The sequence below is a fragment of the Diabrotica virgifera genome, chromosome 6 (assembly GCF_917563875.1).
Source record: "Diabrotica virgifera virgifera chromosome 6, PGI_DIABVI_V3a".
Classification (NCBI taxonomy): Eukaryota; Metazoa; Arthropoda; class Insecta; order Coleoptera; family Chrysomelidae; genus Diabrotica; species Diabrotica virgifera.
In genome coordinates, this window is record NC_065448.1 from 155,897,819 (window position 1) to 155,958,771 (window position 60,953).

General features: G+C 34.2%; 2 protein-coding genes across 2 annotated transcripts; one reads left to right on the top strand and one right to left on the bottom strand.

Annotated features, from left to right (window-relative positions):
* The first annotated feature begins 14,205 nt into the window (after window positions 1–14,205).
* Window positions 14,206–54,657, top strand: LOC126886383 (esterase B1-like). The gene is made up of 7 exons (XM_050653289.1): window positions 14,206–14,453; window positions 36,371–36,511; window positions 39,181–39,343; window positions 49,181–49,372; window positions 50,659–50,843; window positions 51,117–51,455; window positions 53,408–54,657. Exons 1-7 carry the CDS (start codon window positions 14,316–14,318, stop codon window positions 53,966–53,968), a joined length of 1,719 nt encoding a protein of 572 aa, XP_050509246.1. The 5' UTR covers window positions 14,206–14,315; the 3' UTR covers window positions 53,969–54,657.
* On the bottom strand, window positions 20,526–22,960 carry LOC114331868 (uncharacterized). Its single transcript, XM_028281549.2, has 3 exons — window positions 22,785–22,960; window positions 21,473–21,637; window positions 20,526–20,993 (listed from the first exon to the last, which is right to left on the bottom strand). The coding sequence occupies exons 1-3, from the start codon at window positions 22,894–22,896 to the stop codon at window positions 20,545–20,547; spliced, it is 726 nt and encodes a 241-aa protein (XP_028137350.2). The 5' UTR covers window positions 22,897–22,960; the 3' UTR covers window positions 20,526–20,544.
* Window positions 54,658–60,953: the final 6,296 nt, after the last annotated feature.

Consider the following 60,953-nt stretch of genomic DNA (forward strand, 5'->3'; position numbering starts at 1 on the left):
TACATAAATTTTTATTGTTGAAATGTTTATCTGATAATTAACTATTTTGATGGGAAATAAGCCACAATTAAATTGAAATAATAATTTTATTAACATTTCGACGCCCAGAACGGGTGTCATTGTCACACTACAAAATATATACTGAAAATCAAAATGTTTATCTGATGAAAATCGGTCCGGGTTAGCCGGACTTCCGGGTTATTGAGGGCCGACTTATCGGGGTTCCACTGTACTAAAAAAAAACTTAGAACATTAATACATTATGCGAGTCAACGGCACTGTTGCTCAGTCCTGGTAAACTGTAGGCGGGGTCGTCTATAGAGGTGAGAAACACAAGAAAATAGAGATAACACTACAAAAAAGACAAAAGAAAAGAATACCTCTTGAAAAAAAAGGGCGCCACTGTTTGGCGCCCTTTTTCTAACTTACGATAGAATATCCATTAAAGGGTAAAGATAGAACCCATACAAAATGGTCGAATGGGTTAAATATTACTCAGAGTTATTACAAGAAAAAATATATTTTTATACTCCCCCAACTTACGAAATAAAGAAAAATGAATATAAATACTTGGGGTAACTTTAACAAATACAGGATCAGATGAACCTGATGAAACTATAGATTAAGAACTGGAATAGGTAAAATTTGCTAATCATTTTAGCCACCGTGTTTATGACTTAAATAGTAGAACATAACAGAAACTATGTCGTCACTTTTTAATGGCACATGCATCGACAGTGGTGCATCAAACTTTCCTCTTGTGTACGGAATAAATAAATTAAAGGGTGCCCCCGTTCACTCCCAGAATTATTCTTGACGTGAAAACTTCTTTAGGGACGTTGTGCGATTTTTGGATAGGGGAAAAAGCATTGAATTCGGGACCGTCATTGCGACCGTCATCGCTTATGCTATATAATATATTATTTGTATGTATTTATATAAATTGTATAGAAGTATTTAAATTTATAATAAATGTAAAACCTATTTTTCGATAGGGAAAAAGGATTTATTTCGCGACCGTCATCTCTTCGGCAAAATAAATGTTGTACGTATATGTATTGAAGTGAAAACTTCTATAGGGACATTGTGCACTTTTTGGATAGGAAAAAGTATTAAATTGGCTACCGTCATTGCGACCGTCATCGCTTTGAAGAAATAAATTTTTGAAGTGAAAACTTCTTGAGGGTGGTTGTGCACTTTTTGGATGGGAAAAAAGTATTAAATTAGCGACCGTCATCGTTTCGACGAAATAAATTTTTGAAGTGAAAATTTCTTTACGGACGTTGTGCACTTTTTAGATAGGGAAAAAGTATTGAATTAGCGAACGTCATCGCGACCGTCATCGCTTCGGCAAAATAAATTTTTAAAGTGAAAACTTCTTGAAAACCTTCCTGAAAACTTGTTTTGGGAACGTTGTGAACTTTTTAGATGGGGAAGAAGTATTGAATTAGCGACCGTCATCGCTTCGGCGAAATAAATTTTTGAAGTGAAAACTTCTTTAGGCGCGTTGTGCTCTTTTTGGATGGAAAAAAGTATTAAATTATCGACCGTCATCGCGACCGTCATCGCTTCGATGAAATAAATTCGTGAAGTGAAGATTTCATGGCGAGAAAGAAATAAATAAGCGACCGTCATCGCTTCGACGAAATAAACATTTGAAGTAAAAAGATCTTTAGGCACGTTGTTCTCTTTTTGGATGGAAAAAAGTATTAAATTATCGACCGTCATCACGACCGTCATCGCTTCGACGAAATAAATTTTTGAAGTAAAAACTTCTTCTGGGACGTTGTGCACTTTTTGTATGGAGGAAAAGTATTGACTTAGAGCCGTAATCGCTTCGACGAAATAAATATTTGAAGTGAAACTTCTTTAGGGACGTTGTGCACTTTTTCAATGGAAAAAAGCATTAAATTAGTGACCGTCATCGCTGCGATGAAATCAATTTTTGAAGTGGAAACTTCTTGAGGGACCTTGTGCATTTTGGATGGGTAAAAATATAAATTAGCGACCTTTATCGCTTCAACGAAATACATTTTTGAAGTGAAAACTTCTTTAGGAAATTTGTGCATTTTTTGGATGGGGGAATAAATATTTGAAGTGAAACTTATTTAGGGACGTTGTGCACTTTTTCGATGTAAAAAAGTATTAAATTAGCGACCATCATCGCTTCGATGAAATCAATTTTTGAAGTCAAAACTTCTTGAGGGACGTTGTGCACTTTTTGGATGGGGAAAATATTATATTAGCGAACCTTCATCGCTTCGATGAAATAAATTTTTGAAGTAAAAACTTCTTGAGGGACGTTGTGCACTTTTTGTATGGAGGAAAAGTATTGAATTAGGGCCGTAATCGCTTAGACGAAATAAATATTTGAAGTGAAACTTATTTAGGGACTTTGTGCATTTTTTCGATGTAAAAAAGTATTAAATTAGCTACCATCATCGCTTCGACGAAATAAATATTTGAAGTGAAAACTTCTTGAGGGACGTTGTGCACTTTTTGGATGGGGAAAAAGTAGTAAATTAGCGACCGTTATCGCTTCGACGAAATAAATTTTTGAATTGAAAATTTCTTTAGGGACGTTGTGCACTTCTTGGATGGGGAAAAATTATTGAATTTGCGATCGTCATCACTTCGCTGAAATAAATTCTGTACATATATAAATTAGGTGTATGTATACATAAATAGCATAGGGCATACGCATCGCGTATATCGTATATGATACAGGTATAGCACTTCTTTTAGGATGGGGTAAAATCATTGTTTTAAACATGTTTTAAACTCCCCAAAAGAAGGCTTTATACGTGGACATCACCTCAACATAACGCACAGAAAATAGTTAGGAATCAAATAGACTTTGTGTTGATAAATGAAAGATACAAAAACGGCATAAAATCGGTTAAGGCGTACCCAGGCGCAGATGTTTCCTCGGACCACAATCCCTTGATAGCGCGTGTAAGCATTAAACTTAAGAAACCTTCACAAAGGGTAAAACCAGATTACATAGATACCAGCCGCTTACAGAACTCAAAAATCAAAGAAGAATTAAAGCAACAGATAAATGGTAACCTAAGAATGTTGTCTACAAATGAACCAAACACGCACGTGGAAAACAAGTGGCAAAACTTAAAAGAAGCCCTAATAAAACCCGCTCAGAATATCCTTAGCAGAGGAAATACGACAAAAAGACAAGAATGGATGACAGAGAAAATTTTAAGTCTCATGGAGGAACGAAGACAGTTTAAGGGAAAATGCAAACAAAAATACAACGAGATACACAAGCAAATTAGAGATGAAATAAGGTCAGCGAAAGAAAACTTTTACAAAAGAAAATGTGAAGAAATTGAAGAACTGCAATTAAAACATGATACGTTTAACCTACATAAAAAGGTAAAAGAATTGGCAGGTATACAAAAAAGGAAGCATCCCAATGTGCTATACAACGCAAATGGACAAATAATAACTGACCTACAAGAAAAGCTTACGACCTGGAAGAATTATATAGAAGAACTCGTTGCCGATGAAAGAGAGGATCATGATATTGGTAACATACAAGGTGAGGAAGGACCAAAAATCTCTAAAGAAGAAATACTATATGCTATAAAAACAATGAAAAATGGCAAATCACCGGGTCCAGATGGACTTCCATCGGAACTTCTTAAGCTTGTGGAAGATGAAACAGTAAATGTTTTGGTTGACCTCTTTAACTGCATTTATAAAACGGGAGAAATACCTAAGGAATGGCTTCTGTCAACTTTTGTGACTATTCCAAAGAAAACAAACGCAAAACTGTGCACCGACCATCGCACAATAAGCTTAATGGGACACACACTAAAAGTATTTCTTAAAGTGATACATACAAGAATTCACAAAAAACTAGACGCTGACATCAGTGATACTCAGTTCGGGTTTCGAAACGGGCTTGGAACAAGGGAAGCACTATTTGCACTTAATATCATGTGCCAAAGATGCCTGGATGTTAACCAGGATATATATATGTGCTTTATTGACTACAACAAGGCGTTCGATAAAGTTCGCCACGAACACCTGATGAGACTGTTGGTAGAGAAAAACTTGGATAAAAGGGACCTCAGAATTATTTTCAATATTTACTATAACCAGAAGGCGAATATAAGAGTAGAACGGGAAACAACCGAGGAACTCGAGATCAAAAAAGGCGTAAGGCAGGGATGCATACTTTCACCAACCTTGTTTAACTTATATTCAGAAGATATTATAAACAGAGCCCTTGCTGACCAAGATATAGGAGTTAAAATAAATGGCACTTTAATAAACAATTTGAGATACGCTGATGACACAGTATTAATAGCAGAAACCCCGGAAGATCTCCAAACACTGATAAACAGAATAGTAGAGTGCAGCGAAAAGTTCGGTTTATCACTTAACATCAAAAAAACAAAAATAATGATGGTGTCGAAATCTCCACAAAATTTTTCTGACATAACCGTACATGATCAAAGAATTGAGCGTGTTAGAAAATATAATTACCTGGGAACTGTGATTAATGAAAACAACGACAACTCTGAAGAAATCAAGATCAGAATAGCAAAAGCTAGAGCTACTTTTACCAAAATGAAAACAGTTTTATGCGGAAGAGAGCTAAGTTTAAATCTTAAAATTCGCCTGATGAGATGTTACGTGCTGTCAGTTCTTTTCTATGGAATGGAAGCTTGGACACTGAAAAAGATCGATACAAGGAAAATAGAAGCATTCGAGATGTGGATGTACCGCAGGATACTGAGAATATCGTGGACAGAGAGAGTGACAAACATGGAAGTGTTGCGAAGGATGCAGAAAGAAAAAGAACTTGAGCTTACTATTAAAAAGCGCAAACTGCAATACTTGGGACATATAATGAGGGGACAAAAGTACCAGCTACTACAATTAATTATTCAGGGAAAAATAATAGGTAAAAGATCCATTGGCAGAAGAAAACATTCATGGTTGAAGAATTTAAGAGATTGGTACAAGTGCAGCAGCTGCCAATTATTTAGATCTACGGTATCAAAAATACGCATAGCCTTGATGATAGCCAAACTTCGGAACGAGGACGGCACCTGAAGAAGAAGAAAATCATTGAGCTCGTAATTTAGATACTATAAGAAGTTTTCACTTTTGTCGGCACTCCCACGAGTGCCTTTATTTTTTTTTACATTCTATGTGATTAAAAAATAAGACTCAGCGAAATTTTAAACCACCCACTTTCCCCCTCTCCCACCATTAAAAACAACGTTTTTCGTTTATATTTTTTTAAGTGGGACACAATCAATTTTTAAAATTTCAAAAAAAACACACTCTCTTTTGAGGCTTTTACAAAACATGTCTATTTTTATGGACTTGTAGGTTGAGTGTACCTACAAAACTTCAAAATAATTTTTTTATTTTTTTTAAAGCGTATACATTTTTCTGAGATGGCTGTAAGTCTAATTTTTTTCTTATTTTGTGTATTCTATCAAACGCTATATTTCTAATATTTTCAGAATTTTGCGTAAGGTTCACCTCCTACAAAACTCAGAAAAACTGTTTTTTTTTTTCAGGGGGTTTTGGGGATTTTCCTTATTTTATAGACCTCCGAAATAGATCAAATCAAGGTTTTTAATAGGTTATAGAAAAATTGAAGTAATTCAATGAAGTACTTCAATAAGTACTTACTAAAGTAATTGAAGTACTGAAGTAAGCACGTTCAAACTCGAAAAAATGCACTAAAAACTATTTTTCGGATTTTTGAAGGTGGAGAACGTAACGGAAAAATGTGAAAAGGGTTAGATATATAGTTTCAGTAAAACACATCTCCAAAAAAATGTAGGTAAGTATATGCTTGTTTCAAAAAAAAAATAAAAATAAAAAAACATTTTGACGTTACGTACACTCAACCTAGGGATCTATAAAAATATAATATATGTTTTGTTAAAGCTTTAACAATGCGTGTGAATTTTTTTGAAATTGTAGAAAATTTTGCGTCCCGTTTAAAAAAAATAAAAACGAGAAATAACGTTTTTGTTGGTGGGAGAACGGGGAAGGGGGTTATGGGTTAAAATTACGCTTAGTATTAATTTTTAATTACATTGAATGCAAAAAATTGAATTCTGGGAGTGAGGGCATCTTGCCTATCTTAACTGTCAACGGGAGAGATAGGAACAAGGTGGCTAGCAGCTTTATTTAATAGAATTATGGAAGTTGGACAAATGAGAGACGAATAGAGAAGCAGTATACTTGTACCTATCTACAAAAACAAGGGAGATATACAACAATGTACAAAGTACAGGGCTATAAAACTGCTTAGCCACACCATGAAAATATGGGAAAGAGTAATTGGGAAAGAGATCGAAATATCCGAGAATCAATTTGGCTTTATGCAGGGCAGTTCAACAACAGATGCAATTTTCATTATAAGGCAGTTGATGGAAAAACACAGGAGTAAAGAAACAAACGCTCATATGGTATTCACTGATCTTGAGAAACTGGTGAATATGTAAAGATTGTGAGGAATATGTATGAGGGAGTAACGACTAGTGTTAGGACAGGTGTGGGAGAGACTGGTAAATTTCATGTGAAAGTAGGATTGCACCAAGGCTCGGTGCTTAGTCCGTATTTATTCTCATTAGTTTTGGACCAGATACAGCGAAACTACAAGGTAACATTCCATGATGCTTAATGTATGCTGATAATGTCGTGTTAGTAGGAAATAGTGAAAGAGACTTAGAACAAAAACTGGAACAGTGGAGACAAGCTCTGGAGGAAAAAGGTTTAAACCTTAGTAGGCCAAAGACAGAGTATTTGCAATGTTCATTTAAAGATGGAGTTGCAACAAATAAAATGGTATCTTTGAATGGTGAACTGATTGTAAAAAGCAATAGTTTTAAGTACCTGGGATTGGCATTAAAGAGTAATGGAGAAATAGATAGGGATGCATGCAGTAGAATTAAGGCACGATGGATGAAGTGGAAGGAAGCGAGTGGTGTGCTGTGTGACAGGAAAATTCCAATGAAGTTGAAGAGAAAATTCTATATAACAGCCATAAGACCGGCTATGATGTACGGAACTGAATGTTGGGCAGTGAAAAAGAAAGAGGAACAACGAATGCATGTGGCGGAAATGAGAATACTTAGATGGATGAGTGGAGTGACAAAAAAGGATAAAATTAAAAATTAGTATATTAGGGGAAGTCTAGGTGTGGCACCAATTAATGCCAAAATGAGCGAGCATAGGTTGAGATGGTTTGGTCATGTTCAACGTCGAGATGCTAATCACCCAATACTAAGAATTGCTGAAGTGCAGATTCCAGGAAGGAGTAGGAGAGGAAGACCAAAGAAAACGTGGGGGGAAACGATTAGGCAGGACATGTTGGTAAAGTGGATTAATATTGATATGACCCAAGATAGAATTGTATGGAGAAATGCAATTAGGGAAGGCGACCTCGCATAGGGATAAGGCAAAGAGAATGATGATGATGATGATTAACTTTCAACGCATGTGCCACTGAAAAGTGAGAGCATAGTGTTTATGCGTTTTCTTGTAGGTTCTCTTTTTCTTTTGGGTTGTTAGCTAAAAGAAAAAAAACAGGTTGTTACCCAAAAAAAAGTAAATTACGGTGCCTAAAGCGATTAGCAAATTTTACCTCTACCAGCTCTAATATCCGGTTTTACCAACGACAGATAGTAGTATATTCGATGAATAAAGTTATTCTACCAACAAATCTGACACATCTACGTTTCACTGATGTCAAATAAGACTTATTTTATTTATTTATTATATAAATATTTTCTCTTCGAATAAATTGACAAGTTAATCTCGCTTTAACCCTTAACTACAGACATCCGGTATTTTTTACCGGCGGGCATTCCCAAAATGTGGATTTCGTGGTAACCTCACAACTTACAAGTTCATGTGTCTCTGTACCTCTCGGGCAGTTTGTATAACAATGCTAGTCAAAGCGTGTATTGTGTATTGTCAATATTTTCTTTTCTGGTACACATCAAAAATCTTAACCGGTAAAAATTACCGGATGTCTGTGTTAAGGGAGTATTTTTATATGAGTACTATATTTGTAAATCTGAAATGTTTACATTATTTTTTTGTGTTTTTGGGGAAAAAGTAAAGAAATGGACTGTGGAAGACATCCTGGACCTTCAATGAAGGTTAAATTTGAAGATAAAAATTTTGAGGCCACTTTGCAAAAATGGAATTGCCATTTAATTTTATTACAATTTTACCCCTTGCAGATTTTTTTTCATGGATGTAAAAATTTTCGTGGATGCTATTTTATATTTCCTTTGTGATTCTATGTTACGTTTATTTGTTAAAAAAAAGTTTAAATTTTTGTCCATAACATTTATGGCCGTTTGTTTCAATAGACCAAAAATGTTACCAAAATTCTGGTTTAATATATTATTCTTCAAAAATCTTGTATTATATTATTAAAATCACTCATTTTACCATTTTTCACATATCTAGAGACTCCATAAAAACACATAATGCAAAACGTTTTTGTTTTTTATTATTAACTTTATATTTTGACTCTATTTTATAATGACCGGTAAAAAATACCGGGAGTCTGTAGTTACGTGATAATATTGGGATGTCTGTAGTTAAGGGTTAAATATCTATAACAAAGAAAATTCGTCAGTTTAACTTTAAATTATCAAAATTGTATTGAAACAATTTTTTTTTTTAAATCGACTAATAAATTTAATTCGACGAATAACTATTCATTGATTTATTTGTTGTTGGTGAAACCAGCCCTTAGTCTACTAAGAAATAAAATAAAAAAAGGAATATAAATTAATTGTCCTTTTTCTCACATTGGTCGTCGTCAGGAAATCATTCCTGTTCCTAGTACCAATTCTGTTTCTATGAAGTATATGGTTTCATAAGTCCATAAGTAGGGTGCTAACCTGGCTGTAGACCCCCTCCTTTTTTATCCGGGCTTGGGACCGCAAACAGTTCTGTCGAGCTACTCGATATATCCAAAAAAACTTCAGACGGAGATAATTATTGTATCATTGTACGTATACTCATCATCATCAACATAGATTTGTCTACTGCTGAACTAGGCTTCCCGTAAAATTTTCCACCTATCTCTATGTTGGGCTTCCTGCATCCAATTTGTAGTCCTAAATTATATCCTAAGATTGTATCAGTTTTGACAATATTTTTCAAAAAGCTTTTATTAAATGTAACGGATTAAATGAGAATCAAAAATAAACTTTATAGTAGCCCAAATCGCAAACGCGTTATATAATATATTTTTAGTATTTATACAAAAATCTATCAACAATTTTATAAAGCTGTCTTTTAAAAACATAGATTTCCCAATATAAATATTTGAAATTTTGAAAATCCTAACATCATATTATATTTATATAGTACGTAATATTCAAAACGGTGTCATCATTCAAAATCCAAAAAGTTATCACTAGTAATACCACTAGAGGTCAAATTATTTCCGGAAATTTTTTTGAGATCATGAATATTTTGAAAATTTCCCGAGTCGCAGACGAGGGAAATTTTCTAAAAATATTCATGATCAAAAAAAAATTTCCGGATATTAATTTGACTTCGCGTGGTATTCGGTAAGAAAATTCCACACCAAATTTGCATTTGAAAATCCAAAGCTGCATGAACAGATTAATAGTGCGCCATAGCTTTGTCAGCAATTATTTAGGCTTTCAAATTCGTAATTTCTACTCATTGTAGTTGCATGGGAATACCATTTCAAGATAGAAAATAGTATATTCTTCAATTTTACATAAGTTTTGAGTAACTACAAGTGATAGAAAATGAATCAAAACTAAATTATGTAAACAAATAAAAACCAGTCTGTCAAAAATGTTCTGTTATTGTAAACGTCAAAAAATTTCCACTATAATTCGCTGTTGGGTACCCCACGAGCAAAAAATTTCCGATAAAATACCTCCGTTGCCATGGTGATCTGTCAAAATAACGTATTTTGATTGGTTCAAAATTACAGGTGTGGAATTTTCACTAGTAATACCACTAGAGGTCAAATTATTTCCGGAAATTTTTTTGAGATCATGAATATTTTGAAAATTTCCCGAGTCGCAGACGAGGGAAATTTTCTAAAAATATTCATGATCAAAAAAAAATTTCCGGATATTAATTTGACTTCGCGTGGTATTCGGTAAGAAAATTCCACACCAAATTTGCATTTGAAAATCCAAAGCTGCATGAACAGATTAATAGCGCGCCATAGCTTTGTCAGCAATTATTTAGGCTTTCAAATTCGTAATTTCTACTCATTGTAGTTGCATGGGAATACCATTTCAAGATAGAAAATAGTATATTCTTCAATTTTACATAAGTTTTGAGTAACTACAAGTGATAGAAAAGAATCAAAACTAAATTATGTAAACAAATAAAAACCAGTCTGTCAAAAATGTTCTGTTATTGTAAACGTCAAAAAATTTACACTATAATTCGCTGTTGGGTACCCCACGAGCAAAAAATTTCCGATAAAATACCTCCGTTGCCATGGTGATCTGTCAAAATAACGTATTTTGATTGGTTCAAAATTACAGGTGTGGAATTTTCTCTGTAATACAACTGTTTAACCAGCAAAACAGCTCCAGAACACGACCTAATCACTGGAAAAATTATGAAAGAACTACCGCAAAAAGGGATACTTATGTTAACCTACCTTACTAACGCCATCGTAAGACTTAAATATTTTCCAGCGCAATGGAAGGTAGCGCCGGTAATGCTAATCCCTAAACCTGGTAAACCTCAACACGAGACAACTTTTTACTGCCTGCCATGTCGAATATTATGTAAAAATTACTAGCTAAGAGACTAATGAAAACTATTGCAGAAAAAGAACTTCTACCGATACACCAATTTGAATCAAGAGCCAACCATTCAACAATTGAACAGATTTATCGAATGGTAGAATTAATCCAAGACTCTTTTGAAAGTAAGCAATATTGCTCAACTGCATTCATCGATGTGAGCCATGTTTTGGCAAGGTGTGGCATCAGGGACTGCTATGTAAACTGAAAAAGGACCTACACCAGAACACGTATGACAAACTATACTCATACATAGGTACCTAAAAGAAAAATATTTGCAGGTAAAAAATGAAGACGAAATATATATATACCGTGTATTTACCTCCGATTTACCTACTGACAATAAAGTGCATACAGCCACGTTTGCAGATGATACCGCAATAATGGCGTTACAGTCAGGTCCTATTTTTGCAGCACAAAAACTCAAAGAAAACTTAAATAAAGTCCAAAAATGTACTAAGAAGTGAAAGATGAAACTTAATGAATCTAAATCAAGCCACATAGTATTCACTAAATGCCATAGCGATTCACCTCAAATATTACTCAACAATGCTCCCCTTCCAACGGTGGATACTGTAAAGTACTTAGGCTTACATATGGACAAGAGACTCACCTGGAAAACTCATATATGAAAAAAAATTTAAGGCACTCGTGTGAGTGCCGACAGAAGTGAAAACTTCTGGCAAACCAAGCGTCTTCGTGTACACACACTATCTCTCTTCCTATCTTTATAACTCCGGTCGAACTTATAGGCAATTCAACTTATAGTATATAAATTACTAATATCTCGCCGTAGCGATGACGGTCGCTACCTTATCCAAATGCTTTTTCCCCATCCAAACAGAAGTGCTATACCTATATTATATACGCGCTGCGTACGTCCTAAGCTTTTTATGTATATATACACATAATATAAATACGTACCTACAAAATTTATTTCGGCGAAGTGATGACGGTCGCAAATTCAATGTTTTTCCCCCATCCAAAAAGTGCACAACATCCCTAAAAAAGTTTTCACTTCAAAAATTTATTTCGCCGGAAGCAGTGAAGGTCGCGATAACGGCAGCTAATTCAATACTTTTTTCCCATCTAAAATATGCACAACGTCCCTAAAGAAGTTTTCACTTTAAAAATGTATTTCGCCGAAGCGATGATGGTCGCGATGACGGTCGCTAATTCAATAGTGTTTCTCCGTCTAAATAGTTCACAACGTCCCTGCCTAGAAGTTTTCACTTCAATAATATACGTACAAAATTTATTTCGTCGAAGTAATGACGGTCATAGACTGTACATTTATTTTAAATTTAAATATTCTACACAATTTATATCTACATACACATAATAAATATACGTACAAAATTTATTTCGCAGTAGAGATGACGGTCGCAATGACGGTCGCGAAATAAATCCTTTTTCCCCATTCAAAAATAGGTTTTACATTTATTTTAAATTTAAGTACTTGTTTACAATTTATGTATACATACATTTATAATATAGGTACGTACAAAATTTATTTCGTCGTAGATATTACGGTCGCGATGACGGTCGCGAAATAAATCCTTTTTCCCCATCGAAAAATGGGTTTTATATTTATTTTAAATTTAAGTACTTCTATACAATTTATGTATATAGGTACATACACAAAATATAGATACTTACAAAATTTATTTCGCTGAAGAGATGACGGTCGCGAAATAAATCCTTTTTCGCCATCCTAAAATAGGTTTTACATTTATTTTAAATTAAATGCTTCTATGCAATTTGTATACACATACACATAATATATTATAGCATAAGCGATGACGGTCGCGATGACGGTCGCGAATTCAATGCTTTTTCCCCTATCCAAAAATCGCACAACGTCCCTAAAGAAGTTTTCACTTCAAAAACATCTTGATGCCACATTTAGAAAATTTTACTGGTTACTCGGAAGGAAGTTGTCGTTGAGAAATAAACTACCTACTAGCGTACAATGCCAATACCATACTCAATCCAATTTGGACTTACGAAATACAGATTTGGGGCACTGCTTCAAAATCCCACCTAGCAATCATGGACCGATTTCAAAACAAGATGTTACGAGCAATAACTGATGTGCCATGGTTTATAAGCAACGAAGACGTTCTACAAGATATTCAAGTGCCAACTTGAAGAATTGAGTAAAGTGATAGTGTCACACAGTGATAAATATTTACGACGACTAGAGAACCACCCGAATATATTAGCGTTATTGAACAATAGCCAGAAAATTAGAAGCCTTAAGGTGATACAGTAGCGATCAACAAGTAGCCAAAACGCGTTACAAGATTGCGGCTGTAATTTTGAATATTTTTTCGAGATATTTGGCACACTTATTCGTAATATAATAAAGAATGGCGGTACAGAGCCCAATTTGAAAAATATATTAATATGTGGAAATTACTCTGTAATTAAATACAATATTAAAAAAACGAGCCTCTACCGCCATTAAGAAGAACAAAAATATACACTTTCTTCAAATAAACTTTTTTATCCGATGCCTAGATTTTGTGTCATTTTGGAACTACTAATGAAATAAAAAATTTTAGTAGTTCCAAAATGACACAAAATTTAAGCATCGGATAAAAAAATTTATTTGAAGAAAGTGTATTTTTTTGTTCTTCTTTATGGCGGTACAGGCTCGTTTTATTATTATTGTATTTAATTACAGAGTAATTTCCACATATTAATATATTTTTCAAATTGGGCTCTATACCGCCATTCTTTATTATATTACGAATACGTGTGCCAAATATCTCGAAAAAATATTAAAAATTACAGCCGCAATCTTGGAACGCGTTTTGGCTACCTGTTGATCGCTACTGTTTCCTCTTAAGCAAAAATTACTATTAGATTTACCATACTTGAGTTAAGAAACGCTGATTGTAATCGTAATGGTAATATTCATGTAGAGTAAATATTAATTGAGATATTTGTCCCATACATCAAAATTTGTCCGACTATTAGCAACCGTTAAGCTATTAACAAATTTTCAGCTTGCTATTAATAAACTTGTTTTTTGTACGCGGGATCCAGGCCTATAAAAACAAAAATTAACTTTTTAGCAGCCCAAACCGCATGCGAGTTATATTATATAATTTTGGTATACAAACATCATTCTATCAACAATTTTATTTAAAAACAAAGATTGCCCAATAAAAATATTTGAAATTTTGAAAATCCTGACATCACATATTTATATAGTATGTAATATTCAAAACAGTGTCATCATTCAAAATCCAAAAAGTTATCTCTGTAACAGTTTAACCGGCATTCCCCTAATAACATTATTTTATCGGTATCAAGGTTCACTCGCCAATCAGCGGTGCCCACCTCTATCAACTTGTATTTATAAACGCCGTGAATATCCCAACAGACTACTAAACGAATACATACATAGCGAGCGAGATCTCAAACACAGTTTTTACTTAACTTTGACGTTAGTGAGCCGGTAAACATTGCTTTAAAATCATGTCGGAAGAATTAGTGGTAACAACGGAAATTGGCAAGCTTCGGGGCAAAGCCCAGAAGGATTACCATGGTGATAAATTTTATAGTTTTAGTGGAGTACCCTACGCCAAGCCACCCATAGGGGAACTTAGATTTAAGGTAGGTCATTTTTACCCTTTTTATTTTTCTTGACCTGGTACATTTAGTTTTAATTAAGTAGTTTGCCTCTATTGAGAGGATATGCACTTATGGTCTATTTTTATCCTTTATTTAATCAAATAGGTACAGTCTCACCTTGTCCTACTGTTTGCGGAAGATGATGTGAATACAAATAATTACACATCCTTCAACTACTTAGTAATTTTTTTTGTAAAAATTTACACTGATCTTTATTTACTAACGTGTTTATATAGCTCAGGGCCTTCTGCTTCTACAAAAAACATAATATATTTTCATACTCATGTTTTGTACTTAATAGTCAATCTAATTTAATTTTTCTTTTTGTAATGATCTTCTTTTATCAATTTGCACGGTTTATAAAATTTAACTACTTTTGAACAATTCAAAGTAGGTACTTACCAAATAACTTTCTTTTTGTTTTGTCGTTTGTCTGATTTTCTTTTTAGCCATCCCCTGATTGTTGAAAGTTGAAGAGACAAGGAACCCATCTGCTTCGTTATTTATAAAAACTCATTTGCTTTGATTTTTATGTATTCTTTACAATCAGAAAATAACCTGTTTACTAACAGTTAAGTTTTCGTTCCATGACGTTTATGTTGATATATTTATTTTCATTATTTCCTCATTTACTATATTGATATTTGTGATATTATTATATGTCTTTTTTATTCACTGACCTTTTTTAACAATATGTTTAACAATGTATTTAACAATAATGCTGATGGTTATGGTCAGTTGTTTGTTTATTTTCCTAAATTCCACTGATAGTCTCATTGATATAGTTCTCTTATATTATAATTATATTATATAATACTTCCATTTCTCATTCATACTAATTGTCTACTATTTTTTATTGGAACCCCATTTTGCTTGCTTAAAGTACGCCTCAGCGTCTTTAAATTCTACTTTCAAAAACGCGCGTTTTAAAGTTACCATGGCAACGTCAACAGTTTTAAATATTGATATGACATGAAAGGAGTACTCGTAACGTCAAATAAATAAAATATGATTAAAATATTACTAACATATATTTCAAACGCTTTATTCAAATATTTGAAAATCTTAATCTCTTAAATGAATGTAAAAGTACAGTTGACATGTTTGAAATATTTATACTTCCGTTTTATAATCAGAGAAAATGCTGTTCAAATTAATACTACCGACATTCTCGGAAGCCCATGAGGTTGTACTTCCATTAACGGCGCTCCCAATAACATTTTCCGAGGGTAAACAAGCACACCGCCTTCATCTGTATCTCTTACCTTTTGCTCTTCCATCCATTTAACCAACTTGTATGCTTTTTTATAAGCGTCTTCCGATTTTTGAAGTATTAACTGCGATTGTACTTTACTATTTAAGTAATCAATGTTAGAACTCATTTTTAAGCAATATATAACCTTCAATAACAATTATTAATCTTATGTGACAGTTTGCAAATTAATTTTTGTTTTTGTCATTTCTATAAAAACGAAAGGTATGCTGATGTACATCACAAATTCACCCATTTTACATTATTAGTTCTTATTTGAATTTTTTGTAGTAATAATACATGATTTCAAAGTGTAAAGTATTCGTAGATATCTGGTCTTAAAAACACTTGCTCGATTAATCGCGCGTATTTTAAAGACCTCAATATCCACTTATAATTGAATATTACTATTTTAATCCCACGAATAATGCTTAAAAATCCTGGTATATTCTCAACCTGAAAGTTAATCATATGTGAGAGATATCCATCAGACAGCTCACATCCCTCCATTATCCCTCCATAAGTACCTGCTATCGATTGCTAATTAACCAGACACTCGATGATTAACATGACATGATTTTCAAAGGATTCGCCCCACTGTATCACCTACCACTCCATCAGAATTATGACACTGCAATCCTCGAGCTTATCTTGTGCTTTGCAAATTAATTCCATTCGGTATTTCGTAGAGAACGGAGATTTTCTATGGAGACTTAATTATCAATAATTAATGCCAATTAAAGGTAGATGTGTAATGAAGGCAAATTCTAAAGGAGATATTAATTGATTTTTGATGTATTAATAAAGAGTGGTTAGTTATGTTGAAAAAATATGAGTTACGTTAAAATGAATCCTATTGTTACAGCATAGAAAATTGCAAACATCAGTTATAATTGGTATTCTAAATATAGATTAATATAAAAACGAGATTAGGACCAACATAACACGTGTTAGTGTCGGATATTAATTAGTTAAATAAACTGTAACATATTGAAATATTTTAAATTACGAGAAAACATAATTCAACCAGTAGTCAAAAGAAGTAGGAACTAAAATTCTAATTGTTATCCTCTGGTGCCTTTTAAGATTTTAAATGTAAAGCAAATCAGGGGGTTCAAACAGAATTAGTCGAAAAGGGAATCTATAACTGCATTCACGACCTATCGTTTACCGTAATAACAATGTTTAGTGAATCAGTTCCCTGTATATCCTCAAAAGTGAATACAAATAAAATGAAAGTAAAGATGATTCCGATGAAAACCGAAGAAATAAAGAGAAGAATAAGATTGACCTGGGCATCATTCGGAAAACTGTCTTATATTCTAAAGAACAGAAAATACCCGCAATACCTAAAAACAAGAGTACCTATTCAATCAATGTATACTCCCTGTTCTAATATATGGCTCTCAGACATGGAGGTTTACAAAAGAAAATATGGAAAAAATAGCAAAGACAGAAATATCCATGGAAAGACAAATGCTGAACATTAAACTATCAGACAGGAAAAGAAACGAATGGATCCGTAACAAAACAAAAGTTAAAGATGTCTCTACCCAAGTAGCAAAGCTTAAATGGAAGTTTGCCGGACACACCCTACGGCAGAAGGATGAAAAATGGACTAAGATGATTATGCATTGGAGACCGTGGAACCACAAACGAAAAAGGGGAAGGCCACATATGCGATGGTCACATGAACTGAAGAAACACACTGGGTCAAAGTGGATGCAAATTGCCCAAGATAAAGAGTCATGGAAGAAGGAAGAGGAGGCCTATATGCAAGGATGGATGTTTAGGGCTGATTAGATACATAGAAAGATGATTCAGATTTGATTACAGAACAGGACCTCTACTATGTGCTTATAAGTATTTCAGCATTAACGTAGCCTCATCAGAGCACCAGATTTGTGAGGTACATTCTTCTTCTCTTTTGGGATTATAACCCTGGATGGGTCTTTGCCTGTTTGGCTATGTCCTCCCATCCAGATCTCTCTTGTACTCTTCTCAACCATTGTTTTACCTTTATAGTCTTCAAGTCGTCTTCGACATCATCTAACCACCTCTTTCTGGGTCTTCCTTTTTTTCTTCTTCCTGTCGGCTTCCATTGTAATATTTTTTTGTTATTTTTGTAGCTTCGTGTCTCTGAATATGTTCCAACCATGACAGTCTTTGACTTGTCACAAATCTTAAAATATCGTACCCTTCAATTAATTTATTAATTTCGTCGTTTCTTGTGACTCAGATTACGTAGTGTATCTATAGTTCTGGTAAATGCTCCTACAACTGACAAACCAGACGACAGATGTGAAGCCTTCTATAATAAATTATCCCAACACAAGCCTTCCAAAAATAGATTTAACTTTGAACATTACGGACCTAAATGCCAAGATTGGTAAGGGACGGATTGAGTGAATTTGGAGAAGAAGAAGAAGAAGAAGGAGAAGAATAAGATAAGAAGAGTTTCTAATTACTAATACTTATTTTAAACGCCCATAATGAAGATTGGAAATTACTTTAAACACCCATAACGAAGACATGGAAATCACTTTAAGATACTCCACAGTGAGAAATCAAATAGATTACAATATGATTAATAAAAGATTTTGTAACAGTATATCATCAGTCATGACATACCTAGGAGCCGATATAAAGTTAGACAATAACCTACTGATGAGCAAAATTAGGCTCAGGCTAAAAAATATTCAATGCACATAGTGTCAACCCAAAATACGACATCAGGCTACTGAAGGAAAAAAACACACTGAATATATAGAGAAAGGCACATACAGTAGAGAAAGGCACTACACAAGTTTCAAGATATGCAGGACAGAAACCTAATGTGTATAATTAAATACAATATTAGTTTATAAGAAAATTTAGCCTTCCAGGAATTATTAGAATATATAATTTCTTGTGGAACTCGCTAGACACCAGAAAAACGATCTAAAATACTCTAAGGAAAATCGCGACAAATAAAAACGAACAATTTGCTCGACGAAAAACAAAGCTATGAATGAGTCACAAAGCTATGAATGACGGTAGACTACAAGTACCACAAGTACGATATTGAATCTAAAAAAACCGTTGTCCATGTTATGGAAATTCCTGTAGATTAACCTCTAAATTTAACTTAATTAAATTTTACAAGCTCTTTAATTATTGTACATGATATATAAAATTGTTTTTTATTCTTCATATCTTTTAAAATTTAAGGTAGACGTACTCGTTTGCGACACTAAATTGCATAGTAGTGTAATATAGCAATAATGTGTATAGAATACCAACCTACCTCGTTTGAGTTGTCGCTAATGTCAAGTTCACGATACCAGTTACACCAGTTGTGTTCCATGGTTCATGGTTATTGCCATATTATTGCATGTGTTGCCTTTCATTTCCTTATTAATTTAATTATACACACAATAAAAATTAAACAATAATGACAATGTACCAATGCTGCTTCAATAAAAGTTAAAAAAAAGCAAATTAAATAAAATGTGCACAATCGTTTTATAAATCTTGATTTTTGTATTCTATTGACTTCGATTTGATCATATTGTTTGGTGTTTCTACTGCTTTACTTCCTTTAGTAATTCTTTTTTTCTATTTTAATATCTTCTTCGGCTCTGTTTGTAATCGTCACACCGAGGTTTCGAATTGTTTCACTTTTTCAAAACAATTGTCTCTACTTCCATTACTTTAGGTTATCTTCGAGCCCATTTTTTTGCTCTGGTTTCAAAGTCTTTAATAGTTATTTATGATATAAGTGTTAAAAGTACAATTTTAAGGCACGCATGTGAAAGTTTGCAGAATGAGCGAAGCGAATTCTGAAATTAAAAATGTACTTTTTAACACGTACATCATACAATATTTTTTCTACAAACGTTATAAATTTATAAAATTCAATATTTTTATTAATTGCTGAAACCATTAAACCTATGGCACCTTAAAAGGTTGAACTGGTTGTTTACACTCGAGGGGAATGTCTAAAAATTCTTAGCGAAAATATTATACTGTTGCATAAACTTGTTTTTTCTACAAACGTCTTAAAAATGCAATAATACAGTTTAAATTAAATTTTAAAAAACCTTTTAAACCATCTTTTTCAAATTGCGTAAGTTGTACGGTTGTACTATTAATATTAATGTTAATAAATGAAATATAAATATTTTGACGTTTCACAATTTGACAATTCACTTTTAACTGCAGTGCCTTAAAATTTTTAAAGCACTAGTGCCTTAAAGTAGCATTTTTAACTCACCTATGGAGTGCTAAAAAAATTGCATTTTTAACACGGTTGTAGAAAAAAGATTTTATTTTCATTTATGCATAGTCCAGACTTTTCTAGTATAATTTCTATTTTTTAATATTGTTATTAGTTATGCCATTATTGTCTGCAAAGCGATAACTTGTCTCTTGTAGAATATTATAACATCTGTATCTACGCCACTTGTTGTATGGTAGCTTCTAGGACTCACATTTCTCACTTTGTCCATTAGTATAGTATTAATTTACAGTTTCTTCTGCAAAACATAATTTCTATTGTATTTACTCTGTTTTCCGTTCTTTTATTTGTCATCCACGTCTCCGTGCCATACAGTGAACAGCTTTCCACTATGGTCTTAAAGATTTTGTGTTAAGTTTTAATAACCACGATAAATATCCAAAAGATATAAAAATGGAAAAGATAAAAGCAAAAGGAATTATTGATTAAGAAAAACAATTCGGTTTTAGAGTATTGTATGAGTAAAAACCAAGAATTTAGAACACTTACTTTTAAGATCAACAACTATAAAAGATATCTATAATTATTTTTATTGTCTTTATTTAAACACCAAATTTAACAATGTATTTCTCAGCTTTACATGTAAAAGTACTCTTCCTGTCATCGTAAGCGTAGCTGTATGCATCAGGGCAGTTAGATTTGAAGTACTCCGGATAATTCACAGGCCAATCCGTACTTTTACAGGTTTCTGGAGTACCATAAGCGCCACGGCAGCAGTACTGGTCAGTGTTGAAGGCCAGACATGCTGACTTGCATCCTACAGTACCGTGTTCTGTGGTCAATCGAAGCTCTGCAGGACAGTTGTCATTCAAATGACGTTCGCATGCACATTTTTTACAGCTGTACTGACTTCCGTCACCGCTTCCACCTACGGGTTCAAAGCTAACGGCTATATTAAAGCCATCTACTAGGGATATGTCGTAGTAGTCTAGGCCTCCCCATCCTTTTAGAGTGATTTCAGCCAAGGATGCTGGTGGTGCACCTCCATTGCCTAGAAAAAGGGTTCCTATTACGATTTGTCTTACAAAGAAAAAAATGAGTAAATTATTCAGTCTGATTTTGGCATCTTTGCTGATTCTCTGTAGAAGTACTCTATGCAAGGAATTATTAACTATCCACTCTTGATTTCAATTAAAATGAAAAGGTCAAGGTTTGTTGAAAACGTCAACATTTTATACTTGCAAAATGGAACGTACATAATCCATAAATATGCATTATTTGATCACTGTTTAAACAAAGATACCCCCAATCTAATTACACCAATATGCGTAAGCAATTACGCATTGATTAAACAAAAATTGATGTTTTACGAATTACTAAATCACCAATGTGTTGATTTTTTGGGGATCATAAACACAAAAGCTTACGTATTGTGCCGCAGGTTTTATCGCACAAACGTTGCCAATAATGGCTATATTTTTCAATGGGCTTTTCGTAACCTTGACACCAAAATATATCGTAGATACTAACCTCCACATTCAATTCTATTTCCACAATCACCTGTGTCACAATGTTGAGTATTTATGTCACACCATGTTCTTGCCCAAAATCGACCAGCCCAATCTTCTGGCGCTTGCACTGATCTACTAGCTCCTGCTTCAAGAATGAACCCACCATTTGCTAACGCTTCCTTGCCTAAAAACAATATAATGTGCTATAAGTCTTGTATATGTTGTTGAGAGAAACAGGAATAGTTGGAGACATGGACTGCTTGGAAAAAACTAGGACGAATAGGAGAATTTAAATATCTTGTCTTATACATAACGAAAAATGGGACATTAGATCGAAAAATTGCCCACAGGATACAGGATAGTTGTTTTAATTGGAAGCAGATTAAGAGGGTACTCTGTAATCAAAAAATCAAGGAAGAACTGAAAAGATACATAAGAGTGTGGTGAGTGTGAGACCTGTGATGATGCACGGCGTGAAGTGTGGTCTGTAAAGAGTGTTAAGGAAAATAAGATGTCGTTAGCTGAAATGAAAGTCTTACGGTAGATGATGGATAAAACTAGAAGGGACCAAGTCAGGAAAACGTGATTAGGGAATCATCCGGAATGACTACAGTCTTAAAAAAAGTTCAAGAACAGAGACTACAATGGTATGGTCACGTCAGAAGTAGAAATGAAAACTATGTGAGATGAAGAATAGAAGAGCTGCTTGAAGCTTAAGGAAAGAGAGATAAAGAAAAACCTAGGAGAAGGAATGACTGTGTGGAAGTTAAGAGAGAAAGATTTAAATGAAGAAGATACGATAAAGATAGACAGAAATGAGTTGTGAGGAAAAGTAAAGAACACTGACCTCTGAAAAGGAAAAGCTCAGGAAGGATAAGAATATCACCTCCTCAAAATAGCATTTAGCTTCTGTCAATTTTTTAGTATGTAGTTCATTTGAGACAGCTCCTATTTTCCAAAAATTGTTCGTATTAAAAAAATATGCAAGTAGGATATTTTCCTCCCTGTATCGTAACATATATGTTCTACGTAAAACCAGTAACTGATACGAAGGGCCTAAAGTGGAAGGAAAATAGAGGGAAAATTATGAAGAAGCGACAAGTGAAATGCGTGATAAAAAGGAAAAAAGTGAGTAAATAAATCTACTAAACAATCGACTAGCGTGTTCACGATAGCCCAAAACTTCAATTTACTTTACTGTATCTAAAAATAAGTTTTAAATTTCAATTTCTGCAATATTCATAACCTATAGATGTCATTTAAACAAAAACAAATAAACAACAAACAAATGTAAATGATTATAATAGTAACATAATAATTAATACAGTTACCATCGTTTCCTTGTATTCCTACCCATACAGCACCAATTTCTTTATTGACAATTTCAAATTCGACAGCAAAAGCTGACGAGAAAACTGCTACGAGCAATATGTATCGAAACATTATCAAAAAATCAAATAATTTAAGTGCATTTCAGTTTGCAGGTCTTTATATAGGTATTGCACAAAAAACTATTTTTTTTTTTCAAAATACTCAAGATTATTGTGATTACGATAAGGTTTTTAAATAGAATATGAGTAGCAACAGCAATCATTATCCTTTCAAGGGTCTAATAATTATAAAAGTGACTGGAGATTGAGAATTTAATTTGACCCTGTCAAATTAAAGGATGTTATCCACTTGTTTTATTCAAGAGAGATAACCCTAGGGGTAATCAAAACAATCGAAAATATCTGCTAGCTACATCGACACAATAAATAGTAAAAGTAAAAGAAGTACTAACTGACCAAAATGAAGCAGTCAGTGGAAAAAGACAGGGGATTGTCCCTGTCCTATTAGACACTGATCTCACTGTTCAATCTGATTGTCTGACAGACCACGCAATACTAACCTTTCAAACGTAGGATGCTCAAATTTAATCGCCAGAAAATTTAATATGTTAATTTCCTCAAAAAACACCAAATGTATTATTATATCAGCAAATCGAGAGGATCAAGTAAATAGAGCTAACACTCTAACTCGCAAGATGTCTGAATAAAACAATATGAAGGAATAAAACTATAGGGAAAGAAATGAGAGGCAGAATTTAGACAACCGTCATCAGACCAATAATAACATACGTGACAGAACAAGATGACACAGAGACAACAAAAAAATGATAATAACAGTAGAGATGAAATCTCTTTAAAAAATCGATGCTTAGACACTATGGGAGAGAGCTACAAGTATAGAATACGACAGAGATGCAAAGTAGAAAAAATCAAGAACTGGGTAAAAAAGAGAAGAGTAAAATGGAACGATCATATATGCCTAATGACAACAAATAGAGTAGTAAAGACGGCAATAGACGGTTCCCAATAAGGAAAACGATCAGTAGGAAAACCGCGAAAATGATCGACTGAAAACTTACTGGAGGCACATTGATTATATTATAGTCATTTCAATACAAAAGAAAGAAGAAGAAGACTTAAAAATTTAAATGTTTACAAAACAATCATTTGGCAAACGCTCTTTGAAAAAAAGCTTCTGGTAACAAAGAAAGTAGAAACATTCTTCTTTGAAAAGAACTTAAAATATCATCTTTAAATAAGTCTTATCTTCGTCATACCTGTCTTGTTATTCTTCTTCTTGACTTTTTCTACTAAACTTAGATCCTTTTTTAAACGCTTTTTAAATGCTTTTATTTAGTTCAATAGTTTGCGTCAAATCTTTAGACGTTAATTTGACTGCCTTTTCTTCAATGCAAATGAATGACAATTTGCAGGCATTTGCATTCGTGGGAACAATACACGAATAGTCAATATTTTTTTATGTTTATTAATTGTTTAAATAAAAAAAAAAGATTTTACTGGAAAATGCTTAAATTATCTTGCTTTTTACAATATAGAAACTTGAAACTTCTACGGATTGTAGCTAATGATATGAACTATACACAGTTTCACTTTTTACGTTAATTGTTTACGTTATGCTTCATAAAGAAACACTTCTTCTTAACGTGCCCTATCAAGTCCCCTTGACGTTGGCGATTAACATGGCGAAACTGTCTCTGTCACGAGCTATTCTAAATAGGTGTTCTGCTTTCTTTATTCCTGTCCACTCCCGGATATTCTTCAACCAAGAGGCCTGCTTTCTACCAATTCCTCTGCGTCCTTCGATTTTACCCATCATAATAAGTTGAAGAATATTATACCGGTCTCCCCTCACTACGTGTCCAAAATAAGCCATCTTTCTATATTTGATATTATCAAGCAGCTCGCGGGTAGCATTTGCTCTCTTAAGGACTGCCACATTTGTCAGCATAGCCGTCCATGGTATTTTCAGTATACGTCTGTGCAGCCATATTTCAAAGGCCTCCAAACGGTTAATGGTGGATATTTTTAATGCCCATGCTTCGACACCATACAAGAGGACTGACCAAATGTAGCATTTAATCATGCGCTTTCGAAGTTGAAGTTGCAAGGTATCATTATAGAAGAATGACCTCATTTTTAAAAATGTCGTGCGGGCTATCTCGATTCTACATTTTATCTCTTCTACATTTTATCTCTTCTACATTTTATCTCTTTATTTTTAACACTAAGGTTACAAATTTTGAACGCCCATATATTTGTTTATATAAAAATCGGCGCTTATTCGTGTAAAATTTCAATACGATACGAAACAAAACTTCAAATAAAACTCGAATTAAAAAAATTATCGTAGTCTTAAAAAAACACCGGTAGAGACGTTTTGTGCTACAATTAATATTAGAATTCGTTTTGGCGTATTAATTAATTAAACGCTTTTCTTTAGTTCAATCGTTTGGGTCAAATCTTTGGACGGTATAAATCTTTGGATATATGCATTCGCGGGAACAATACAAGAATAATTAATAAAAAAAAATTTTAAAATTGCTTAAGTTCTTTTGTTTTTTACAATGAAGAAACTTGAAACTTTTACATATTTTAGCTAAATATATGAACTATACATAATTTGACTTTTTACGTTAATTGTTTACGTTATGCTTCCTTAATAAACAATAAAGTTTCAATTTTTTTGCCGATTCCGACTACTTTCATGTTTGTACATCATATGTTTTATGCATATTTTAATAAACATGACGATATATTTTAATGTTTGAAAAGTGTTTGAAAAGACTAGAAAGTAAAAAATAAAAAAAATATCAAAAATTTTTTTAAGAAACGCTTTTCTTTAGTTACGAGTGACTAACATTAAAAATAATTATAAAAAAATCAACTAAAAAGCCAAAAATAAAAGAAATTGAAGAAATCTAACACATTCGTTAAAGAAAAGTGTGGGGCGAAAACCGTATATTCGATGAAGACGCGCCACGCTTTTCTTTGACGAATGTGTTTTTTTTTTGGCTTTTTAGTTGATTTTTTTATAATATTTTTAATGTTAATCACTCGTAACTAAAGAAAAGCGTTTCTTAAAAATTTTTTTTTGATATTTTTTTTATTCTATATTCTTGTGCGGTTTTCTTTCGAGGGTTCGCAGGCATGGCATCATGACTAGTCTTCTTATTCTGTTTACAGTTGCTCTAACAAGCTGGTCAGACGAGCAATTAAACCACTTTCTTAGATTGCGCAGCCTCCACATTCGTCGTCTTCCAACGCTACGCTTTTCTGAAAATTTTCCCTGCATATATTGTACTTTTCGTATCTTAAATTCATCATTCAGTTTTGTTTCTTTTGGAAGTCCTTTGAAACGATAACGATACACTACCACTGATAACTGAAATAACATTGAATAATAATACCCCAGTCACTCATGACAGCTATCGTTCACCCTGGTCTAGCTTTTTCAATCGTGACTCTGTGTAAGTAACATATCAGAATTTTTCTGTAAAGCTACATCTCGAAAATGTTCACTTTTCTCGTTATCACTTTAGGCAGAGTGACTCTTCTATACCATAATATAGGACAGGAAGATACTAAATTATTGATGTCATTCATGTACTCATTTCAGCTACCCTGTATAGCCCATTGTTATGGGCAGTTCAACAGTTACACAATGGTCACGAATCCAAATCAAGTTTAAAAAAATTATATTTCTATCTCTCTCTTCACTTGTGAGCACAGTTAAACTAGTTACCTTTGTTTCACCCCATTTGTTTAAAACCTTCTTTCCGTGACCCAGTCTAGTTTGTGTATTAATTTAATGTCTTGATGGGTCCCTAGACGAGAAGCGAGTAACCATGTTATTCCTTACTGATAATCAAATAGGTATAGTGATAATTACTTTCTTTTCTTTGCTTAGGAAGAACTTAAAAAAGTTGTGACTGGCTGAATGGCAAAAGCCTATGCCAAAAAAAAAAAAAAAATCTCTCTCTTACTTGAAGTAAACAACTTTTATCTTTTTGCCTAAAGAATAATATTTTCAATGATAATATATTTTGTTTGATTAGATATGCAAATAATATAACATAAGCACAGCAGATGCTTAACTGATATGAAATGAGTCAACAGCATAGTGTATCCTCAATGTTTAACCAAGTTAGATAGCAAGATATCTGTTTTTTTTCAAATTAAATAATACTGCGATTCATTATAATTTACTAAATTTATTTATAACCAATGCGATAGACTGTCAAAAAACGATTGTTAGAACACAAACAATCTAGCAATAGATAATACGTGTCACAAAAAATTCAACATCATCCACTTAACTTATCTAATCATTTTAATTTTCCCTACGTGCATTCATAGTTGTTTTTCTTAAGTACCCATCATTAACTACACCGTTGGTGGTCTGATAGCAATTGTATTGATTGAGTAGAGCAGAGTATTGTTTTTCTCACACTTTTTTTTCGGCTTTTTTTCTGCAATTTCTTCGCCTCCTTCCATTTAAATTTCATCTCCATCTGCTGGCTCATTATTTTTCAACCTCTTTTTTTTATTTCAAGAGCTTGTCCTCACTTTTTTGGTAGTTGCTCTAATATCCTTTCAGTGTTCCTACTCTTACCACATTATCAGGGTGCTTTAAGTACAAGGGAATGTTGCACTTAACGACTAAAGCACTGTGCTCTTACTATCCTACTTTCAAATGAAAACCAATTTCTCTCACGTCCAAAACTACTACGTCTTATAGTCTTTACATACTGACTGGGGATTTCCTTTTACCTTTCCTAACATCAGCTAGCGTATGTAGTCAAGTGAATTAACAACATAAAAAGAAATTTTATCGTATTTTTATTTCTTCTTCTTGTTCTTAGCCTTCTATCCTTTTTTTGGGACATATGCCTCTCCCAACTCCGGATATTTTTGAGTGTCATCTACGCATCTCATCTGTGGTCTTCCACTTGATCATCTACCTTTATAAGGTCAATGTTGTATTATGGTATTTCAACATTGTTTTTTTGTCTAGTAGTGTGCTCTGAAAAGCTCCATTTGCGTTTGGCAATTTTTGTTGTGATATCCTCGAGTTTTATGTTTGATCTTCTTCTTCTTATGGTGCCTATCCGTTACGGATGTTGGACACTAACATGGCTATTCTGACTTTGTTGACTGCTGCCCTGAAAAGTCCGGTAGTGGTTAAGTTAAACCATTTTCGCAGGTTATGCAGCCAGGATATTCTTCTTCGTCCTGGACCTCTTTTCCCATGCACTTTACCTTGAAGTATGGTCTGAAGAAGGTCATATCGTTGTTCATTGCGAATTATATGGCCCAGGTATTCCAGTTTGCGACGTTTTATGGTTACGACTAGTTTGCGCTTTTTAAGCGCTGGTTTCCTCGAAAGCGGCACCGACAAACTGCGACCGTAGCGCTGCGATGAATTATGTCAGATTACGGTGAAAAAGTCAAGGTTCTTCACTGCGGCAATGGAATGTGCAAACTCAGCAAGCGGTGGCTTCCAACGCATCCTTGGAAACCACCGCTATTATTTTGCATGGTACAGTTTTTTGTGACGTCATTCATCGCAGTGTTACGGTCTCAGTTTGTCGGCACCGCTTTCGAGGAAACCAGCGCTTTACCCATTCTATGTAAAACTTCTTCGGTGGTAATCCTGTCTATCCAGGAAATGCTCAACATGCGTCTATAGCACCACATCTCAAATGCTTCGAGTCTCTTCAGTAATGCTTCAGTTAAGGTCCATGACTCCACGCCATATAAAAGAACGGAGAATACGTAGCATTTTAGTAAACGAACTTTTATTTCCAATTTTATATCGTGGCTGTTAAAGATTTTTTTCATTTTGACGAAAGCTGATCTTGCCTTCTCGATTCTTATCTTAATTTCCGTCGATTGGTCCCACTGTTCATTTAAGTTTGCACCCAAATAACAAGATTTGGTGATTTGTGTTATAGGTTGTTGGTTAACTAGTAATTGACCAGGTGGTATCCTATTTTTGCTTATAACCATGTATTTGGTTTTTTTGATGTTAAAATCAAGCCCGAACCTACTACTTACTTCTGCCATCCTGGAGACAAGTGTCGGCAAACCTTCAAGACTGTCTGCAAAAATGACAGTATCATCAGCGTATTTTATGTTGTTCAATCGTTCTCCGTTTATAAGTATTCCCTCGTCTATGTCCGTTAGCGCTAGGTTCATAATGTGCTCTGAATATGTATTGAACAATAATGGGGACAATATACATCCCTGTCGCACACCTCTTTTTATCTTTATGTCGTCTGTTAACTGATCCCCTACTCTAACAGCTACAGTTTGTTCGTAATAGATATTGTTTATTATACGGCGATCTCTGCTCTCTAGACCAATTGAATTTAATATTTTCATCAGTTCGTCATGTTTTATTCAATCGAACGGTTTCTGGTAATCAACAAAACACACATATATATCACAATAATTCACGTCTCTACATCTTTGGAAGAGAACTTGTATTGCAAAAAGTGCCTCTCGAGTACCCAATGCATCCCTGAAGACGAATTGTGTGTTTGTCATGTGTTCTTCACACTTTTTTTATATATTCTTTTATGTATAATTTTTAAAAAGTTTTCAGGAGATGGCCCATAAGGCTTATTATTCGATAATCTTCACCTGGTTTGATCTTACCTAGTTGTTTTTCTTTCTATCTGACATTCGTATACCGAAGATGGACATTTCCGTTGCCCTTCCTCTTGTGGCTAGTTTATTCATATTTTCCTTGGTTGAGGTCCAGGTGTGACATTGTTATGTCATGATAGGAAGGATGCACAGGTTGAACACTTTGCTCCTCGAGTATTGAGGTATTTTGCAGTTCCAACTGAGATTTCCATTTAGACCATGACAGTCCTGTTCTTCTAGTGATTTCCGCACTTTGGTTCTCTTTGTCAAGTTTCAGAACTTGGCCTAGGTATTTATATATTCTGGGACTTGTTCTATCTCATTGCCATTTAGGTGGGGGACAATATGTGTTTGGCGTTGTTTTTGTTATATTCATTTTTAGGCCCACGTATTGGGAGCTGTCTGCAAGCTCCTCCACCATAATTTTTAGTTCTTCAAATGTCCTCATTATAATCACGATGTCGTCAGCGATTCTGAGGTGGTTTAATATATTGCAATTAACGCTGACGTCATATATTGGCCAATTGGTAGTTTTGAAGACATCTTCAAATTTTTTATTCATATTTTGGATATTGGCAAAAAAAATATCTATACATGACATCAATATTTTCTGATTGTCTTTTGATCTGTCTCGAATATTCAGATATTGCTTATTGCTTGTGGCAGAATATTACTTTATTTTGATAAAAATATGTATGTTGTTGCTAATTTAAAACGATTAGTTGATTTGTTCATTAACACAGGAAGTACTGATAATAATAATCTTTCGTCGGTTTTATTCAGTTTATCATTATACTGTTGTGGTTTATAATCATCAAAATATAATTCAAAACATCAAACACAATACATATCATATCTCTGTTATGATTGTTCCCCTTTTTTGTAACGTAACACGGAAGTAGCTTGATTATATTGATGTGACCTATAAAATCGTAAACAAAGGTCTGTAGCGGAACAGATTTTTTTTATATCGAGTGTAAAAGGATTGCATTGAAACTGGTAACACAAATTATATCACATTATCATTAGTTGGTTTCAAAACCGATGGAAAAATTGTTAAGTGCACCGGATATAATAATATAGGTTCTTTTTTCATTTAGATATAGTAAAACGACACTTTTTTAACAATACTTCAATAAATAAACATAGACATATTATGTATGTGTTTCAATTTTCTAGCGACACTATTTGGCTGTCCTACTCATCCATTAGCTTATTTGATTAACTCGCGAATTGTAATTCCAAACAGCACGTTTTAATATATTTTGATACTTTTTGATCATCATCACCATCATCCAACCAAATCACGACCACTGCTTGATATAGGTATCCCCCACTTGTTCCCACACTTCACGATTTTATGCTGATTGTTGCCAGTTTTTACTAATCCGACTGATATCATCTGTCCATCGTGTAGGCCAGTGGTTCCCAACCTTTTATGTCTGGTGACCCAACTTCTGATGATTTTTCATATTCACAAACCATCCCCCACCCATGATGACATATACGTACGTGATTGGTGGGTCGCGGCGTGACCCTACTGTAAGGGTCACGCCGCGACCCACCTGAAATCCGGCCACGACCCACTAGTGGGTCGCGACCCACCGTTTGGGAAACGCTGGTGTAGGCGGACTTCCTCTACTTCTTTTATCTTCCCTTGATCTCTATTCCATTAGCTTTCGTATCCATCTTGAATCCCTAATCCTGGCGACTTGTCCTGACAATTCTGGGCATACTTTTTGATACTTTTGAAACATTTATCTGGCTAACGTTCCATAAGTGCACTAGTAATCTCTGCTTAGAAATCTACAATAAACAACTGTAGGTATAACTATATTGTTAGCCACAATAGACCTCTTGCTCTTAGAAGGGTGGTCAAGTGCCTCAAATTGGACCTAACCTAATATAACCATATTTTTGTATTTCATTCTAAAGCAAAAGACAGCATTGATAAGTTTTTTATATATAAAAATTGATCCTATATCTCCTTTATACATGTGATCTACCAGAATTCGATAACTACTGTTTAGCTACCTTTGCCGACGACACCACAATATTAGCAGTAGGTAAAGATAACGTAGAAACAGCCAATAAACTGCAAAATGCGATGAGCAAATTCCAAAAATGGACTAAGACGTGGAAAATTACATTGAATGAAAGCAAATCAGTACATGTTGATTTCACTAATAAAAAAATTCTCTACGCACCAATAAAAATTAGTGGACAAGACATTCCTTATGCCAACACAGCCAAATACCTGGGCTTAACCCTAGACACGAAGCTTCGCTGGAAAGCACATGTAAAGAAAAAGAAAGAAGAATTAAATATCAAATATAAAAAATTGTACTAGCTACTGGGAAGATACTCAGGGTTGTCAACGTATAACAAGATGCTAATCTACAAACAAGTTATAAAACCAGTATGGACGTATGGTATCCAACTATGGGGATGTACAATTGTACAAAGAAGACAAACTTGAAATTAATACAGACTTTTCAAAACAAAGTATTAAGGGGCATAGTTAATGCACCCTGGTACATCCGTAATGACGACCCCCACAAGGATCTACGAATGGAGCCCGTCGACAAAGAAATCAGAAAACACGCAGAAAGTCATGAAAAAAGAATTCTTCTCCACGAAAATATTGAGGTCATCCATCTCCTGGACAACTCAAACCAGAAAAGAAGACTGAAGAGGACCAAACCTCACGAGTTGGTGTAGTGCGACAAAGCTAATAGCGGAGCATTGCGCGACTAATGTGCAAGCAACGTTTTGGTGCAGTGCGTGATAAAGTGAAAAGCACCGCTTTGTGTGACAGTGCGCAAGCAAAAAGTGCCCCAGTAATAATAAAGACAACTAAGAAGACATCACAGGGTGACTCTTAGATATTAAGTAGTTAGTAAGATAGGATAGATAAAAAGTTACTCATTGGTCAAAGACCAGATTGTAGCACTTAGCAAATAATAAAAAAAAAATTGTTTTCATTATATATTAATCGAATTCATCATTAATTATATGCATTAACCATGAAATTACGGTTCTTCTTCTATCAAGAGGAAATGGCTTGGTTTTATAAAATAAACTTCCTTTAAAGAATCCGTTAGTAAAGAATGTACAAACAAAAATATATGTTCTTTGCCATTGTTACTATTAAACCAGATCTAGATATGAATCAAGAACTGTACGAGTACTCATAGACTATAATGAGGCTTTTGATAGGGTTAGATATGACGAACTGATTGAAACATTAGAAAAAGAAGATTCTCAGAGATATAAGAATATTTTCAAACTTATGCTATGGCCAAAAATCAGTAGTGAAAATAGAAGACATAACATCAGAAGAAATAGAAATACAAAGAAATGTTCAACAGAGTGTATACTTTCACCAATATTATTTAATATATACTCGGAAGACATATTGTAAGGCAATTGATGAACAAAACGTAGGCATTACAATTAATGATATGGTCATAAATAACCTGATATACGCTGATAATACAGATTTTACCAGTTTATATAAAGATCTAGACTCTTATGAGCCATCGCTTAATACAAGCAAAGCGACATATATGATAATATCAAAGACAACTGATAACAAAGATGATAACAAAGACAACAAGAGAATTCAAATACCTAGGTACAACCATTAATGAAAACAATGACAGCTCTCAAGAAATACGAATCAGAATCGAACAGGCCAGAAGCTCATTTACAAAAATGAAGATGATTCTCTGCTGTCAGGACTTAAACCTTGAGTTAAAAATATGGCTGATGAGGTGCTATGTGCTATCCGTATTATGCTACGGGTTGGAAGCGTGGACACTGAAGAAAATTGATGTGAGGGGACTGGAGGTATTCGAGATATGAATGTACCGAAGAGTACTGAAGATCTCATGGGTAGATAGAATAACTAACGTAGAGGTAATGAGACGTATGCATAAGGAAAGAGAAGTACTTCTAACAATTAGGAGAAGAAGATTGGGATATATGGGATATGTGATGAGAGGAGATAAATATCTAATACTTCAGGTCATTATACAAGGAAAAATCCAGGGAAAAAGATCCATAGGAAGGAGCGTAACTCATGGCCGAAGAACCTTAGGGAATGGTTTGGATGTAGTAACAACGAATTATTTAGAGCCGCGGTCTCAAAAGTAAGAATCGCTCTGATGATTGCCAACTTTCGAAGCGGAGACGGCACCTAGAAAAGAAGACTAGTAAACCACAAATTTGCTTTAAATAATTCTTACAAGTAGTTTATTTGATAGCTACATTGTCGTTTGTTAATGTTCCGATTGTGTTAAAAATACCCTATTTCTTTATTATTTCTACGTTGTAACACTACCGAATTATTTTTAGCGAAGTAACTAAACTTGAACACACTTCTATAAATACATTGACCCAAATATCTCTTTTTGCTTTAAATTGAATAATGACGTCAGTTACGCACAGAATTATCTTGCTAAAAACAAAGTGTGTTGCAATTATTGTACTATGTTTTCTTGAATTAAAATCGTATGATCCGAAGCTGTAACAAACTATTCTTTTGCAACCGACCCGGCATCACGCATTGCTCAATGTTTGTAAACACTTTTTAATCTCTGCACGCTTTTGGTTTACATCACATCGTTTGTTATCAATTTGTTACAACAAAGTCGCTGGAATCAATTATTATACGTTATAAATAATTCTTAACAAGAAGTACAACGTAAAACAAAGTGAATCAGTTCTCCTTTTGTTAAAATAATCAAAAATAAATCACTTGCTCTTAAAGTTTTTCTGCTGGCAGAGGTTGAAACTGTTAAAAGTCAATATAGCAATTTTGATTTTTAGACAGATATCCTAAGATTGACTGGAATTTAAAACCCTTTCGTTGAAGTCAATAAATTCTCCTTCGAATACTACGCTTTCATTTTATCTTTCGTTTCATTATATTTCCTCTTATTATATGACCAAAGTACTCCAGTTTTCTATTTGGCTTCTTAATTTTTAATCTTCACAATACAGATTCACAGCATAGGCGTAACCAGGGGGTGATTTTGGAGGTTATAACCCCCCTTTTAGATGTACTTTGAGCTATATACGCTTAATACTATTATTATTCCATACCCCCAGAAACCTTCAAGTGGTTGTAACCCCCCCCCCTAGGATAATCCTGGTTAAACCTCTGATTCACAGATCAACATGAATTTTGAGTCAGGGTTCTGTACCTCTGATTTTGATTATTTATGCCTAACTAAAGAGAGAAACAATATTTTTATCTAATAAAGTTTGCTTTTGTACTTACCAGAACGAAATTTAAAATTTTATGAAAAAGCTTAATCGTTTAATTTATTTTTAAAAGTAAACATATTTTAAAATATATCTTGTTATTAACTTTAATTTTAATAAAGACAGCATGTGTAAAATCCATAAATACAAATAATAATACAAAAAAACTAAACACGAACAGTTTTCTTATTTCTTTCTTTGTGTAAACAAGGAGTGTCTTGTAGAAGCCCTCAAACGTACCTAGTTACCTATCATGTTCTCATTATATTCTCCTTTATACCGTTGTTATAAGTTCATTACATCTTTATGAAAGGGTTCCCATTGCTCTTCTGAATATGTACCCAAGTTGGCTTTAAATTGATCCAAGTGAGCATGTAGCATGTGTACTTTAAGAGAGATCCTGGAACCGATGACTTTGAAGGTGTCAAGTATATTAGAAATAACCTCTTTGTAATTGTCAGCCTCTGAAGAATCGAAAAAATTATTTTAATAATTGAAAAGCCTCAGAATCTTGACGAAGAGCCTTTACGAACTGCTTCATAATACTTAATTTTATGTGCATTGGAGGCATTAAAGCATGATGGGGCTCCACATTTGAAACTCACTCCGATGAGACCATGAGTGCTGCTGGTAGTGAAGCACAGCGTCTCTACTATCCCATAAGCAAACATGGATATTTAGTGTATCCGCCTTGTATTCGTACCAGAAAACCATCCATTTTAAAATCGCCTATCGCTGGCCAGACTTAGGTACTCTTCATATGTGTATTTTAAAACTTAAAGAACCATTTTAACGCTCTCGTAATTTTCTTTGAACATTACAGGATGAGCTGGAGCTCCATTTTCATTTCCACTATTTACATTGTGAAGAAGAACTATTTTAAACTTTTTATAGATGTGTCAAAAAACATTTTTGACTCCCACTTTAATAAGTTCGCCACAGATATAGCAAGAGTTCGATTTTGGTAAAATAAAATAAACTTATTTTTAACGAATCACAATTATTCATAATGACCAGCAAATTATACTGTATCAAAAACTAGTATTCTTTAATTTAAAATCAATTTAACGGTTTGATGAATATTTTGAGACAACCTTGAGTTGTCCGCATCAGATTTTGTTTATTGGAGGACCATTTTTTTTTTTAATTTGTATTAGTCAAATTATTCGAATTGTTTATAAGCAAAAATTGCAATGCTTTGGAATCAAGTTTTACAAAGTTGAAGATCGTTTTAATTTTTTTTTTATTTTTTTGGTAGAATAACTCTGTTTCTCTTGCTAATTAAGTTCATTTTTTCTGACTATGTTATTGCAAAAAAAAGTTTTTTAGGATAAAGAAATTGCATATCTTTTAAAGTCAGTGATGAATCTCTCTGAAATTTGAATCACATTTTTAACACAATAAGGCCAAACTTTCCATACAATATCAAGGTTGTTCGTTCAATTTTAAAACAGTTATTGGCATTTAGAATTTAGGTAGATAATTTAGATATATGAGTAGATAAGGGATTGAGTGAGTGGGAATAATCGCAGAAAGTTCATATATATTATAAGGAAACCAACTGATATTTTCTACACTTATGTTTTGACTAACATAACTTTTTAAATCATTATTGTATATTAACAGCCTCTTTTCTATTTCAGGCTCCTGAACCAATTGAATCATGGGAAGGAGTAAAGGATTGTACCAAAGAAGGATGGGAATGTCCCTCGTTAGATATATACTTCAAACACCACATTGGCAACGAAGACAACTGCCTTAATATGAATATATACACCAAAGAGGTAAGTTTTCTTGAGTTATTACTGCTATTGGAAGAACAGGGACTGTGGTTGAAAGAACTATTAGTAGAAGAAGGAAAGATAGAAGACCAAGAGGAAGAACACGATATGCAGACCAAATGAATACCCTGGTGGAAAAATGCCCACATGAAGCTGTCCATCTGACAAATTATCAAAGCCAAAATATTATCTGTTATCATTTAAGCTAGTTAACGTAACAAACACGACAAGCGACGAAATAAAAAGACGCATAGCAATAGTAGGTAAACAGAAGTGTTCACGGTTTCCAGAAACATTTAAAAAATATAAGACCTTAATAAGACCGGGTTTGATATATGGGGCTGAAACATGGATCTTATCTCAAAATGATGAAATATTTCTTGGTAGTTTTGAGAGAAAAATTATTAAAAAGGTTTTTGAGGCCGTAAATGAAAATGGGCTATAACGTCTAAGATACAACTTTGAACTGTATCAATTATACACGGATCCAGATATTGTGAAATTCGTTACAGTCTAGAGACTTAGATGGGCTGGATACATTGCTATGATGTCAGATCACGAATACACGAAGAGATTAACGAAGAAGATGGATTGATGATGTGGAAGAAGACCTAAAGGTTCTAAAGGTCACAAGATGGAGGGAAGTTGCCAGGAATCTACAGGAGTGGCGACTTATTTGCGAGCAGACCAAGATCCATGGTTTCGAGGGGAAGTGAAGATAAAATGTGAAGAAAAGAAGAAAGCCTTTTTACAATACAGAACACAACAAACACAACACGCATACAACCACTATAAAAGAATTAGAAACGAGACAAACCCTTTAGTCAGACAAATAGAAAGAGAACACTGGGAGAGTTTCTCAAAACAGATGGAACACGACTTCTACGGAACACAAAAGGAAATATGGAGAATGATCAGAGGGCAAAGAAAAGAGATGAACGAATTAATAAAAACGAAACACATTCAGAAGGAAAATGGGCAGACTATTTTCGATCTCTGTTTGCTAAAGATAACGATAACGAACCACCAACACCTGAAGTGACAACAAACGAAGAAATAAATATTGAAGAACAGAGGTAACGGAAGCATTAAGGAAATTAAAAAATAGAAAATCACCAGGAGAGGACAGAATATCGAATGAACTCCTAACGTATGGAGAACAAGACCTGACCAAACAATTATTAAAACTAATCCAAAAAATAATAGAACAAAACAGAATACCACAAGAATGGAGATCAAGCATTCTAATACCTCTCTTCAAAAAGGGAGAAAAATCGGACCCGAAGAATTACAGAGGAATTAATTTATTAAACACAACACTAAAATTCACGACCAAAGTGTTAACAAACAAACTGAATAAAATTATAACATTAGCAGAAGAACAACAAGGTTTTAGGTCGGGAAGATCATGCACCGACGCTATATTTATAATGAGGCAGATTCAAGAAAAATCGTTAGTATACAACATACCGGCATACTTATGTTTCGTGAACCTTAAGAAGGCATTTGACAAGGTAAAATTAAAGGACGTTATCCATTTATTGTACGCAAGAGAGGTACCTCTAGGAATAATTAAAACGATCGAAAATATCTACCAGAAAAACACAATAAAAGTAAAAGTAGATGAAGAACTAACTGACCCAATTGAAGCTGGCAATGGGAGTAGACAGGGAGATTCCCTGAGTCCTCTGTTGTTCAACCTGATCATGGACGAAATAATAAAAAAAGTAAGAACAAAAAAAGGACACCAAATGGGAGAAAAACAACTTAAAATAATCTGCTATGCAGACGACGCAATACTAATCTCTCAAAGTGAAGATGATTTACAACGTATGCTGTACGAATTTAATATAACCGCTAGAAAATTTAACATGTTAATTTCCCCACAAAAGACTAAATGCATGGTTATAACAGCAGATCTAATAAGGTGTAAATTAAAGTTGGAGGGTCAAATAATAGAAAAAGTCATGGAGTTTAAATATCTAGGCATCACACTATGCAGCTACGGAAACCTCGAAACAGAAGTGGAAGATCAGGTGAATAAAGCAAACAGAGCCGCAGGTTGCCTGAATGAAACAATATGGAGAAATAAAAACATCGGAAAAGAAGTGAAAGGCAGAATTTACAAAACAGTCATCAGACTATTAATGACATACGCGGCAGAAACACGACCTGATAGAGAAAGGATAAAAAGAATGCTAGAAACAGCAGAGATAAAAACATTGCGAAAAATCGATGGTAAGACGCTGTGGGATAGAGCTAGAAGTGCAGATATACGAAGGAGATGCAAGGTGGACAACATTAATAACTGGGTGAAAAGCAGAAGAGTAGAATGGAACGACCACATAAGCCGAATGATAACAAATAGAGTATCCCGGTTCCCCAATAGGAAGACGATCAGTAGGAAGACCACGAAAAAGATGGAATGACAACTTACTAGAGGCACATTGAAAAACAGACAGAGTAATGTCTGTATAAAAAGAAGAAGAAGAAGAGAAGAAGAAGACCAAGATCCACAACGGATTGTCGAGCCACTTATGATGATGATGATGATGATGATGATGATGATGATGATCATGATGATGATGATGATCATTTAAGCTGTTCAGTCATAAATTTCCTAGTATCTTAACAATTGCCTATCTAATTCATTTTATTCTTTCGTGTTTCAGCTTCCAAGTCATAACCCGAACATGAAAAAGAGACCTGTTATGGTTTTCATCCATGGTGGCGGCTTCATATATGGCTCCAACAAAAGCATGCACGTGGGTCCTAATTATTTAATGACTGGTGATATTGTATTAGTGTGTATCAACTATAGATTGGGAGTATTTGGTAAGTCTGCGTTTTATTTCTCTTATAATACAAAGATAATCACAGGAATTACAGAAACTCGCCAACTTAAACTGATAATATAAATGTCGACCCTGAAATTTTTATATCGTACCCCGAATTCAATAGAGCCACAACCCTAAAAATATGGAAAATCTGTTTTTTTTTTGCCTGACACGTTACTTTGGGCGTCGTCTTCATTATGGAATAATATCATATAATTTAGTTATCCTAGAATCCGCATAGTGAGCCTGTGTCGTTATTACCATTACCAGTTTTGACCCTTTCGGCATTAGCAAGCGCGCCTGCGCGCCACAAGACAGTTTGCGTTACGCTGTGGTCGAGAATAGATACGCATTGAGTACCGTTCATATATAAATATTCCTCTAACATGTGATAATGCATTTTGTTGGCTAAAAAAATTACTCAAGTAAAACTTCTCTAGTGCCATAGCCTATGATATTGCATATTGATACTGCCTGAGCCTCGAATTTTGAATTTGGATGCCTTAGCAATAGCGCGTTATCATAATTTAAGGGTGATTTCAGGGTAAAGCAATCTCAATAACTAAAAATAAAAACAAAGCTACAGACATAATCAACAAGAGTGCTGAATTTGGTTAACTTAGGTAACGAAGTTGCAGAGGAAACAATGAAGAGTTCACATAACATATTGATTTTGCTCTCCTGAAAACTTTACGATTTCAAGGTTATGGTACTAATGAAGTCTGGATGCGAAATATGTATTAGTTTGTTCAAAAAAAAGGTACGAAACGTCGTCACAACGTAACCGAAAACATATTTGTCTATGCCGCTATGGGATAACGTAGTGAAACATCCAGGGATGCAAATGTAGCCTTAGGCTTCAAATGGGGCATGCCTGGGCACCCGCATTCGCAGGAGAAAGTATATGTGCTTATAAGAGCGCCGTCCAATTGACGCGGTAGTTCGTGTGAGGAGTGAGGACATCATGGCATTCACATGGCAAAATTCGACGATTGAGGAACAGCGAGGCTTTATCAGGTTTCTGATGGCGGAAACTGTTAAACCGGCCACTGTTCATCGCCGAAAATAGAGTGCCCATTTTCGTTCAAACCGTGAGAGCAGAAGCATCTTAAAGGAAAACACTTCAATTAGGACGTCAAACTGAAGGACGCTGTGAGAAACTGGGTCTCGTCACGGTCACAGGAATACTGGGAACAAGGAATCCTTCAGCTCGTTAATCAATGGGATCGTTGTGCTAGGCCAATAGTGAATACTTTTAATAAAGACTTCATTTTTACCCACACTGTTGTTTCGTACCTTTTCATTTGAACAATCACTACGAAGATAAATAATGTATTTCCAAGAAAGATATAGTTTTAGAGAGTTTTTGTCTCTCTTGAGACGGTTCAAAACAATAGATCTTATTACAGTAGTTGACCTTCCTTAAATGACCGTACCTTCAGTTGAGTCCGCGAATCTTTACCAATGCGTTATCATTTAAACCATACGAAATAAGTCGATGATAAGTCGGAAACTGAAATTTACTAAACGCAACAGCAAGTGACATTAAGTGACTTGCTGTTGCGTTTAGTAAATTTCAATTTCCGACTTATCATCGACTTATTTCGTATGCTTTAAATGATGACGCACGGGTAAAGATTCGCGGACTTAACTGTAACAAGCTAAACTAAAGACACCCTATCCTGTCAACGTGATATTGATAACAGTTTTTAACCGTGAGTCCTAACTAGAAGATGATTATTTTTTTTAACTATGTACCTACTAGATAAGTAAGTCCTTCCACGTTTATCCCTTATTTTTCTGATAAATTCTCCAGTAGTTTCTCAGATATAATACATAAGTCTCTTATTTTGTCTCCAATTCATTTATATTTTTTTAATGTCAAAACTATCACAAACATTTTTTAAAAACCCTAACACCGGTCAACAAAATACACCAGTTAACCCTTTTAACCTCACTTACGATGACAATAACGTCTACAATTGTTATGTTTTGACCAAATGTTTGCTGTGATATTGCGTGCGATTAATCACATGAAATTGTTTCTATAATTACTCACAAGTGAACTTAAATAGTATTGCTCTTGAGGTTATTCCTTTTATAATTAGAATACGTTAATGACAATGTTATAACTGAATACCTTGGGCAATTTTCTAATAATGTGAAAAAACTGGGTGATTAGAGATAATATCAGATATTATGAAATGTGTAGGTATTATACGATTAGCTCAAGGTCAGTTGATGGTGATTTTAAGCGTTTTTAATTGTAGTTTATGAGAAGATGGTCAGGGTAACTTCTTATGCTTCCTTGCTGTTATTTTTAACTGCGATTTTCGAGTGAAAAAATTAAATATGTACCTAGTTGTACTTCTTTCTTTATGTGGGTTATAATTTGGTCTCCCTGTCATTGGCAGTCACTCTGGCGAAATTTTCTCGAACCATCTCAAGTTTAAAGAGTTCAACATATAGATATATAAATAGGTTGCCTACTTAGTTTTGTTGTTATAATTTACTTGATTTTGTCAAAATAAATTGTCAGAACCAATCCATGCCTCACTCCATTCTATTTGGCAATCTGCAGTGTGTATAATATTGACAAATTTTGGATTCGCCTTCTATCCTCAATATAAATTACTTTATAATTTAAACGTTTCGATTATCTACCCCACCATAACCTCAACATAAATGAACTATTTAATGAAGCCAGACCAGCCGATCTACATGCTATAGAGTTGGCAAGAACATAAAAGCTGTTAGCCTTGATAACATCTCTGTAGATATGTTAAAATTAATTAACGAGGAAAACACTAATACCGTTTGTTTACTATTAAATTCGATCTAGGAGTACACCCAATACATGGCAACACTGCTTCCCTGCTTTTCATACCCGAGTCACGCCAATTTATTCAGTCATTCGTCGATGCTACAGTGGAAATACAACTCATTTTCATAAGCAATATTGCCGATTTTAGCGCTTTTTTCACTCGACTATATCTAATCGAAAACTAAACGTATGGTATATCGGTTAAGCTTCAACCAATCCAATTAAAATCGATATAGTCTCAGTAGTTGTCGACCAGTTACAGATTTTTGAGATGATGAATGATTTTCCAGTGATCTCCCACAAACTGCTTTGGTATAGTTCTTCCAGTGTAACTTTGCAATTGCATGAAATTATTCACGAATTACTTTTTATACTAGATACCTATTTTACTCACAGAAACTAGTATCGCAAAATTAGGTGGCACCCAAAATTCCAACGGCCAAAATCCCGACACTCCAGAATCCCGACACGCCAAAATCCCGACATACCAAAATCTCGACATGCCAAAATCCCGGCATGCCACAATCCTCGCATAAGAAAAAATCTCAACCACTACATTTTGAATATTTATTGTTTCCTTTTCAAATGCAGTACCAAATCATATATAAAGTATTCAAATTGAAAAATGAATTACTTACTTACCAATAAGTAAGGGTACTAATTATTATGTAATTTAAAAGGGAAATTATGAAACACTTCATTTTATCATGTAAAAGCTATACTTACTGAAATGGACGGTTGTAAGTGACTTTATAATATCTATTATATGAAAGTAAACTTGAATTGGGGATTTGATTATACAGTATGGTGCAAATAAAAGGAATAAATTCGTTATTTCGTAAACCGGCGACTTACGAAAAAATCCCGAGACAGGTCGATTTTTATTTTTAAATTATTATATTTTGGCATATATGTCACACGAGTGACGTCATCCATCTGGGCGTGATGACGTAATCAATGATTTCTTTAAATGAGAATAGGGGTCGTGTGCTAGTTCATTTGAAAGGTTATTCAATTCTCTATTCAGTAATATAAACATTACAAAAACAACTTTTTTAAATTAAATTAATTGACAGAAAAAGAAGAATGTACGCAATTTTTTTAATTCAAAATACTACTGTCAGAAAACAGGAAAAAAGCTTTATTTGAAAAATAAACATTGCTTTTCGCTTAAATTAAATGTTCAAACTTCCAAAAAGCAGGTGACTAGCGAAAGCTGGCTTGGATATTAAATTTAAGCGAAAATCAACGTTTATTTTTCAAATAAACATTTTTTTCTGTTTTATGATTAGAGTAAAAAGTATTTTGAATTTGATAAATAAAATACTTTCTTCTTTTGTTGTCAATTAATTTAATTTAAAAAAAATTTTTGGACACCCTGTATAAATAATTTTGTTATTGTTTACACTACTGAATAGAGAATTAAATATCCTTTCAATAACCATGAGCTAGCACACGGCCCCTATTATTTAAAAAAATCATCGATTACGTCATAACGCCCAGATAGATGACGTCACTTTTGTGATGTATATGCTAAGATATTAAAATTTAAAAATAAAAATCGGCCTGTTTTGGGATTTTTCCTTAATGTCGCCGGTTTACGAAATATCGAATTTATTCCTTTCATTTGCACCATACTGTATATTGAACTATGTATATAAAATATTGGCGTTAGAAATTTTATTTAGAAAGTTAGTTTATATTAACTGTGAACTACTAAGTACTAAGTGGTAAACTAAACAAAACAATAACATAACAAAAATAGATAGATACTAAGTATTATAGTTTTGAAACTTTGACGGGATTTTTGATTTGTGGGGATTTTGACCGTCGGGATTTTGGCTGTTGGGATTTTGGCGTGTCGGGATACTGGCGTATCGGGATTTTGGCCGTCGGGATTTTGACTATCCGGATTTTCACTGTCGGGATTTTGGGGTAGACCCCGCGAAATTAAACCTCTTGTCCATAAAAACCACAATAAGTTAAACAAGGATAAACAATACCTTGTCTTTGATACCTTGTTTACTAGGACTTTTGACTTTATCATTTTCAGTTACAGTGACATTCGCCAATTTGATGCGTTTATTGGAATTTTTAACTTAAATTGTGTTTATTTTATACAGTTATATCGTGTTAAATATATTATAATATAGTCGGTTCGCTAAACTCAGACACAACTGGCTAGTGATTTTAGTAGGTAATTTTTGTTTTTGGCCAATTTGGCTAAAATTGGCCAAATTAATAACTATTTAGTAATTATTAACTATTTAGTACTTATTTTTTGCCAATTTTACCAAATTGACAAAATTACTTACTAAAATCGCTAGCCAGTTGTGTCTGAGTTTAGCGAACCGACTATACCAGCGTTTCCCAACCGGTGGGTCGCGGGCGGATTTCAGGTGTGTCGCGGCGTGGCTGTTACAGTAGGTGAATAACGTAAATATATATCATTGTGGGTGAGGCATGGGTCGCAAACACGAAAAAACATCAGAAGGTGGGTCGCCAGACATAAAAGGTTGGGAACCACTGGACTATACCATAGTTAAATATAAACGTACAATATTATTTTATAAAATACGTTCACCGATAATAACCATTTCCTAATTATTACATTGACAGTACATATATGATATCCTTCCGCAACTAACATAGCGCACACCTAGTTCAGTGGTGCCACAACTGCAAAAAATTCGAATTTTGAGTTAAGGCTGTAAAAGATTGCCTATATAATGCCCCATCTAATGCAATACAGCCTGAACTAAAATATTGTTTAGGATAAGTATAAAGTAAGTTTTAGGGTTTGTCATTGTAGGGTTTTGGAAGGTTTTCAAAGTGCAATATGGCCATAACTGGGAGATGTGGCGATAATATACACTGCCACAATACAACCGATTTAGTTCAATACGTTCAATACGGCCACAACTGCAAAAATCAATTGATTTTTTCATTATATTGCCGCCGTATCTCCTAGGTATCATTTTATAAATGACTTTATTTACAATGCAATATCTCCATAACTATCAAAATAAAATTAACGTTTTGTTTTTAATAAATTGTAATAAGATCCAGCGAATAACTGTATAATTTGCTACCTAAATTATAATGTTGAAGCCAGTCATTATCAAAATAAATTATTTACAGGGCATAACGCGTTTGCTACAGAAGGTTTTGCTCATTTCTCGAGAATATTGTGTTTTGCACTTGTGGCACCATTGAACTAGGTGTGCGATAGGTTTTCTGAACATCAAAGCTAACATCCGTCTCAGAGACCGACATAAAAAAATGGTTCCATTGACACACTTTCAAACGTAGGGTTGTATTTATTCCTTGAAGGAGTGAAACTAAACAAGAATGATACCAATTTTTAATTTATTAAGTCTCTTAAACATTAGCAAAATACCAAAGAAAATAAAAACAGTTATATAACATCCCATTTGTGAAAAACAAACTCAATTTCTCCACTGCCGTTTTTTTGTACCTAGCTTCACCTTTTTCTCCTGGCAATTGGGTTACTAAATTATCAGCATTTTGTTCGCACGTTGTTTCGTTAATATAAAGATTTTTTTTATCTAGTATGTCACGTTCAATCTCGGTCTCTGAGACAAAATTTGCCGATAATTGCATAATCACTTGACACAAAGACTCAAACTTCAACACTAAAAACATTCACCTAGATCAGGCAGCTACTGATGGCGGCAAAGATACGTAACGAACAATTTGGATATAATCGTAAAAACTCTAAGTGGTCGGTCTCACAGACCGAATGTTAGTCACGGAAGGATATCGTATATTAATGATTTAACGGTTTTGCAAGTGAATCATGAAGTTTGTGCAAAGATGCAATGGAACAACTACAGAAATATTTGTATGTATAAACATTTGTAAACATTTGTTTGTATAAAATTAGAGTGGACTAGGTTATAGATTAATTATCAATTCAAGGAATAATAGTAGCTTTCTGATGAGTGCACTCAGTACATTTATAAAAATAGATATTTCAAAATAGTATCAAAACTTTAGTATTTTGGCATTAATAATGTTATTGTGGATCAATGTTTTATCTAATTAAGAACCTAGGTACTTATACTAATTTCTTGGTGTTATTGACAGTTCCCAAATATTTTAGTTATTTTGCACGGAGGTCAAACTAAAATCGCAGCTTCTAGGATTGTCCAATCGGATCTAATGTTATTGGTTTAAAAATCGAAATAAAAATAATAATTTTTGGCTTATCTTTTCGGAAATATGTTAAATATTTATGTTCAAAAATAATAAACATCTTTTATTTAGAAAGAGCTCGTATTATTACGTCATCCCATGCGTTATCAATCACGCCATGCAAAATAATTAATAATTGCATCAGATGTTTTTAGTGACAGATAATCTTGGAAACATAACCTTAATTCTTATCTATGACCTTTTTCCAGAAATCACTGAAGGGTATTTTTTCGTTACACTGTATTCAGCGAAACAATAACTTCCTAAATTTTCTGTAACTAAAAGATCATATGTTTATTACCGTACAAAGTATACAAGGAAATAAAATAAAACGAAAATAAAATAAACGGTTTCATTTTTGATTAAAATCGGGCCCCTTACCATTCCTCGACACGTATTTCTAGATTTACCCGTTATCAAGGAGGCTTTGCAAGAAAACCGATCTGAATCAAAACGCTCGTCTATACGTCGTTAGAAGTCGTTCTAACCATACTCCGGTATAAATATTTCACTATTTATATCGAGCGAACGGGCGTTTTGATTCAAATCGGTCTTCTTGCAAGGCCTCCTTAATAACTGGTAAACCTAGAAACACGTGTCGAGGGATGGCAAGAGACTCGATTTGAATAAAAACGAAACCGTTTATTTTCTGTTTGATTTATAACATACTGTGTATTAGAGTACAAAAATGAGGATTCAGATTTCTAATATGAGATGCAGTGTTGAAATGTTTTTCCTAAGCGTCGCCTGCTTGGTATTTTCATACCTGGGTTAACAAATTACTTGATTCGTTATCAACACTCATATCAGTCAATAAAATAAAAGTAGCAAATGTACTGCAATGACAAAATAGTTAAATAATCATTGTTTAACGTGATGTTCAATTTTACCAGTATGGTGCTGGTAAAAATTTACCCACAGATATCTAATTAAGGAATCAAAGAAAGTTAAAGTTTCACGGTTCATCTGAAATTCAGTGTATCTGGAAGCAGTGGCTATATATAGAAGTTCCTAAGGTGTATGCCCCTTCTCGTATATCTATTAGTCCCCATCTCTTTATATATCTCCAATCACTTACTAGATGTAAGTCTTTTTACTTAAATTGATCCGGCTCGAAGGACCAATATTTTTACGCCTTTAATTTTTTGTATCCAATATGCAAATTTATTTTTAGATTACAAAAGCATTTATAGCTAGGTTGATTTTTGTTACGCATAGTTTCAAAAGTTATGCATCACCCCTCGTATTCACGATGTTTACGCTTTTATAAATCCGTATCTTGATCACATATTTAATGAGCCTTTTTAAAAAAAATATACCTTTTTTGGTTTTTTATTTTATTTGAATACCCATTTAATTGACCTGGTTTTGCCAAGGTGTAAAAATTTGAAAAATTTATTCTGGTGAAATTTTTGAAAACGTGGTTAAAAATGAATCGTACTTTAATTTCTGAGTTGGACCCTATAAGAATTATCGATTTAGTTGAAGAAGGCCATTCACAGCGGTTCGTGGCGGAAAGAGTGGATGTTTCTCAAAGTGATGTCTCACGGATATGGAATAGGTTCCTGGAGACAAACTCGATACGGAATAGAGTCGATCTGTAGACCCCGAGTTACCAATGATCAACAGAATAGATATATCAGAATTTCCATCCGTGGAATTTCTTCTATGTCTGTACCAGCCCTCCAAAGAGAATTCAGGCATGCTACAGCAGTCAGAGTATCGTTGTCTACAATAAGAAGAAGAATTTTAGACTCAGGTTTGCGGAGGCGTCGACCAATAAGAGTTCCTCAGTTACAACCTAGATATGTTTTGGACCGTCTCCAGTGGGCTCAAGAACACATACAGCTCCCCCAACAGTTTTGGAATTTTGTGCTTTTTTTCAGACCAGACCAGAATATGTTTAAATAGTGATAACCGGCGAATTCTTATGTGGCGAGAGCCAACAAGAGGTGCACAACTAGCCACACACGAATTCGCCGGTTATCACTATTTAAACAGATTATGGTCTCGTCTGAAAAAAGCACAAAATTCCAAAACTGTTGGGGGAGCTGTATGTGTTTTTGAGCCCACTGGAGGCGGTCCAAAACAGGTCTAGATTGTAGCTGAGGAACTCTTATTTGTCGACGACTCCTCAAACCTGAGTCTAAAATTCCTCTTCTTATTGTAGCCAACGATACTCTGACTCCTGTAGCATGCCTGAATTCCCTTTGGAGGGAGAATTTCTACAGATGGAAATTCTGATATATCTATTTCGATCATTGGTAACTCGGGATCTACCAGACCGAGCTCTATTCCCTATCGAGTTTGTCTCCAGGAACCTATTTCATATCCGTGAGATATCACTCTGAGAAACACGCACTCTTTCCGCCACGAACCGCTGTGGTTCGTGGCGTTTTCAACGTGGTGGCCATTTTTAATCACGTTTTCAAAAATTTCACCAGAATAAATTTTTCAAATGTTTACACCTCGGCAAAACCAGGTCAATTAAATGGGTAATCAAATAAAAAAAAAACAAAAATGGTATATTTTTTGTAAAAAATGCCCATTAAATATGTGATAAAGATACGGATTTATAAAAGCATAAACATCGTGAATACGAGGGGGGATGCATAACTTTTGAAACTATGTTTATTTAAGTAATCAAGTTACTACTTAACATAAAATATTCCCACAAAACCACTATATCTTATTATGTTAAAATCGATAATTATGTTGAAAATGTAAAATTATGATTTAAAACGCTAAAATAAACTGACATAACAAATATTTATTTATGTAATTTGTTTTCAGGTTTCTTAAGTCTAGAAGACCAATCTTTGGGTGTACCCGGAAATGCAGGCTTGAAAGATCAGACAATGGCACTAAAATGGATACAAAAACACATTGCTAATTTTGGTGGTGATCCTAACAACGTAACAATATTTGGGGAAAGCGCTGGTAGCGCCTCAGTTCATTTCTTGCTTGTTTCTCCACTTACGAAAGGTAAGAAGCATAAAAAATACGGGATTCTTATTTGAAAATTTCTCTGTGTTCTTCTTCTCTATGTGCCATGGTCAATTATCGAGCGTTGACTATCAAATTGGCTATAGTAATTCTGTTGACGGCAGCTCGGTAAAGGGATACAGAGGATCTATTAAACCATTCTCTCAGGTTTGCTGTTCTGACGATGCCCGTAACTTCTCCCATCCAATGCAAAACAACTTCGTTACGAACTCTCTCCGCTCAACTTATTTGTAGAATTCTCCGATACACCCAGATTTCACAGACCTCCAGCGTCTTGAGAGGTGTATCCGTTAAAGTCGAACCTTCGACACCATACAAAAGAGTAGAAACCACATAACATCTCACTTAGCATATATTCAGACTCAAAGTAATATTGTTTCAACATAACAGTTTCTTCATCTTAAAGAATGCAACTCTGGCCTTCTCTATACGTATTCTAATTTCTTTGCTCATGTCCCTGTTCTTAATTTAGATTACAACCAAGATAGGTGATACTGCTAGTCCTATCCAATTATTCACCACAAGCTGTTACCACTTCCGGTTGTATTGGCATTTTACTGACAACCATCACCTTTGTATGTGTGGTGTTTAGCCTGAATCCGTATTCATCACACGTTGTACTAATCCAATTAATAATCAGATGTTGAAGTTCTTCGTAACTGCTTGCAATTAACACCGGTTCATCCCCATATCTCAAATTATTAATATTGACGCTATTTATTTTGATACCACATTGAACATTATCCACTGCTTTATTGGAAACGAATACAGAATAAATATTAAATATTAGTGGTCCTGCAAAATGCAGTCCTGCTTTATTCCTCTTCGTAATTGAAGCTTTTCAGAAGTGTCACGGCCAATCCTGATGTTTGCACATTAATGCCAGTAAAGATTTTTACTAATGCGTAGGATTTTTTAATAAAGACCCACCTGCTGAAGAATGGTAATCATTTGAATATGTTTAACTAGATCACTGGCCTTCTCAAAGTCAATAAAACACATATAAACCGGATGTCCGACATTACTGCATCTCTGTACCTTAACCTGAATACTAAACAGTGCTTCTCTGCTTTTCTATGCTTTTCTTCTATTTTTTGGTACATTCTAGAGTCTAGAGAGCAGTATTCGTGGAAATATCTTTAAAACACGGCTTATCAAGCTGATGGTTAGGTAGTCACTACACCTTTTTGCATTTCCTTTTCTCTTCTCTGTGTTTTAAAAGCATTTTCTTTTATCATTTATACTAAATTATTTTATGTTTTCAGGCCTCTTCCATAAAGCGATTATGCAGAGCGGATGTGCTTTCAATCCCTGGGCTAAGGGAAGAAGAAACTTTGCTGTAATTTCTAAAGCTATGGGTTATAAAGATGTAGACGAAAAAACTTTGTTCCAGAAACTTTGTAGAGCCAGCACAAGAAGCTTAGTAACAGCTTCGTTTAAAATAGAAGATGTAAGTACCTACTACAAAAATTTAATTAAATTTTTGAATCCCTGCATCAAACGTTCTTCTATATTTTTAATGAATCAACATATGTAGGTAAAAATAATTTTTATGTGACTGATATTATCTCCTAGATTAAACTTCTTTTTCTTTTGTAATTTTCGAAAAATATTATCAAATTGATCAAGCTTTTATTGTCATATATCAAAAATTTAGCTATCTAATAGTAAAACTTACGATTTTTAACATTTAACATTTTTAACATTATTTTTTTATTTTTAGTCATTCTTCGCCAGCATCGTCCGACCTTTCATCCCAGTTGTAGAATACCCCCACGAAGGAGCCTTCTTAACAGAAGACCCAGAAGAAATAATGAAAGCTGGCCGACATCATCATGTCCCTGTAATAATCGGTTACAATTCCATGGAAGGTTTGATGTACGAATTAATTAGAAAAACTAGAACAGATGCAGATCTTCCCGAGACTCTTGAAAGGGACATTCCTTTTGACCTTAACATTCCAGAAAAAACGGAAAGGGCGAAAGAAGTTGCGGAAAAAATGCAAAAATTTTACTACCAAGATAAAGACCTTTCTGAAAAGAACATAAACAATAGATACAGGGTAAGTTAAAATTTATATATCTAATTTACATTTTTTGTTACCATGGGCATTTTCCACTTTTTATAAATTTAACACCACGTTATAACCGCTTTTATCATGACATACCTCTGATAAAGATAAAGAAACACATCAATATACGTCTTCCTCTTCTTCTTCCTTCTTGTATGTAGGGTTTAAAGCCTGTTTCTTCTTCAATATTAGCCTCCTAAATTGTTTAAGTTATCGCACCACCTTTATCTTGGTCTGTTCTTCGTCCATTTGGTGACTTATCACGTGCTATTCGTACTATCCTATCCTCTGTCATTCTACTAATGTGATGGTTCCACTCCTGTTTCCGTTTTGTCACCCATCCATTTATGTCTTCTATATTGCATGATCTTCTTATGTTTTCGCTTCTCTCCCTATCCAACAGACTTTTCCCAGATAATCGTCGGAGTATTTTCGTCTCTGTTGTGTTTAGTAGTCGTCTCGTTTTAGATGTGTCAGGTCTTGTCTCCGCCGTGTATGTTAATACACGGCGGAGAAAATAATAAATATACATAAAAGTGTGAATTTATTCTTAGAACTCGTAAGTTCTTATCATTTTACCCTCTTTTTCCATAACAATTTCTAGTTTCAATGAACTCTCCACACGATAAGTTGCATTGCTCATTGTCCTCGTTTTTAACTCTATATGCGATTTCCTTTCGCTTATTTTAACTTGATTTTGAAATAACTCGATTCAATAATGACGCGTACATCGTTCCTTTCAGCCTACTTCTAGCCCCATTACTATCGCTAAACCGACATAGAGTATAAAATTCGATAAGAGAGATGTGAGAAGGAATCCTATGTAATCATGATACCAAATCCAAGGAAAACAACACATTTCCGCAAAATTACAGGCCGATTAGCTTAGTTCCGTCCAGAAGTTATCAAGATGGTATAGCGGGTTATCCAATCCAGACTCCAGTCAGAGACAGACAGGCCAGGAATAATCCCAGAAGCACAATGCGGATTGAGAGCTCAACATTTCAGCTAACTACAAGTACTCATACTTGAAGAGTACGTAGCAGCTAGATTCAACGACAAGAATTATACGAAAACAGCCTTCTTGTATATAATTAAAGCCTTAGATCGAGTATCGAGTGTGGCATGAAGTATTCACATACAAAATGAGATATCATGTATACAACGAGGCCATGACGAGACTCATCTCCTCATAGCTAAGTGGAAGAACGTTCAGGGTCCAGATAGGACAAGTTCTGAACACGAAGTCCCGGAAACTGGAGTACCACAGGGAACGATCTTATCACTCTTTTTGTTTACCATATATAAAGCAGATGTTCCAAGAACCACCAGTGCTCGGAGACAAAGCAGTTCAGGGCGTTAGACTGTACACTATTTGACTTGAGTTTTCCCCCGTTATTGTCCAAAATATTTACACTGCCTTGAGCTAAATTTTCTCGTGTCCCTGTCCAAAAGTCCATAGTTAAACTTGCCTTCCCACCTTAGTTAAACCTTGCATCTCAAAACGTAGTTTGTTACCTTCTTCGATTTGTGGATCTGTCTAAGAAATCAAATCTGTTTTATTGATAGCCTCTTCTTTTTTTAACTGCCTTGTCCTCCCAGAACAGTAGCGATCAGTCGGATGATCTTTTCCTTGTCCACAGCTAACCTAAATATTGTCGTGGTGCTCACTCCATACCGCTGGCGGAGGTTAATAACCCAGGATATTTTTCTGCTTCCGGGGCCGCGCTCTTCCTCTATCTTACCTTGGATAATTACATGTAGCATTTCATATTTCGAATTTCTCATCACGTGAGCGAAGTACTCTAGTTATACCGCTGTTAGTATATTGATAGCTGTTGAAGATTTTATTAAGACTTTCCTCGCTTTTAATAAGAAACTTACAGCTCACTATATGACTATTAGATTTACTTAAAAAATATTTATAAATATGTTTGTTTCAGATGGTAAGCGATGTACATTTCCTCTACGGTATCCAGAAAACCATTACCTTACTTCAGCGCCACAGCAAAGCTCCAGTATACGTTTACAGAATGAGCATCATCAGCAACTTAAATTTCTTCAAAAAATTCTGTGAAGTTAAATATTTGAAAACAATGCTTGCTCTTTCGTTGCTTACAAAACTATCCGGCGGATCCAGTATGAAGAACGTCTTCCAATCCCTAAGAGAAAAACTTCCTGTTAGGCAAATAGAGGGCGTCTCCCACGCTGACGACATCTTCTACCTATTCAGCACTTTCCTAGCTCCTACCATTGCTAAGGGGAGCGTGGAAGACAGAAACATACAAAAATTCGTGAAGCCTTGGACCACTTTCGCCGAATGCGGTAACCCTACACCAGAACCTACAGAACTCCTCGATCATGTTGTGTGGAGTCCTGTAAAAGACGAAAGTATTTCAAATATTTTTGATATTAATGATAGAATCAGTATTACTGGTAATGTTGAAGCAGAAAGGATACAATTCTGGAGAGAGTTATATGCGGAATGTTGTGGTACAGCCTAAAAGTTTCTTTGCCGAAATTTTTGATAAATAATGCAAAAATGTGATTTATTTGTGTAGGAATAGATTGATACGATATTATTTGAATGGCATGTTTGTAGCCTACTGTTAAAACATCACATATCTTTGAAATGATTTTAGCTGTATGAAAGTCAATGTTTTATATTTACTCTCCTGAAAAAACATCAATCCAGTATAAAAGCCAGTTTGTTCTTCATTTTTAATAGTCAATGCATAGTCGGAATTTTCATTTGTAAAGTCCAAGTATCTAGGACACAATTCTTCTGACCCAACATATATGTACTTGTGCACTTGCTAAGTATATTACGTTGTCTTTATACTTGCTCTATACTCTTTGGAGCATTGAAATCGTGCATTTACTATATAGGAAATTCTACATAATCCTTTTCTCATAAAAATATGAGTATAACTTTGCAATTTTTGTCAAAATGTGATATTTATGTTCTTGCTGGGTTATCTATAAGCTACAAGAGATTATTACTCCTATTTGAGATATTAAAGATCATCTGTTGTTTAAATGTAGTATCGTAGATAATACTCGTATCGAAAGTATTAATAGATAGGTCAAATGTATTTTAAATAATTTTAAGACACTTAAAATTAAGTTATACATATTTATGTTATTTATTTCTTTAAAAGAATGTTTTTAATAAAATAATAGTAAATTCTGATATATTAGTATGTTTCTAAGAGACCTAACCTAACTTAATCTAAGTAAACAACATGCACCCGATTCTACAACCAGAAATTGAGCAAGACAACAGAAGTGACTCTGAGAACCGAAAATTTTGAAGATCCGTTAGGAAAGCATAGTTGCTAATAAGAGAACTTAAATATGCAAAGGCTTTAACATCTCCAAATATAGGCTCAGCAGATAATCTAGTACCTATCTACTGGTAAATTTTTATTAAAAATGCCACTAACAAAAAGGCCACACAAATACTCTGAAAACCAAACGTAAGTCTCTAGACTTCATGATGAAGAGACTAGAAGACCAAAATATAAAATGGTTGTATCAAAAACCGCTTAAAAGAAATATTTTAGACAAACTCAGCAACAAAGGAAGAACTGTTAACGAGATGTGGGCAAAAATACAATGTAACATAATACAAGCCGCAAAAGATGATATAGGACTATAGGAAAATTAACCTCGTCAAATGAAATGCATCAAAAATATTAAAGCCATGGTTCAACACTGAAATCAGACAATTGGCATAAGAGGAAAGTACAACTACAACATTGTAGGTAGTAATAAAACAAATAACACACCAGCAATACAAAGATGCAAGATAGTTAAAATATCTTACCAATTTTCATACAACCTTCTTGGTCAACACAAGTCATAAACTTAGTATTACAAAGAACCTCAAAGCAATGACCCTCAGTTCCAAGCAGATCTTAAATGACCAGAGGGTACTACAAATTCCCAGCCTGATGATGAAGATAAAAAAACGAATTGTAACTGGGTTATACGATCCATCTTTGCATCAAAAAGACTTGAAATGAGGTTCAGAAAATGACAGTGGTGAATTATAAACATTGCCATTTTACTATTATACTTCACTAAAATACTGTGTAAAGATGATACAAAAACGACAGAACTATAACAATGTGCTGAGCCACTATTATAGGGTAGTTGAGTCGTTATTGAAACACGCGCTTTGTTAGACCTTGTTTCAGATGCATAATGACGCAACTGTAGATAAGGTTGAAAATGGGGGATTCAATTAAGATAATGAAATTCGAACCAATATCGATGAAAATAAAAGCCATTGTTGTCAAAAAAAACGCCATACCGATGCTCCTGGACGATTACTCTTCATTTAATCCCTATTTTAAATAATAAAAAATCGTTATTTTGCTGTTCTGAAGAATTTTGCAATTTGCGGTTGCGTCATTCTTCTTCTGGACCGGCGAATTTGTCCTCAAACAATTACTTGGGCCTTTTCTATAATATGCTTAGGGTTCTAAGTTTTAGTGGGGAGAAAGGTCAAAAATAATTTAATAATAGCATAGGAATGTTAAAATCATAATAAATTGTATAAATAAAAGAATATATAGATAGAAAAGTAAGCCTAATGTTTTTTTTTTTTGTATAACTATGAGCATTCCAGAATCTGGTCAAGTTTGGAGCGCTTTAAAACCTAGATAAATAAATTAAATTAAGCTACAACAGGAAACAACTTTATAGTGGAAATTGTTCGCTAAAAACTCTTTACAAAATTGGTATAAGGTTATTTTATTGTAAAATGAACTGAAAAAAAGTTATAACCTCCAAAAGAAAACTTGCTAACACATTTTCACGTATATTTGTTTATATCTTTTTTGTTGGTCACTTAACGATAAAATGTAATAAAAAAATTGTAAATAAATTAATTTGCTATAAGATGGCGGCCGGGGGACAAGAGTGGTGACCCCAAAAACTTGAACTTAAGCTTCTAGTAAGCCCCACACATTAAAAAAATAAAATTGACTCCTCTAACAAATGCAAGGTATGGTCTAAAAAATGTAACATTTCAATGGACAATATGCTTCATTGACTATTACAAAGCCTTTGATAATGGTAGGCCAGAACCACCTTTACAGCGATTACAGGAAATCGTTATTAATGATACTTTTCTTCTTCGTATCTGGATTCAAATGTTTAAAGTTTTTTAACGCAGTAATATGCAATGTCAATGGCATTATTGCTGGCATGTCACAATTCTTTAAAAATGTATCTACCAGGGGATAGGCGTCGCTTCAGTAGGTGTTCCATGTTCTGACCTTCATTCCATGAACGATATTCAATGACTATAGAGGGATGGTCTTAAGGAAGATTTTCCTTGATGTTAGTCTAGACTCTTCGTGGAGTGATGCTCCATAATATAGTGTGTCTAATGTCGAACTCTTGTTTGAATCTTTCGATTTGTTCTGCGGCCTTTTGCCGTGCTTGTGTTGAGAAGCAAAGTCCGTGGTTAGATAGAGCTACACAACAGATTTCTCTGCAGTGTAGGTATTAAGTATACCCTCGGAGATCGCTGCGAAAATTTACACTCAAAATAACAAAATTCAGTTTGGCAACACTGTGTGAATTTTGATAGTAACATATCCCTTTTCAGATAAACAGAACTGTAATTTAGTCCAGACAAATTAATTAATTTTTTTGCCAACAAAAATGAGATTTTTCAATCAAATAATGTTTCAAATATGATGTGCAAAATAATTTTTAATTGGGTTCTGCTAATGAGCTTGCTTTTTTTGTCATTAAAGTAGAAAAAACTTTTAATTTCACTCATTAAATTATTATCGTCCAGTTATCGTTTTAATTATTTTAATACTAATATCCGTCGACTAATTCTGAATGATTAATGGGTTGTTAAAACATTTTATCTGTGGCGGCTTCTGAAATGTCTTAAAAATATCGAATTTAATTGATAAAATGATAATATCCTACCGATCTTCGCTTCCAAGTTTCTTCATCTTGATGTGCCAATCCGGGACGAATGTTGGCGATTATCATGGCAATCTTTATCTAATCTGCAGCAGAGCGGAAGAGATACACGGATGTTGTGGTGAACCAGGTTCTGAGGTTCTTTGACCACGATGTGATTCTTCTTTCTAAACCTCGTTTTCCAAATATGATGACTTGTAGGAGTGCATACATCTACCTGTATGACTCTTTCTACAGGGGTTTCGTTGATGTAGAGCTGACTTTCTGTTATCTTTTTCTTGCTAATGATCACAAGCTTTTATGTTTACGTTTATATTGTTGAATGTATACGTGATTTTGTTGATAAGGACTTGTAGGTATTCTAGGTTTTCCACTAATACTATGGTGTCATCTGCATATTATCTGATGTTATTTAGTTGATACCCGTTTAGTAGAATACCTTCTTAATTTTAATGCAAAGCTTCGATTAATATTCTTTCAGAGTAGAAATTCAAGATTCATCATCATCATCATCAGCCCATAGTCGTCCACTGCTGAACATAGGCCTCCTCGAAAAACTTCCATTCAGATCTATCCTGCGCTGCTGCAATCCAGTTGGTACAAATCCTCTTTATGTCATCAGTCCATCTTGTGGGTGGTCTTCCCGGGTTTCGTCTATCCGCTCTCGGTCTCCATTCCAATATTTTTTGGTCCACCTATCTCTCATTCTAGCAACGTGTCCTGCCCACTTCCATTTAATTTTGGCTATGTGTTTTATTATGTCTTCTACACCACTTCTACGAATTTCTTCGTTTCTTACCCTATCTCTTAACGTTATGACCAACAATGATCTTTCCATTCTACGTTGCGTCACTTGTAGTTTTCGTGCAGATGTCCTTGTTAGGGTAAGTGTCTCTGCGCCATATGTAAGAACAGGCAGGACACATTGATTAAAGGCTCTTCTTTTTAAGCTGATAGGTACATCACCTTTAAAAATATCACGTAGTCTTCCATATGCACTCCAAAAAATGAAAAACAACAAGGCTCCGGGACATGATGGAATAGTTACAGAAGCTATAAAACTTGGCGGAACTTCTCTTCTGAAAAAAATACAAGACCTCTTCAATCTCTGCTTGTATAATCAAAAAATTCCTATAGCTTGGAATAACTCAATTACAATTCTTATGCATAAAAAGGGTGACAACATGAACCTAGAGAATTACAGACCAATTTCCCTACTCAACCATTTATACAAACTGTACACCATAATAATAACCAATCGATTGGAAGCAAAATTTGAGCTGTACCAACCAAAAGAACAGGCTGGTTTTCGCCCCAACTACGGTACAAATGACCACATACAGTGCATCAAAGTCTTGATTGAAAAATCAATTGAATACAATAGACCTCAAGTTCTAACGTTTATAGACTTCCATAAATCGTTTGATACTATCGAACTACCCGCACTACTTAAGGCATTGGAAGAGTGTCGAATTGATCATAGGTACACCAATATTATAGAAAATATATACAGAAATGCTACAACAACTATAAATCTGCACGGTCCTACCAATAAGATATATATCAAGAGAGGTATTCGACAGGGAGATACTATGTCGCCTAAGTTGTTCATTACTGTACTTGAACATGCTTTGAAATCATTGGATTGGGAAAATAAAGGAATAAATATCGATGGTGAGATGCTCAGTCATCTACGATTCGCAGATGATATTGTTCTGATTTCAGATGACCTAAAAACTGCCAATGATATGTTGAATGAACTCCGCGATGCAGCACGTAAAGTAGGTCTAAATATGAATTACCAGAAGACCAAAATTATGACGAATTTAGTTCCGAGCCATCCTTTAAAGGTAGAAGACGTCGAAATTGAAGTTGTTGACAGCTACATATACCTTGGACATACGGTAAAAATTAGCAGAGACAATCAAACTGCTGAGCTGCTAAGAAGAATAACTCTGGGATGGGCAGCATATGGAAGACTACGTGAAATTCAAGATTAAAGGACACAAAATATAGCCTTACCTCACTCCATGCATGACATTCACATTTTCGTTGGATTCACCTTAAACTCTGAGCATTGCAGTCTGATTCTAGTAAAGGTTTCTAATTATTTTTATATCTTAGTTTTTAATTACTTCTTCTTTTAGTATTTGCAACGTTTTCTCGAGTAAGAGATTATTAACCATTTGCTCAATCACTAATTTTGCTTACTTATTTGCCTTGATCCTGATTCCCACTGGGGTTGATTACCATAATATTTCACATAGTTGCTTAAGTTAGTGGGGTTACTACCACGTGGAGGTAACAGTCAAATTTGAGTAGGAGAGGCTAGCGACGCTAGCAGGATACAGCGTCATATGTTGCGCATCATTACCCCTCTTCCATCCGAAGATTTACAATAACTTGGTCCTATTGCTCTGAAAAATCTGACCAGGGCCCTGATTCTAATTCAAATTTCGACTAAAAACAAGTCGCTTTCAATATGGCGACGTTGAAATGCGACTGTGCGAGCCTTGTGGATTTTAGTTGACCTAACGAAATGACATCACGAAATAGCGACTATCGAAATTAATAGCGACTCCAAAAAAGTGGTTGATATTATAATTTCGACTCGAAATTATTGTGACACGGACGGACATGAATTAATGGCCGAACGCCGAAAGCGAGGTTAGGTTTAGTTTAGGAGATATGTTTTGTTTGTTTCTTGCAAGGAAAACTAAAGCAAAAGGTATTAATATGGCTGGGTTTTATGGAAATTTGCTTGTTTTGGAGAAATTAGATAGAATAATATTAAATTAGAAATATAATAATTGAGAATTTCCACAACGTGAATTATCAACTCAATGAAAGATGTTAGGTAATAATCTGGGAAAATTAGTATAAAACAAGGAAAATTATGTACCAGCTATTTTATTGCTGGACATGCTGGAATCAAATCTTAAGATTTCATATATTAGTAATATAGCTATGCAAAGTCCGCAGAAAGTGTGCTATTTGGTCTATATCTAAACAACTTAGCGCTCCGAAATATTTTTTTTTAATTATTGCTCTGCAACTCCGAAGATTTTAACGTTAAACCAAAAACACTCACATAAAAATTCACTGTGATTTAATTCTGCACATAGATATTTTTTCCGATTTCCTTCGGCGGAAATTTTCCTCGGAAAATTCGGGTTTTCCAAACAAAATCTTTAAGTGTCTTGAAGATATGAACATTTATATGTACAAAGAGGACCGGAATAAAAAATGGTAATGGTTCAAAGATTGAAATCCTGTTGTTTATAACTTTGTCGCAAATGCCGGTTATACCTGGAACCACTCCTCGCAATTCAATTTTTTTTTCTTCGAAAAGAGTACAGAAGCCGTGCCCTTTTCAACAGCGTTAACTTAATTTAATTTAAACTAATATTTTCTGAGGGATTCTATTTATTTATAAGCCAAAAAATTGTTTCTTTATAACATTCCTGAGACAACTCAAATAGTCCAATTTCAATTCTGTAAAGTACGTTGAATAGGATAGTACTTTTTTATACG

Coding starts and splice junctions, on each gene's coding strand:
- LOC114331868 (XM_028281549.2), bottom strand. CDS start 22,896: ATGTTTCGATACATATTGCTCGTAGCAGTTTTCTCGTCAGCTTTTGCT. Junction 21,638..22,784: donor AGGAATACAAGGAAACGATG/GTAACTGTATTA, acceptor TATTGTTTTTAG/GCAAGGAAGCGTTAGCAAAT. Junction 20,994..21,472: donor AAATAGAATTGAATGTGGAG/GTTAGTATCTAC, acceptor CCCTTTTTCTAG/GCAATGGAGGTGCACCACCA.
- LOC126886383 (XM_050653289.1), top strand. CDS start 14,316: ATGTCGGAAGAATTAGTGGTAACAACGGAAATTGGCAAGCTTCGGGGC. Junction 49,373..50,658: donor TGTTTCTCCACTTACGAAAG/GTAAGAAGCATA, acceptor TTATGTTTTCAG/GCCTCTTCCATAAAGCGATT. Junction 50,844..51,116: donor CTTCGTTTAAAATAGAAGAT/GTAAGTACCTAC, acceptor TTTTATTTTTAG/TCATTCTTCGCCAGCATCGT.